Below are 72,089 nucleotides of genomic sequence, written 5' to 3' on the forward strand. Positions count from 1 at the left end.
TAAGGACCAAAGGATTGACAGCCGTCCCATAGAGATTGCAAAATAGTTGGGAAGAGATTTTTGACGTACCGATTCCATGGCATAGTGTTTATGAACTGATATGCAAAACGACGCCAGATTCAAAACTTATAATTTTTCAATGTAAATGATTATACAAAATTCTTGCTGCCAATATAATGTTATTTATATGGGGGATACAATCTTCCCAGCTCTGCAGATTTTGCTGCGAAGAGACAGAATCATTAGATCATTTGTTTTGGTACTGTCCATTTGTAGCTTGTTTTTGGTCACAGGTCCAGGAATGGCTGAAGGATTGCAATATTTACCTGGAGCTAACCCTGCAGATTGCACTACTGGGTGATCTGAAAAGTCATAGTCAATCGATCAACAATATAATAATACTTTTAGCAAAAATGTTTATTTTCAATTTACAATCTATAGAAACAATGAGAATAGAAGGGTTCAGAACTTTTGTGAAACATCACAGTACAGTTGAAAAATATATGGCAAATTGAAATCCAATATGGATGGTGTTAAGAGATAGATGGGAGGTGTTGAATGGAGTTGAAGGATGGGACTAATAACAACAACAAGATAACTAATGTAAAGCATACTGTGTCCATAATAAGTATATAGGTTATAGGTTGAGAGCTTTTGTGAAAGAGCACAGTTAGAAAGATATGGCATATAGAAGCAAACCGGATGGACATCATGAAAATGATCGGAGAGGTTGAGGGTAGAGGAAGTTCAGGAGTAAATACAAACAAAATAGATTTTTTGTAAAATTGACTGTGTTCATAAAATGTATATAGTATGTATAAGCTGGAAGTAGAGGCCTAAGCGTTGTTGTTCACTAGTTTACTCCAATTAGGGAAGGGGTGGTGGGGTTGGAAAGGAATAAAGGGAAATATATATATTTTTAAAAGGGATATGTATATATACACTACCGTTCAAAGTTTGGGGTCACTTAGAAATGTCCTTGTTTTCGAAAGAAAATAAAAAAAATTGTCCATTAAAATAACATTAAATTGATCAGAAATACAGTGTAGACATTGTTAATGTTGTAAATGGCTATTGTAGCTGGAAATGGCTGATTCTTTAATGGAATATCTACATACAGTGGGGGAAAAAAGCATTTAGTCAGCCACCAATTGTGCACGTTCTCCCACTTAAAAAGATGAGAGAGGCCTGTAATTTTCATCATAGGTACACGTCAACTATGACAGACAAAATGAGGGAAAAAAATCCAGAAAATCACATTGTAGGATTTTTTATGAATTTATTTGCAAATTATGGTGGAAAATAAGTATTTGGTCAATAACAAAAGTTTCCCAATACTTTGTTATATACCCTTTGTTGGCAATGACACAGGTCAAACGTTTTCTGTAAGTCTTCACAAGGTTTTCACACACTTGCTGGTATTTTGGCCCTTTCCTCCATGCAGATCTCCTAGAGCAGTGATGTTTTGGGGCTGTCGCTGGGCAACACAGACTTTCAACTCCCTCCAAAGATCTTCTATGGGGTTGAGATCTGGAGACTGGCTAGGCCACTCCAGGACCTTGAAATGCTTCTTACGAAGCCACTCCTTCGTTGCCCGGGCGGTGTGTTTGGGATCATTGTCATGCTGAAAAACCCAGCCACGTTTCATCTTCAATGCCCTTGCTGATGGAAGGAGGTTTTCACTCAAAATCTCACGATACATGGCCCCATTCATTCTTTCCTTTACACAGATCAGTCGTCCTGGTCCCTTTGCAGAAAAACAGCCCCAAAGCATGATGTTTCCACCCCCATGCTTCACAGTAGGTATGGTGTTATTTGGATGCAACTCAGCATTCTTTGTCCTCCAAACACGACGAGTTGAGTTTTTACCAAAAAGTTATATTTTGGTTTCATCTGACATTCTCCCAATCCTCTTCTGGATCATCCAAATGCACTCTAGCAAACTTCAGACGGGCCTGGACATGTACTGGCTTAAGCAGGGGGACACGTTTTGCACTGCAGGATTAGAGTCCCTGGCGGCATAGTGTGTTACTGATGGTAGGCTTTGTTACTTTGGTCCCAGCTCTCTGCAGGTCATTCACTAGGTCCCCCCGTGTGGTTCTGGGATTTTTGCTCACCGTTCTTGTGATCATTTTGACCCCACGGGGTGAGATCTTGCGTGGAGCCCCAGATCGAGGGAGATTATCAGTGGTCTTGTATGTCTTCCATTTCCTAATAATTGCTCCCACAGTTGATTTCTTCAAACCAAGCTGCTTACCTATTGCAGATTCAGTCTTCCCAGACTGGTGCAGGTCTACACTTTTGTTTCTGGTGTCCTTTGACAGCTCTTTGGTCTTGGCCATAGTGGAGTTTGGAGTGTGACTGTTTGAGGTTGTGGACAGGTGTCTTTTATACTGATAACAAGTTCAAACAGGTGCCATTAATACAGGTAACGAGTGGAGGACAGAGGAGCCTCTTAAAGAAGAAGTTACAGGTCTGTGAGAGCCAGAAATTTGTAGGTGACCAAATACTTATTTTCCACCATAATTTGCAAATAAATTCATTAAAAATCCTACAATGTGATTTTCTGGATTTTTTTCTCTCAATTTGTCTGTCATAGTTGACGTGTACCTATGATGAAAATTACAGGCCTCTCTCATCTTTTTAAGTGGGAGAACTTGCACAATTGGTGGCTGACAATACTTTTTTCCCCCACTGTAGGCCCATTATCAGCAACCATCAGTCCTGTGTTCCAATGGCACATTGTGTTTGCTAATCCAAGTTTATCATTTTAAAAGGCTAATTGATCATTAGAAAACCCTTTTGCAATTATGTTAGCACAGCTGAAAACTGTTATGCTGATTAAAGAAGCAATAAAACTGGCCTTCTTGAGACTAGTTGAGTATCTGGAGCATCAGCAATTGTGGGTTCGATTACAGGATCAAAATGGCCAGAAACAAATAACTTTCTTCTGAAACTCGTCAGTCTATTGTTGTTCTAAGAAATTAAGGGTATTCCATGCGAGAAACTGCCAAGAAACTTAAGATCTCGTACAACGCTGTGTACTACTCCCTTCACAGAACAGCGCAAACTGGCTCTAACCAGAATAGAAAGAGGAGTGGGAGGCCCCGGTGCACAACTGAGCAAGAGGACAAATACATGAGTGTGTCTAGTTTGAGAAACAGACGCCTCACAGGTCCTCAACTGGCAGCTTCATTAAATAGTATCCGCAAAACACCAGTCTCAACGTCAACAGTGAGGAGGCGACTCCGGGATGCTGACCTTCTAGGCAGAGTTGCAAAGAAAAAGCCATTTGTCAGACTGCCCATCTTAATCTTTTATTTTTATTGGCCAGTCTGAGATATGGCTTTTTCTTTGCAACTCTGCCTAGGTGGTCAGCATCCCGGAGTAGCCTCTTCACTGTGTGTGTGACAGGTGTTTATAGACAGGTGTGTGTGTGGTGTTCATAAGAACCCCAGAACTAAACACTGTGATGCTGAGCACTAGGCAGCTAACATATTTAATGGAAAGACAGTTTGTGCATCAATTGGTAGAAAACATTACAAACTTTAAATCATTCATTCACAACCGAGAAGTTATCATTGAAGATATCCTTTATTATAGCATAGGATTAAAACATACAGGAAAAAATAGGTTTGGTCCACAAGAGAAAAATACAATTTAGGTCTGAAGATTTCAATCAGTCGTCAGTATCATCCTTTACAGGCTTGGGGGCAATTCAGGACAATTACAACACGGATTGAAATTACAATTACATTTAGGAGAAAAAAAATCAATTGAAAATAAATGGCACTTTATTTCACTTGACTACTGAACTGATACCAAATTGAGCCCAACCATAAAGCTTCATACATCCTTTACATGTCATCACATCTAAACCGCAACACAACAGGCGTAAGCTTTCTATCATACTATCAAAAAAGATGACATTCTTAAATATGTCACATCTACTAGTGAACCCAGCTCTACGCTTCTCTTCCTTCGGTGCCGATGGCTTCTGCACACTAACAAATACTAAAGAGGAAAACCCAGAGGAATTCATCTTAACCCAACAATAGAACCTTGAATGTTGTTCCACACAGGATCAACAAGCAACTGCAACTTGCTGCTAGGTTATAGACAATGTTCTGGATTAAACCATTGAGATCACTCGAAGGGGAACGTCTTGGGAAAACGATAGGAGTATTAGACAGTGAGTCAAAATGATGGTCTGCCCTTTAAAACATACATTTTTCCTTCACATCAATCATCAGGTTGTTCTGCTCAATTTGACAAAACTATATAGACTTGAGGTAATTACTACTAACACTACTTCCTTAATATTTTTTTTACTTCTAACAAGACACGCCTTAATATAATTCATACTTTCGAAACATAAAAAAAAAGATCATTAACAAAAAAACAAAGCTCCACAAAAATAGTTTCAAATGAAATGGCCCCTTAAATAATGAACTAAACCAACAGACTGAATCTTCACAATATCGTGAAGCCTGCCTGACATCATGCTTCGAAGTGTTCAGGGGAGAATCTTTGAAGCACACAACATTCTAAAAGTAGAATATTCTACAACAAGAATTCTAGAATACTCTTGAACCATTTCAAATAATCTTGGTAAGAAACGGATAGCTAGCACGGCAATAAAAGACCACTGAATACTCACAACCCTATCAATACCAAACAAACACCGAATATCGATTCCAGACCAAAGCCAGAATGGTAGTGCGTGTAGGTTATCACCTGATCAGTTATGAGTTAGTTTGGACTCAGAGCGAGTTCGAGACAGTCAAAGCATTTAAAATTAACCCAACGCTTTTTCACAATGGCCAAATGTTACGACTTTAATTGAAGTTAAAATACCCAATATTAGTTGTTGTGGAGTAGCATCAATACTTAGTTGGGGGTCATTTCAACCTTAGGCCTGAATATAGATTCAAGATTGGCGATTTGTGAGAGAGTTCAGCACAAAAAGGGAATGCATTGAGGTAAGGCATAGAGATAGACCATTGAGAGAAAATAAGTCAAAAGATCTTTTAGCGGGACAAATATAAATCAAACATTGATACATAACCATAACGGCCTGCTAGGTGACTTTCAAAAAGATATCCTATAGTTACCACCAGCAGTAAAGGAGATCTATATCTAAGATGTTTATCTACGTTTTCCTAAAAAATCAAGGGCGTATTTATGAATGTCCCACACTTCTCTTCCTCCTCCCAGAGAGAATGGCCACTCTTGTTCCTCGGTTGGCCTGTTTTTCTTCGACATCATCATCATCTCTAAGTGTTTCTGATTCCCAGTGCTTGTTCCAGCTCCTGCCTTCTCTGCTGGACCTGAAATACATAAAAAAAATAAAAAATTAAGAGATTAAAATGCAGATAAATAACTATATTAATTTCATAAATGGAAATTCAATTTCATAGAGCACTTTAGAAGGGATTACAGCATTTGCTATAAGTGAAAGGAATACCAGGTTAACATCAGGCAAATACCAGTACTGTAAAATAAAGTACAACTGAAAATCATGTTCAGAGAATGTGTTTTCAAGTATTTAGTATGGCAGAAAAAAACACTTGGTGATTCAGCGATGACGACCCTCATGGAGAATGAATGGCAGAAGAGAGAGGGCTTTCCCTTGGCGTAGGTGTAGCGAAACACCCCCCACCGTACACCCCCCCACCTTACACACACACACCACGGTACACACACACACACACACCACCGTACACACACACACACACACACACACAACGGTACACACACACACAGAATGGTGGGAGGTGAGGAGGTTACCTTGGAGTAGAAGTAACGACACACTGCCTCCTGGGCCCAGGGTTGGAAATAGAACTCTGCTCTCCTCTCCTCTTCTGGGTTCGCAACCACATCAGTCATAGTCTGTAAAAAATAATCATATACATTAGAAACATACAACTTTTAGTAATACTTCCTTTAATAAAGCCTTTGGTTGTCATTGACAGTCCAGTCAGTCTGGGGTTTGGTCCTTGTCCAAGAATCAGCTGAACAAACACTACACATGGAACCTATGTCCATGGCAGCTAGCTAGTGCTAATGGCTAACCTACGTCCATGGCAGCTAGCTAGTGCTAATGGCTAACCTACGTCCATGGCAGCTAGCTAGTGCTAATGGCTAACGTACTTCCATGGCAGCTAGCTGGTGCTAATTGACTAACCTACGTCCATAGCAGCTAGCTAGTGCTAATGGCTAACCTTTGTCCATGTAACTAGCTAGTGCTAATGGCTAACCTACATCCATGGCAGCTAGCTAGTGTTAATGGCTAACACACTTCCATGGCAGCTAGCTAGTGCTAATGGCTAACCTACGTCCATGGCAGCTAGCTAGTGCTTATGGCTAACATACGTCCATGGCAGCTAGCTAGTGCTTATGGCTAACATACGTCCATGGCAGCTAGCTAATGCCTAACCAAGTCCATGACAACACAAGGAGAGGATCACGTTCAGCAAGACACACATCAAAATGTTTTGCAAAAGAAAACAACAAATCTGTATTTAAATGGACACAATTTCAAGTAGTATCTCCCTGTTTCACTTAATTTCAATGTATTTTCTTCTTAATGAACACGACCCAGATATTATGTAAAGGGTAATCAGTAACTGAACAGGACTACAGAGCTGTGGTTTCCCAGTGTGTTTGTTTACCTTAGGGTAAAGAAAATATAATATTGCTGCTCCCCACACATGGGGGCCTCTCATTTCTTATCTGAACTAGAATCAATCCTCAGCACCAGTTCTCTTAAATTTAGTTCATAGTTGACCTTGAGGTCCCTGCTCTGTGACTGCAGCCAGTGATTGGGGTACCTCCCTGTTTCCCGTTTTCTCCCTACTGAACTATGCCCCATAGTGGTGTTCCTGTTAGTTTACCCTGCGGCCCCTGAATTGTGACCACAGCCAATTAAAGTTAGTCCTAAATATTTCAAAAACTAAAAGCATTGCATTTGGGACAAATCATACACTAAACCTTAAACCTGAACTAAATCTTGTGATGAATAATGTAGAAATTGAGCAAGTTGAGGTGACTAAATAGCTTGGAGTAACCCTGGATTGTAAACTGTCATGGTCAAAACATGTTGATACAACAGTAGCTAGCATGGGGAGAGGTCTGTCCATAATAAAGTGCAGCTCTACCTTCTTAACAACACTATCAATAAGGCAGGTCCTACAGGCCCTAGTTTTGTAGCACCTGGCCTTCCGTTCAGTCGTGTGGTCAGGTGCCACAAAGAGGGACTTAGGAAAATTACAATTGGCCCAGAACAGGGCAGTACGACTGGCCCTTAAATGTACACGGAGAGCTAACATTAATAATATGCATGGCAATCTCTCATGGCTCAAAGTAGAGGACAGATTATCACTGCTTGTATTTGTGATAAGTATTGACATCTTTAAATGCAACGAGCTGTCTGTTTAAACTACTAGCACACAGCTCGGACACCCATGCATTACCCCACAAGACATGCCACCAGAGGTTTCTTCACAGTCCCCAAGTCCAGAACAGACTATAGGAGGCGCACAGTACTACATAGAGCCATGACTACATGGAACTCTATTCCACATCAGGTAACGGATGCAAGCAGTAAAATTAGATGTAAAAAAACAGATAAAAATGGAACAGTGAGGACTGTGAAGAGACACACACAGGACCACACAGACAATAACATACGCACTGTACACATGGATTTTCTATTGTAGATATGTAGTAGTAGAGTAGGGGCCTGAGGGAACACACTTCATGTGTTGTGAAATCTGTCCGTCATGTAATGTTTTTAATTGTATTTAACTGCCTTAATTTTGCTGGACCTCAGGAAGAGTAGCTGCTGCCTTGGCAGAAACTAATGGGGATCCATAATAAACCCCAGGAAGAGTAGCTGCTGCCTTGGCAGGAACTAATGGGGATCCATAATAAACCCCAGGAAGAGTAGCTGCTTCCTTGGCAGGAACTAATGGGGATCCATAATAAACCCCAGGAAGAGTAGCTGCTGCCTTGGCAGGAACTAATGGGGATCCATAATAAATACAAATACAGCCAGTCATTGATAAAGCCCTGAAGTACCTCCCTGTTTCATTCCCCGTTTCCTCCCTACTGAACTATGACCCACATGCAGCACTATGCCCCATAGTGGTGTTTTCCTGTGTGTTTACCTTGAGGTCCCGGCACTGTGACTGCAGCCAGTCGTTGATGAAGCCCTGGGGGTCTCTGGCGAAGCTCAACATGAACTCTCTCTGGGTCTTCAGCTGGTTGATCGTCTCTATGGTCTCATGGATCTACAGGGGAGGAAGAGAGATGGAGGGTCAATCCTAGCTCAACATCTAAATACACTGTATTGTCTAATGGATCTAATGGTCTGATGGATCTGAAGGGGAAGAAACAGCAAGATGGACGTCCAAACCAAGATGGATTATATAATAATAATAATATATAATATAATATGCCATTTAGCAGACGCTTTTATCCAAAGCGACTTACAGTCATGCGTGCATACATTTTTTTTTGTGTATGGGTGGTCCCGGGGATCGAACCCACAACCTTGGCGTTACAAGCGCCGTGCTCAACCAGCTGAGCTACAGAGAACCACAGGGTTAAGAGTTACTTTGTTTAGTTAGGTTTATTAGACCAGACAACAATGCAAATGGATCAATAGTTCAGTAAGATGTACCAGATTTAGCCAGCCGGCTAAACATCATCTGTAGTCCCTGTAGTAGAATATGTTCACTATAGCTCCTTCTTCAGTAGAGTAGATCATTCTGTCTCATCTCTGTAGTGTTTAATTGGCCTTTATCACAGCAGCTTGTCGAGGTCTCTCTGACCTTAGTCTGCACTCGTAACCTCAGCTACGACCTCTCTACAATTACAGGGATAAGACCTGCAGCCAATGCTACTGACAGGGTGTGTGTGTGTGTGTGTGTCAGAGTCCTTCCTGTGGGGTGTTGTTCTCTGTCTGTATTAACAGTCTGAACTTGAAGTAGGTGTACTGCTGCTGGAGAGGGATGAGGGCTGCCTATTTGTCCCTTTATTTCAGGTTCAGTGAGTTTCTCTGTACAGTCGGTTCCTGTCTGCTCCCAGTTCCTGCTGACTGTATTTAGGATCAATCAAAGGAATGCAATTTTTTTATTATTTTTTTATGTCGCCTCTATTTCTCACTCCTCCAGCGTTCTGACGATGGGCTGTACAATAGGAGAGACAAAAGGAGTGCGGAAAAACAGCTGTTTATTGCCTCAGCAACACAGCCTCAGAAAATCTCACCATAAGTGGGCGGCAGGTAGCTTAGCGGTTAAGAGCGTTGTGCCAGTAACCGAAAGGTCGCTGGTTCTAATCCCTGAGCCGACTAGGTGAAAAATCTGTCGATGTGCCCTTGAGCAAGGCACTTAACCCTAACTGCTCCTGTAAGTCGCTCTGGATAAGAGCGTCTGCTAAATGACTAAAATGTAAATGTATAAGAGGTTGTAGGCTAGATTCAGTCCCTTGATAATTAACGGACCACTGTAAACGTCAACTACAGCACGAGCACCATACATACCTTGTTGTCCAGGCCAGCTACGGACCACTGTAAACGTCAACTACAGCACGAGCACCATACATACCTTGTTGTCCAGGCCAGCTACGGACCACTGTAAACGTCAACTACAGCACGAGCACCATACATACCTTGTTGTCCAGGCCAGCTACGGACCACTGTAAACGTCAACTACAGCACGAGCACCATACATACCTTGTTGTCCAGGCCAGCTACGGACCACTGTAAACGTCAACTACAGCACGAGCACCATACATACCTTGTTGTCCAGGCCAGCTACGGACCACTGTAAACGTCAACTACAGCACGAGCACCATACATACCTTGTTGTCCAGGCCAGCTACGGACCACTGTAAACGTCAACTACAGCACGAGCACCATACATACCTTGTTGTCCAGGCCAGCTACGGACCACTGTAAACGTCAACTACAGCACGAGCACCATACATACCTTGTTGTCCAGGCCAGCTACGGACCACTGTAAACGTCAACTACAGCACGAGCACCATACATACCTTGTTGTCCAGGCCAGCTACGGACCACTGTAAACGTCAACTACAGCACGAGCACCATACATACCTTGTTGTCCAGGCCAGCTACGGACCACTGTAAACGTCAACTACAGCACGAGCACCATACATACCTTGTTGTCCAGGCCAGCTACGGACCACTGTAAACGTCAACTACAGCACGAGCACCATACATACCTTGTTGTCCAGGCCAGCTATGTCCTGCTGGCTGGTGGTGGACAGGAGGAAGGAGTTCATCTGGGTCTTCAGAGTGTCGTCCACCTCCACATCGATGTCATAGCAGGCCGTCTTCTTTTGGTCGTTGGGATCCACGCTGTAGAGACAGCGAGAAGTTAGATCATGCCGAATATCTTACACTATGGGTTCGTTCCAGATTGTATTTTCTTGCAGTCACGCCGCACACATCTCAGCAGAGTTTTAGATCATATTAACGTGGTTCCTGAGACATTTGAACACTTTTGTAGGCATTGTGAGATCTGATCATCTGAGCATTAAGTTATAAAAAAGGGCCAGGAGTTCTTCCTGACCACGGAAAAACTCCGGACCTTAGTGATGACATAATGAGGTGTTGACCCTAGTGGTGAGGACAGTGAGGTATTGACCCTAGTGGTGAGGACAGTGAGGTGTTGACCCTAGTGGTGAGGACAGTGAGGTGTTGACCCTAGTGGTGAGGACAGTGAGGTGTTGACCCTAGTGGTGAGGACAGTGAGGTATTGACCCTAGTGGTGAGGACAGTGAGGTGTTGACCCTAGTGGTGAGGACAGTGAGGTGTTGACCCTAGTGGTGAGGACAGTGAGGTGTTGACCCTAGTGGTGAGGACAGTGAGGTGTTGACCCTAGTGGTGAGGACAGTGAGGTGTTGTTGCTGGAGGTTAGTGTTAGCCCTATCTGATGACATGGTTAATAATGATGGTCAGAGGTTAGCCCTACCTGATGCCATGGTTAATAATGATGGTCAGAGGTTAGTCCTACCTGATGACATGGTTAATAATGATGGTCAGAGGTTAGCCCTACCTGATGCCATGGTTAATAATGATGGTCAGAGGTTAGTCCTACCTGATGACATGGTTAATAATGATGGTCAGAGGTTAGTCCTACCTGATGACATGGTTAATAATGATGGTCAGAGGTTAGTCCTACCTGATGCCATGGTTAATAATGATGGTCAGAGGTTAGCCCTACCTGATGCCATGGTTAATAATGATGGTCAGAGGTTAGCCCTACCTGATGCCATGGTTAATAATGATGGTCAGAGGTTAGTCCTACCTGATGACATGGTTAATAATGATGGTCAGAGGTTAGCCCTATCTGATGCCATGGTTAATAATGATGGTCAGAGGTTAGCCCTATCTGATGACATGGTTAATAATGATGGTCAGAGGTTAGCCCTATCTGATGCCATGGTTAATAATGATGGTCAGAGGTTAGCCCTACCTGATGCCATGGTTAATAATGATGGTCAGAGGTTAGTCCTACCTGATGACATGGTTAATAATGATGGTCAGAGGTTACCCCTACCTGATGACATGGTTAATAATGATGGTCAGAGGTTAGCCCTATCTGATGCCATGGTTAATAATGATGGTCAGAGGTTAGTCCTACCTGATGACATGGTTAATAATGATGGTCAGAGGTTAGTCCTATCTGATGACATGGTTAATAATGATGGTCAGAGGTTAGTCCTATCTGATGACATGGTTAATAATGATGGTCAGAGGTTAGCCCTACCTGATGACATGGTTAATAATGATGGTCAGAGGTTAGTCCTATCTGATGACATGGTTAATAATGATGGTCAGAGGTTAGACCTACCTGATGACATGGTTAATAATGATGGTCAGAGGTTAGCCCTATCTGATGCCATGGTTAATAATGATGGTCAGAGGTTAGCCCTACCTGATGACATGGTTAATAATGATGGTCAGAGGTTAGTCCTACCTGATGCCATGGTTAATAATGATGGTCAGAGGTTAGGGTTAGTCCTACCTGATGACATGGTTAATAATGATGGTCAGAGGTTAGTCCTACCTGATGACATGGTTAATAATGATGGTCAGAGGTTAGCCCTACCTGATGACATGGTTAATAATGATGGTCAGAGGTTAGCCCTACCTGATGACATGGTTAATAATGATGGTCAGAGGTTAGCCCTACCTGATGACATGGTTAATAATGATGGTCAGAGGTTACCTCTACCTGATGACATGGTTAATAATGATGGTCAGAGGTTAGTCCTACCTGATGACATGGTTAATAATGATGGTCAGAGGTTAGTCCTACCTGATGACATGGTTAATAATGATGGTCAGAGGTTAGTCCTACCTGATGACATGGTTAATAATGATGGTCAGAGGTTACCCCTACCTGATGACATGGTTAATAATGATGGTCAGAGGTTAGCCCTATCTGATGTCATGGTTAATAATGATGGTCAGAGGTTAGCCCTACCTGATGACATGGTTAATAATGATGGTCAGAGGTTAGCCCTACCTGATGACATGGTTAATAATGATGGTCAGAGGTTAGGGTTAGTCCTACCTGATGACATGGTTAATAATGATGGTCAGAGGTTACCTCTACCTGATGACATGGTTAATAATGATGGTCAGAGGTTACCTCTACCTGATGACATGGTTAATAATGATGGTCAGAGGTTAGTCCTACCTGATGCCATGGTTAATAATGATGGTCAGAGGTTAGCCCTACCTGATGACATGGTTAATAATGATGGTCAGAGGTTAGTCCTACCTGATGACATGGTTAATAATGATGGTCAGAGGTTACCCCTACCTGATGACATGGTTAATAATGATGGTCAGAGGTTAGCCCTATCTGATGCCATGGTTAATAATGATGGTCAGAGGTTAGTCCTACCTGATGACATGGTTAATAATGATGGTCAGAGGTTAGTCCTATCTGATGCCATGGTTAATAATGATGGCCAGAGGTTAGTCCTATCTGATGACATGGTTAATAATGATGGTCAGAGGTTACCCCTACCTGATGACATGGTTAATAATGATGGTCAGAGGTTAGCCCTATCTGATGCCATGGTTAATAATGATGGTCAGGGGTTAGTCCTATCTGATGACATGGTTAATAATGATGGTCAGAGGTTAGCCCTACCTGATGACATGGTTAATAATGATGGTCAGAGGTTAGCCCTATCTGATGCCATGGTTAATAATGATGGTCAGGGGTTAGTCCTATCTGATGACATGGTTAATAATGATGGTCAGAGGTTAGTCCTACCTGATGACATGGTTAATAATGATGGTCAGAGGTTAGTCCTATCTGATGACATGGTTAATAATGATGGTCAGAGGTTAGCCCTACCTGATGACATGGTTAATAATGATGGTCAGAGGTTAGCCCTACCTGATGCCATGGTTAATAATGATGGTCAGAGGTTAGTCCTACCTGATGACATGGTTAATAATGATGGTCAGAGGTTAGTCCTATCTGATGACATGGTTAATAATGATGGTCAGAGGTTAGCCCTACCTGATGACATGGTTAATAATGATGGTCAGAGGTTAGCCCTACCTGATGCCATGGTTAATAATGATGGTCAGAGGTTAGTCCTACCTGATGACATGGTTAATAATGATGGTCAGAGGTTAGTCCTATCTGATGACATGGTTAATAATGATGGTCAGAGGTTAGCCCTACCTGATGACATGGTTAATAATGATGGTCAGAGGTTAGCCCTACCTGATGACATGGTTAAAAATGATGGTCAGAGGTTAGCCCTACCTGATGACATGGTTAATAATGATGGGTTCTGGAGGCATCAGGAGAGCATGTAGACGCTGTGGGATCTCAGAGAACTTCATACGCTGGGTCTCAAAGATCTAGAACATAGATAAAAACAGAACTTTATTCATTTACTCAAGAACTGGACATGCAAGGATTCAATATTGTGCTTTGTATGTTTCAGCTATGGACAGTTAATAAGGATCATATGTCGGAGGTCTACAGTGTGTTTAGGCTAAGGACAACATAACAGGGCCATTTACCATAACCATAAAGATCATGAAATGGCAAATCCCATTACTTACATACTGTCCATCAGGTTATATAACAAAGCCTCAACATTACAGATACAAAAGTGGGGAAAAGACACTGGTTCTACTCTCCCTAAGAAAGGCTTATATCTTCCAACCAGCTGTGAACATAGAGACTTGCTACTCTCTGACCTTCTGCAGGTACTTGTCACAGTTGATGAACTCTGACCTGCCTCAGGTACATGTCACAGTTGATGAACTCTGACCTGCTGCAGGTACTTGTCACAGTTGATGAACTCTGACCTGCTGTAGGTACTTGTCACAGTTGATGAACTCTGACCTGCCTCAGGTACATGTCACAGTTGATGAACTCTGACCTGCTGTAGGTACTTGTCACAGTTGATGAACTCTGACCTGCTGTAGGTACTTGTCACAGTTGATGAACTCTCTCTCGTGGGGGTCCTGCAGCTTGTGGGTCTTAACGTACTGCCAGAGGGCCTGGATGATGACCGGCCTGGTCTGGGTGTGGATCCCCAACATACGGGCCAGGCGAGGGTCCAGCTTGAACTGAGGGGGCTGGGGAGGGGAGGGGAGGGAGAAGTGAAATTAGCTGTGACATTACACCATCAAACTGAAGACGCAAAAGACAAGCATGTATTTGGGAGAGATGTTGAGAAAGGTGCAGCAGTCACAAACGCCTGGTTCATACGCCTGGTCGTCATCAATAAAACCTCACATTAAGGTGAAGAGCATAGAACTACAAATGTCCAATTATTCCATGCAAAACAACTGCTCACATTTAGCTCAGAGTTATAACAGCAAGTAACTGCATACTTTCCACGATCAGTAAACATCAATTGATCGTGTAATTTACAGACACAATACGTGAGGATCTCTCTCAATATTGGCCACCATTAATTGGATATTTGAGTGATATGAAATAAAAAAGTGTACTCTACCCGACAAGTGGTTTAGGTAAATGTTCCATCCTTTGTGGGCTCTGCCTGTCAAGCAGCAGAAGGGCACATATGCCCATGTTGGCTAGCCTACTGTTGGCAAGTAATGCACTTTTCTCCAACCAACATACCTAGCTTACAACATTATCCCCTTTTTCAACGTTGTTTTTAAGAGCGTTCAACCGCAATTGCTTCTGGCAGACATGATAGGCTACATTGATTGATGGACCACGTCAAATTGGCTAGCTAGCTAATAACAGATCACGTCAATATGGCTAGTTAACAAGCTACCTTTCAGGAGATAAACTAGATACCATCTATAGTGGTGATGACTAGGGATGTTGCGGTGACCGTATTACCGCCACACCGGCGGTCACGAGTCACTGAAGGCAGTCAAATTCCACGTGACCGTTTAGTCACGGTAATTAGGCTTCTCCAAGCTCTGATGCTGCTGATGGTCATTAGTAGCCTACCAAACTTGCTAACTGCCTGGTACTCAGCACTCTATTGTCCCTCTAATCACTCTGACATCAATGCAAATGCAATCGAAAATCTAATCAAACACTTCATGAGAGCCCATGAGCTCATGTTAAGCAACATTTCAATAGGCTACGCAATTGCGCGAGAAAACAGAGTGATGTAAAAAGAGGAGGATCAGCTTTCTATAGGCTAGGCCTACTATATTTATTTCTCAACTTTCCTAATATTAAGCACATTGCTTATATTTACAACAGGAGTATAGCCTACCTGGCTGGCATGAAAATAAACCACGGGAAAAGCGTCCTCCATTCGCTATTTAAGTGCATCGACATGTATTTTTTCCCACTACCCCTGTTTCGATACAGGTGCATGATAATCGTCCATTCTAAATCAAAACAAATTTAACATACACTAAATAATATATGTAAAGACAAGATGAAATCAAGAACAGTCTGATAGGTGACAATATTAGCCTATCACTTGTGAATGATATATTATCACTTGTGAATGATGCCCATCTTAACAATGCCTTTTTTTTTTGGCAACTTTTTCTAATCATAGTCGCACACCTCATGCAGCACAGCCCATAGGCCTATATGTTTTAATAAGGTTTGTATCACAACTAAAGTGGCCAAATAACTTCTTAAAATTAAGCACATTAATCCACTTTTTATTTAATTTTTTATTTAATTTTATTTTTTATTTAACCTTTATTTAACCAGGTAAGCCAGTTGAGAACAAGTTCTCATTTACAACTGCGACCTGGCCAAGATAAAGCAAAGCAGTGCGATAAAAACAACAACAACACAGAGTTACATATGGGGTAAAAAAACAGTCAAAAAAAATACAACAGAAAATATATATACAGTGTGTGCAAATGTAGCAAGTTATGGAGGTAAGGCAATAAATAGGCTATAGTGCAAAATAATTACAATTAGTATTAACACTGGAATGCTAGATGTGCAAGAGATTATGTGCAAATAGAGATACTGGGGTGCAAAAGAGCAAAATAAATAACAATATAGGGATGAGGTAGTTGGGTGGGCTAATTACAGATGGGCTGTGTACAGGTGCAGTGATCGGTAAGGTGCTCTGACAACTGATGCTTAAAGTCAGTGAGGGAGATAAGAGTCTCCAGCTTCAGAGATTTTTGCAATTCGTTCCAGTCATTGGCAGCAGAGAACTGGAAGGAATGGCAGCCAAAGGAGGTGTTGGCTTTGGGAATGACCAGTGAGATATACCTGCTGGAGCGCAGACTACGGGTGGGTGCTGCTATGGTGACCAATGAGCTAAGATAAGGCGGGGATTTGCCTAGCAGTGATTTATAGATGGCCTGGAGCCAGTGGGTTTGACGACGAACATGTAGTGAGGACCAGCCAACAAGAGCGTACAGGTCACAGTGGTGGGTAGTGTATGGGGCTTTGGAGACAAAACGGATGGCACTGTGATAGACTACATCCAATTTGCTGAGTAGAGTGTTGGAGGCTATTTTGTAAATGACATCGCCGAAGTCAAGGATCGGTAGGATAGTCAGTTTTACGAGGGCATGTTTGGCAGCATGAGTGAAGGAGGCTTTGTTGCGAAATAGGAAGCCGATTCTAGATTTAACTTTGGATTGGAGATTCTTAATGTGAGTCTGGAAGGAGAGTTTACAGTCTAACCAGACACCTAGGTATTTGTAGTTGTCCACATACTCTAGGTCAGACCCGTCGAGAGTGGTGATTCTAGTCGGGTGGGCGGGTACCAGCAGCGTTCGATTGAAGAGCATGCATTTAGTTTTACTAGTGTTTAAGAGCAGTTGGAGGCTACGGAAGGAGTGTTGTATGGCATTGAAGCTCATTTGGAGGTTTGTTAACACAGTGTCCAATGAAGGGCCAGATGTATACAAAATGGTGTCGTCTGCGTAGAGGTGGATCTGAGAGTCACCAGCAGCAAGAGCGACATCATTGATATACACAGAGAAAAGAGTCGGCCCAAGAATTGAACCCTGTGGCACCCCCATAGAGACTGCCATAGGTCCAGACAACAGGCCCTCCGATTTGACACATTGAACTCTATCTGAGAAGTAGTTGGTGAACCAGGCGAGGCAGTCATTTGAGAAACCAAGGCTATTTAGTCTGCCAATAAGAATGCGGTGGTTGACAGAGTCGAAAGCCTTGTCCAGGTCGATGAAGACGGCTGCACAGTACTGTCTATTATTGATCGCGGTTTACAAGGGGTGTATTGCCTAACTGGCATACATAAGCAGCGTGTGAGTTTCAAGTTTGGGGAAGATAATGTTCACCATAAAAATTTACCTTTACACTAAAAGCATTACATGCATAATTGCATTTGCGGTCACTTTTGATAATGGTGTTTTCCCACTAATGGAACATTTCCGCTTATAGCCTACTACCATGTGTGCATTGCTGCACTTATAATGTGAAGAAACAGCCTAATAGTTGATCAAAATGTTAAGCTAAACGTTCTGATCTGTTGCGTCAGCCACATTGCGCAAATTTTTTGGGGGGGATGCTAGTGGTTGCATTAAATTTGGGATCTATCGCATCCCACAACTGTCCCAGACTATGTTTGGAATATTTATTTCTCGCACAGAATACAATGAGAGATAGTAGATTGACATAGGCTAGTGCTTTTGCTGTTCGTCAGGCCGACTCATCTTGTTGGCTGACGAAAAGTAAATGTGGACAGTTCTTCCAATATCTTCAATATGCACCTCGGAATATGATAAGGACACGTGCAGTTGCGTCCCCCGATGTGTCTGTCTTCACTTGTAGCTTGTGAGAAAGACACGAACACGTGATGGGGAGCCATGTGAGTGAGAGGTGATTCGGAGCGCACAGCACTCAGGGAGAAGGGTACAACGGCCACTGGCCGCTCTGACTACGCTCTTTAATACGCCATTTAGCAGACGCTTTTATCCAAAGCGACTTACAGTCATGCGTGCATACATTTTTGTGTATGGGTGGTCCCGGGGATCGAACCCACTACCTTGGCGTTACAAGCGCCGTGCTCTACCAGCTGAGCTACAGAGGACGTGCTGATATTACAACCAAATAGTTAAAACATTACCTTTAGTGACAGCTAGAGGGAGTGTGTGAGGTTGTAGCAGGTTGTGAATCGAGGTGTGTTTACCTGGTAGTCCAGCATGAGCAGGACAGTGCAACGTACGCCCACATCACCTGGTCTCTTCACCTGGAACCCATCCGTCTCCTGAGTGGTCGCAGTCCTGTGCCACTAAACAATATTAAAAAAAAACTTTACTAGTCCTTTTAGTTTCTTTAGAACAGAATATCATTAGAGAGATTACAATAGAGAAAGCGGTTAAGAAAAGTGGCGGTGGAAATGAGCTAATATTGATCGCCTTATTCATGAAAACAAATCTAATCATACATTTTTATATCTGAACATTAAACCGTATCTTCTTACCTCGACCAAGTGATTGTCAGGCCCATATAGGTCCTTGTCCAACTCGATGACCAGAGACTTGAAGAAAGAAGAGAACTTTCTCTTCTGCTTGGTGGCTTCATACTTGGACACAGCAGTCTGAGAAAGAAAACAATTATCAGATACATTTTACCAAGTTATAAACACACACACCCAAGACACTAACCTTCAACACACACCCTCAACACACACAAACGGCTACTAATTAGTCTTACATCTTCAAGCAGGCGCCCTTCGACACGCAGTTCCCATGATGCAACAGTGCCCTCTCCGTCTTCTGCGTCGGGCTTGGCAGGGTTGAAGGTGTTAGATATGAAGATACGAAGCTTTCGCTTTTGCTGAAACACAAAAAGCCCAGTCATGTTGAATTTCACTACCAAAATCTGTATTATCTTCAGAGCAAAACATGGGACGTGATGACCATGGAAAACTCCAGGTCCCATTTTATAGGCTACAACTCAGGCCCTGAGCTTTCCTGGTCAGGCCACCTTGTTGGTCAGGCCACCTTGTTGGTAAGGAAAAAATCCTGGGCCTGAATTGTAGCCTATAAAATCATCCCTGTCCATATAATGTTATTCATTAGGATCTAAAAGGCAACAATGATCCCAGATCAGCACTGTTGCTTTGAAATGCTTTATGAATACATGCCTTGGCCCTAGTGAGGACATTACTCCATCTTTTTACCTTGATGGGTCTCTTGAGTGCCTCCTGGATGTCCAGGCGTTTCCTCATGATGGTCTGATCCAGCTTCCTCTCAAACGCCAGCAGGTCCATGTAGGCCTGAGACTCTGGCACCAGCTCCCGGATCCTCTGAGGTAGAATCTTATCCGCCATCTTCTTCTTCTTGGTACTGCAATAGAACAAAACAATACAGTGGGAGTTTATAAGGAACGAAAAGGCCTGTATTTTTATTTATTTTTTACAAAGATACGGTCAACTGAATGAGGACAAATAATTATAGTAAACTAATAATCATTTATAATGTCCCTCATCTCCTGGTAGCAATGTAAAAGATCACTGTTGAAGTAAATCCATTCAAGCCTAAAATAACAAATACTGACAGTTAGTCAGATCTTACTGTTGGTTGCGCTGTTGCTGGACCTGCTGGATCTGCTGGGGGGCAGGCCTCTTACGGGAGGGATCCATGACGCCAGGCATCCCTGGTCGGGACACGGGGCTGGAGCCGTAGCCTGGAGGCCCCATGGGCGGACCCTGTGGTGTCATACGGCTGGAGGGTGGCATCCCACCTGGTCTCTGGAGGGGGAGAGGAGAGACAGGGAGGGGTTAGAGTCTGGAGGAGAGGAGACAGGGAGGGGTTAGAGTCTGGAGGAGAGACAGGGAGGGGTTAGAGTCTGGAGGAGAGGAGAGACAGGGAGGGGTTAGAGTCTGGAGGAGAGGAGAGACAGGGAGGGGTTAGAGTCTGGAGGAGAGGAGAGACAGGGAGGGGTTAGAGTCTGGAGGAGAGGAGAGACAGGGAGGGGTTAGAGTCTGGAGGAGAGGAGAGACAGGGAGGGGTTAGAGTCTGGAGGAGAGAAGAGACAGGGAGGGGTTAGAGTCTGGAGGAGAGGAGAGACAGGGAGGGGTTAGAGTCTGGAGGAGAGGAGAGACAGGGAGGGGTTAGAGTCTGGAGGAGAGGAGAGACAGGGAGGGGTTAGAGTCTGGAGGAGAGGGAGGGGTTAGAGTCTGGAGGAGAGGAGAGACAGGGAGGGGTTAGAGTCTGGAGGAGAGGAGAGACAGGGAGGGGTTAGAGTCTGGAGGAGAGAAGAGACAGGGAGGGGTTAGAGTCTGGAGGAGAGGAGAGGGGGAGGGGTTAGAGTCTGGAGGAGAGGGAGGGGTTAGAGTCTGGAGGAGAGGAGAGCAGTTAGAGTCTGGAGGAGAGGAGAGAGGGAGGGGTTAGAGTCTGGAGGAGAGGAGAGACAGGGAGGGGTTAGAGTCTGGAGGAGAAGAGTGACAGGGAGGGGTTAGAGTCTGGAGGAGAAGAGTGACAGGGAGGGGTTAGAGTCTGGAGGAGAGGAGAGACAGGGAGGGGTTAGAGTCTGGAGGAGAGGAGAGACAGGGAGGGGTTAGAGTCTGGAGGAGAGACAGGGAGGGGTTAGAGTCTGGAGGAGAGACAGGGAGGGGTTAGAGTCTGGAGGAGAAGAGTGACAGGGAGGGGTTAGAGTCTGGAGGAGAGAAGAGAGGGAGGGGTTAGAGTCTGGAGGAGAGGAGAGAGGGAGGGGTAGAGTCTGGAGGAGAGGAGAGACAGGGAGGGGTTAGAGTCTGGAGGAGAAGAGTGACAGGGAGGGGTTAGAGTCTGGAGGAGAGGAGAGACAGGGAGGGGTTAGAGTCTGGAGGAGAAGAGTGACAGGGAGGGGTTAGAGTCTGGAGGAGAAGAGTGACAGGGAGGGGTTAGAGTCTGGAGGAGAGGAGAGACAGGGAGGGGTTAGAGTCTGGAGGAGAGGAGAGACAGGGAGGGGTTAGAGTCTGGAGGAGAAGAGTGACAGGGAGGGGTTAGAGTCTGGAGGAGAGGAGAGACAGGGAGGGGTTAGAGTCTGGAGGAGAGGAGAGACAGGGAGGGGTTAGAGTCTGGAGGAGAGACAGGGAGGGGTTAGAGTCTGGAGGAGAAGAGTGACAGGGAGGGGTTAGAGTCTGGAGGAGAGGAGAGACAGGGAGGGGTTAGAGTCTGGAGGAGAAGAGTGACAGGGAGGGGTTAGAGTCTGGAGGAGAGAAGAGACAAGGAGGGGTTAGAGTCTGGAGGAGAGGAGAGAGGGAGGGGTTAGAGTCTGGAGGAGAGGAGAGACAGGGAGGGGTTAGAGTCTGGAGGAGAAGAGTGACAGGGAGGGGTTAGAGTCTGGAGGAGAGAAGAGACAGGGAGGGGTTAGAGTCTGGAGGAGAGGAGAGACAGGGAGGGGTTAGAGTCTGGAGGAGAAGAGTGACAGGGAGCGGTTAGAGTCTGGAGGAGAGGGAGGGGTTAGAGTCTGGAGGAGAGGAGAGGGGTTAGAGTCTGGAGGAGAGGAGAGAGGGAGGGGTTAGAGTCTGGAGGAGAGGAGACAGGGAGGGGTTAGAGTCTGGAGGAGAGGAGACAGGGAGGGGTTAGAGTCTGGAGGAGAGGAGAGACAGGGAGGGGTTAGAGTCTGGAGGAGAGGAGAGACAGGGAGGGGTTAGAGTCTGGAGGAGAAGAGTGACAGGGAGGGGTTAGAGTCTGGAGGAGAGGAGAGACAGGGAGCGGTTAGAGTCTGGAGGAGAGGAGAGACAGGGAGGGGTTAGAGTCTGGAGGAGAGGGAGGGGTTAGAGTCTGGAGGAGAGAAGAGACAGGGAGGGGTTAGAGTCTGGAGGAGAGGAGAGAGGGAGGGGTTAGAGTCTGGAGGAGAGGGAGGGGTTAGAGTCTGGAGGAGAGGGAAAGATGGATGGTGTTTGATGATAGGAGAAAAGAGGAGAGGGAAGAGGAGGATAAAAGAGATGATAAAATGAAGAAGAGGAGAAAAGAGGGAAGTAAAGAGGTTGTGGTTGAAGGTAAACTCGATTAAGTATTCAATAATTTCACTGTGTATTTGAGATGGAATCAAGGCATTAGAATGTACCAGATGCCACCAAAATAAAGCTTATTCGGCGAAGGGCGCCTGGCTGGAAACATTGGTGAGCATACAGGAAACATTGGTGAGCATACAGGAAACATTGGTGAGCATACAGGAAACATTGGTGAGCATACAGGAAACATTGGTGAGCATACAGGAAACATTGGTGAGCATACAGGAAACATTGGTGAGCAAACAGGAAACATTGGTGAGCATACAGGAAACATTGGTGAGCATACAGGAAACATTGGTGAGCATACAGGAAACATTGGTGAACATACAGGAAACATTGGTGAACATACAGGAAACATTGGTGAGCAAACAGGAAACATTGGTGAGCATACAGGAAACATTGGTGAGCAAACAGGAAACATTGGTGAGCAAACAGGAAACATTGGTGAGCATACAGGAAACATTGGTGAGCAAACAGGAAACATTGGTGAGCAAACAGGAAACATTGGTGAGCATACAGGAAACATTGGTGAGCATACAGGAAACATTGGTGAGCAGCAACAAGTGAAAATAAATCCATGTGTTGAAATACGGGCAGACATGCTCTGATATTTGATGTAGATCGGAACTAAATTGAACAATCATTCAAGGACAATATAACAAACATCAGCACTAGCCAACACAATACAGATTGAATTAAAACAACCTTATATTGAATCAAGGCCACCTTATTTTGCATTCACAATAAAAAATATATTAGCCATCTTAAAATTGTAAATAAGAAACTAAATGTATATTTTCACTACCCAATAAAACATATTTCAGGTATAAGGATATAGGCGAAATACCCTGGAAATTTTACAGCAAAAAATCCCAATAAAAACGCTAACAACAAAAATCCTCCACAACACACAACCATATCACTCACCAATCCATGTGCTAGGAACTCAAACAGGCGACTTCGTGTTTCTGAAAGCATGAGTGCTTATAGAGGCTGTAGCTACTGGGTAGCTAGCGGGCAGAGGAGAGGAGAGACCCCCTCAGAACATACCGGCAAGCCTCCAGCCATAGGCACACCCCTCTTTCCCTCTCCTCTCCGCAGCCTTGGATGGAGGGCTGTCTGATGTGTTCTGCTCACGTCAACGCTGATGCACTCTCTCTCCCTCTCTCTCTCCTTTCCCTCTCCTCTCCACAGACTTGGAGGGAGGGCTGTGAGCCTTGCTCATCAACGCTGATGCACTCTCTCTCCCTCTCTCTCTCCTTTCCCTCTCCTCTCCACAGACTTGGAGGGAGGGCTGTGAGCCTTGCTCATCAACACTGATGCCCTCTCTCTCTCCTTTCCCTCTCCTCTCCACAGACTTGGAGGGAGGGCTGTGAGCCTTGCTCATCAACACTGATGTCCTCTCTCTCTCCCTCTCTCTCCTTTCCCTCTCCTCTCCACAGACTTGGAGGGAGGGCTGTGAGCCTTGCTCATCAACACTGATGTCCTCTCTCTCTCCCTCTCTCTCCTTTCCCTCTCCTCTCCACAGACTTGGAGGGAGGGCTGTGAGCCTTGCTCATCAACACTGATGTCCTCTCTCTCTCCTTTCCCTCTCCTCTCCACAGACTTGGAGGGAGGGCTGTGAGCCTTGCTCATCAACACTGATGCCCTCTCTCTCTCCTTTCCCTCTCCTCTCCACAGACTTGGAGGGAGGGCTGTGAGCCTTGCTCATCAACACTGATGTCCTCTCTCTCTCCCTCTCTCTCCTTTCCCTCTCCTCTCCACAGACTTGGAGGGAGGGCTGTGAGCCTTGCTCATCAACACTGATGTCCTCTCTCTCTCCCTCTCTCTCCTTTCCCTCTCCTCTCCACAGACTTGGAGGGAGGGCTGTGAGCCTTGCTCATCAACACTGATGTCCTCTCTCTCTCCCTCTCTCTCCTTTCCCTCTCCTCTCCACAGACTTGGAGGGAGGGCTGTGAGCCTTGCTCATCAACACTGATGCCCTCTCTCTCTCCCTCTCTCTCCTTTCCCTCTCCTCTCCACAGACTTGGAGGGAGGGCTGTGAGCCTTGCTCATCAACACTGATGCCCTCTCTCTCTCCCCCTCTCTCTCCTTTCCCTCTCCTCTCCACAGACTTGGAGGGAGGGCTGTGAGCCTTGCTCATCAACACTGATGCCCTCTCTCTCTCCCTCTCTCTCCTTTCCCTCTCCTCTCCACAGACTTGGAGGGAGGGCTGTGAGCCTTGCTCATCAACACTGATGCACTCTCTCTCCCTCTCTCTCCTTTCCCTCTCCTCTCCACAGACTTGGAGGGAGGGCTGTGAGCCTTGCTCATCAACGCTGATGCACTCTCTCTCCCTCTCTCTCTCCTTTCCCTCTCCTCTCCACAGACTTGGAGGGAGGGCTGTGAGCCTTGCTCATCAACACTGATGCCCTCTGCCCTCTCCTTTCCCTCTCCTCTCCACAGACTTGGAGGGAGGGCTGTGAGCCTTGCTCATCAACACTGATGTCCTCTGCCCTCTCCTTTCCCTCTCCTCTCCACAGACTTGGAGGGAGGGCTGTGAGCCTTGCTCATCAACACTGATGTCCTCTGCCCTCTCCTTTCCCTCTCCTCTCCACAGACTTGGAGGGAGGGCTGTGAGCCTTGCTCATCAACACTGATGTCCTCTGCCCTCTCCTAGAGCTGGGCAATATGGACAAAAACCCATATCGCGATAAGTTGACCAATTTTTTGCAATAACGATAAATCAATCAATAAATTATTTTTGGGGGTGCTAGCTGGGTGATATGGATAAAAAGTAATAGTGATAAATGTAACCATTTTGCGCGACAACAAATACAACGATAAGAAATTGTTTTAATGGACAGTTACTTTCCATTAGCGGCAGTGCTCTAGACAATTTTCTTTCAGTGCCAAGTAAGACAACTGAGATGGTATAGCCTATTATTAAAAAAGTACGCTAGTTCATTCAACACACTCAGGAAATGCATGATTGATATTTTGATGTGCAACCTGTCAAAATATGATCCAGAATTAGGCTAACATTTATTTTTTGATCTTCAGAGAATTTGCCGACATCTTTGTTGGCAAATCTAGGCTATATTATTCACCACCTGAGGAAGTGGGAACTCAAAACACTTCGCTAGATTGATAACTGTAAAGATATTGCTGCTAGATAGATTAATCAATTAGCCTACACATGGCTATCAGTAAATGTAGGCTAATGTCCTACAAAAACTTTCCACCGCTAGGCATAGGCTACTTGATGTAGGCCTACTCACTGCAAATGGAGCGCTGCGCAGGCACATCAAAACCATACTAACTACAGCCTACACCAGTTGTAAAGTGGTTCTATGAACACCATATTAAGAGGTGAGTAATTGATTAAAACACTTTTTTGCAATGAAGGTCTACAGTACCCTCAACAGCACTCTGTAGGGTAGCACCATGGTGTAGCCAGAGGACAGCTAGCTTCCGTCCTCCTCTGGGTACATTGACTTCAATACAAAACCTAGGAGGCTCATCGTTCTCACCCCCTTCCATAGACTTACACAGTAATTATGACAACTTCCGGAGGACGTCCTCCAACCTAGCTGAGCTCTTGCAGAATGAACTGACATGTTGTCCACCCAATCAAAGGATCAGAGAATTAATCTAGTACTGAAAGCATAAGCTACAGCTAGCTAGCACTGCAGTGCATAAAACGTGGTGAGTAGTTGACTCAAAGAGCGAGAGACAATAGTTGTACAGTTTTGAACAAATACATTGCTTCCAAAAAAAAATTCCCACTTACTTAGCTAGCAAATGCAGCTAACTAGTTTAGCCTACTCAAACAACCTGCTCAAACAGAGGGATGCTATGTTATCTAGCTGGCTATGTATATCAAACACAACACCGGAACACTTCCAAGCCGGGACCGAGAGAATGAAAAACAGCTTCTATCTCAAGGCCATCAGACTGTTAAATAGCCATCACTAGCACATTAGAGGCTGCTGCCGCCTATTGAAATCACTGGCCACTTTAAGAAATGGAACACTAGTCACTTTAATAATGTTTACATATCTTGCACTACTCATCTCATATGTATATACTGCATTCTATTCTACTGTATCTTAGTCCATGCCGCTCTGTCATTGCTTGTCCATACAGTTGAAGTCGGAAGTTTACATACATCTTAGCCAAATACATTTATACTCAGTTTTTCACAATTCCTGACATTTAATCATAGTAAAAATTCCCTGTCTTAGGTCAGTTAGGATCACCACTTTATTTTAAGAATGTGAAATGTCAGAATAATAGTAGAGAGAATGATTTAGCAACGGTTGAGTGCTTTTGCAGCGCGAGTACTACAGTCGATGTGTTGATAGAACTTCGGCAGCCTTGTCCTCAAATTTGCTTTGTTAAAATCCCCAGCTACAATAAATGCAGCCTCAGGATATGTGGTTTCCAGTTTGCATAAAATCCAGTGAAGTTCGTGGAGGGGGGATATACACGGCCGTGACCATAGCCGAAGAAAATTCTCTTGGGAGATAATACGGTCGGCATTTGATTGTGAGGTATTCTAGGTCGGGTGAACAGAAGGACTTGAGTTCCTGTATGTGACCACAATTACACCATGAGTCGTTAATCATGAAACATACACCACCGCCCTTCTGCTTCTCGGAGAGACATTTATTCCTGTCTCCGCGATGAACTGAGAACCCAACTGGCTGGACCGACTCAGACAGTATATCCTGGAAAGAAACCCTCGATCTGAGCTTGTCAACTTTGTTATCCAGAGACTGAACATTAGCGAGTAATATACTCTGAAGCGGTGGGTGGTGTGCGCGCCTCCTACGTCGGAACAGCAGGCTGCTCTGAGTACCTCCCCTCCGCCGGCATTGTTTTAGGTCGGCTTCTGGAATCAGTTCAATTGCCCTGGGGGAAGCGAACAAAGGATCCGCTTCGGGGAAGTCGTATTCCTGGTCAGAATGCTGGTAGTGCTGGAGAGTTACCGCCGCTCTGATATCCAATAGTTCTTCCCAGCTGTATGTGTCACAGTGGGGAGAGGAAGTGAGTCAGCAGCCGATAGCCAAACAGGGACAGGCTGATCCTTTCATAGAAGGTATCAACATAATGTATAGGATATTACTGTTGAACAAATAATGGTTTTAGAACAATCTACAGGAACGTTGTGTAGCATAATCACCAAAAATAAACGCCGTAACGCTAAATGCAATGTCGGTAGTTTTCGGTTTATCGTCCCAGCTCTACCCTCTCCTGTTCTCTACTGTACTGCAAGCTGCTGCCTCTCACTCTCTCTACGTCTGTATGTCTGTCAGTCTACAGACCACAACACCTGGGTCATGTTCATTAGGGCACACTGTGGCCAAATGTTTCAAAATGTTATTTAATGGAAAACAAAAATGAGCGTGCATTTACAGTGGGGAAAAAAAGTATTTAGTCAGCCACCAATTGTGCAAGTTCTCCCACTTAAAAAGATGAGAGAGGCCTGTAATTTTCACCATAGGTACACATCAACTATGACAGACAAAATGAGAAAAAACAATCCAGAAAATCACATTGTAGGATTTTTAATGAATTTATTTGCAAATTATGGTGGAAAATAAGTATTTGTTCAATAACAAAAGTTTCTCAATACTTTGTTATATACCCTTTGTTGGCAATGACACAGGTCAAACGTTTTCTGTAAGTCTTCACAAGGTTTTCACACACTGTTGCTGGTATTTTGGCCCATTCCTCCATGCAGATCTCCTTTAGAGCAGTGATGTATTGGGGCTGTCGCTGGGCAACACGGACTTTCAACTCCCTCCAAAGATTTTCTATGGGGTTGAGATCTGGAGACTGGCTAGGCCACTCCAGGACCTTGAAATGCTTCTTACGAAGCCACTCCTTCGTTGCCCGGGCGGTGTGTTTGGGATCATTGTCATGCTGAAAGACCCAGCCACGTTTCATCTTCAATGCCCTTGCTGATGGAAGGAGGTTTTCACTCAAAATCTCACGATACATGGCCCCATTCATTCTTTCCTTTACACGGATCAGTCGTCCTGTTCTCTTTGCAGAAAAACAGCCCCAAAGCATGATGTTTCCACCCCCATGCTTCACAGTAGGTATGGTGTTCTTTGGATGCAACTCAGCATTCTTTGTCCTCCAAACACGACGAGTTGAGTTTTTACCAAAAAGTTATATTTTGGTTTCATCTGACCATATGACATTCTCCCAATCCTCTTCTGGATCATCCAAATGCACTCTAGCAAACTTCAGACGGGCCTGGACATGTACTGGCTTAAGCAGGGGGACACGTCTGTCACTGCAGGATTAGAGTCCCTGGCGGCGTAGTGTGTTACTGATGGTAGGCTTTGTTACTTTGGTCCCAGCTCTCTGCAGGTCATTCACTAGGTCCCCCCGTGTGGTTCTGGGATTTTTGCTCACTGTTCTTGTGATCATTTTGACCCCACGGGGTGAGATCTTGCGTGGAGCCCCAGATCGAGGGAGATTATCAGTGGTCTTGTATGTCTTCCATTTCCTAATAATTGCTCCCACAGTTGATTTCTTCAAACCAAGCTGCTTACCTATTGCAGATTCAGTCTTCCCAGCCTGGTGCAGGTCTACAATTTTGTTTCTGGTGTCCTTTGACAGCTCTTTGGTCTTGGCCATAGTGGAGTTTGGAATGTGACTGTTTGAAGTTGTGGACAGGTGTCTTTTATACTGATAACAAGTTCAAACAGGTGCCATTAATACAGGTAACGAGTGGAGGACAGAGGAGCCTCTTAAAGAAGAAGTTACAGGTCTGTGAGAACCAGAAATCTTGCTTGTTTGTAGGTGACCAAATACTTATTTTCCACCATAATTTGCAAATAAATTCATAAAAAATCCTACAATGTGATTTTCTGGAAAAAAAATTCTCAATTTGTCTGTCATAGTTGACGTGTACCTATGATGAAAATTACAGGCCTCTCTCATATTTTTAAGTGGGAGAACTTGCACAATTGGTGGCTGACTAAATACTTTTTTTCCCCACTGTACACAGGCAGTCCACTTCTGATAATTTTTCCTCTAATGGGTCATTTGACCAATCAGATCTGCTCTTTTGCCAATAACTGGGCAAAAGATCAGAATTGGGCTGCCTGTGTAAATGTAGCCTTATCGGATAAGATCAGTTCATTTCTACCTGTTTCAGTATGTTTGATATCTAATGAACATGACCCTGCACCCTACCTTCAGCCTCTGCTGAAAAGCTACCATCTGGTGCCCTTTATTTATCCCTACGTTTTCACAGTGGAGAACGTATTCTCACATTGGTCACCATAGTGATTTCAGTGAGTCATGTAGATAGACAAAAGTTCTAAAGCAGAGGTTTGTGAATCTGTCAACTAATAAATGGGGTTGCTGGATGAGAGCTCACCACTGAAGCGTGCCTCAAAAGCTATATGAAAATATGTTTTCTTTATTGCCTGTCCATCTGCAAACCTTTTGCCCGGTCTTTGAGGTAGCAGAAGGACATTGCAGATAACATGCCAACAAAAATCAAGATGGATGTATCTTTTCAGTAATAAATGGACATTACTGTGTGTGAGTGGAATGAAGAATTCAACAACAACCATTCAATTCTCAATTAATCGTTTTGCACTCTATTCATCACATCTCTGTGCAACCTTGGATTTCTACACAACAACTGGGGAGTGGTTCTGAGGCGTACAGAATGGCAGAGTGACTAGGAAGGATGCCACTGCTGCTGTCGGTAAGGTATGCTTGTGTGATCCATGGCCCCAAAAAAGCTAGGGCCGGCTCTGACTGCATATGTGGGTACAGCTGTGGGTACATAAACCCCCAAGCCACTGCGACCCCACGTGTTCAGATTTTGTGGTCCCCACCCACCCCCATCAAAGTTGCCCATCGCTGGGTTAGCTTACAAAAAACGCTGCCATAGACGTTTCAACTAACCTGCTCTTAATACTAACTGCTTCAGAATGGCACTGCAATGGATGGCAGCCATTTTGTGTGTTTGTTTGCGCTGATCTTAACTGTTTTGGACATAATGTTTCCGCGACTGTTTCTTACGACCAAATAGAGTTTCATCAGAACAGCGATCACTAACCTCGATTTGGATGAAGATTCCTACTTCAACGAGTCGGAGGCTCGGGACATACTGCTCACCACGGACCAGGACATAATCCCTGAGACTCGGAAGCGAGAGAGGCCGACGTGCGGGCAACCCTGACAAAACTACGTCGGCGAGTAAATAAACCCCGTCTACCCTCCGTTCTATTGGCGAATGTACAATCACTGGAGAACAAACTGGACGAGCTCTGTTCGAGACTATCCTATCAACAGGACCTGAAGAACTGTAATATCCTGTGTTTGTCGGAGTCGTGGCTGAACGAGGACATGGATAATATACATCTAGCTGGTATTTCTATGCATCGCCGCAGCAGCTCAAGGGGGGAGGTGTGTGTTAACAACTGGTACGCAATCTCTAATATTAAAGGAAGTCTCGAGGTTCTGCTCGGCTGAGTTAGAATACCTCATGATAAGCTGTAGACGATACTATTCAACAACAGTTGATCTATATTTTTCGTAGCAGTATATTTAACATCACAAATCGATGCTGGCACTAAGACCGAACTCAATGAGCTGTATGGGGCCATAAGCAAACAAGAAAATGCTCACCCAAAGCATTTCTCCAGAAAACTGAAACCAGTCACCTAATTTCTACCAGCATGTCACCTGTGCAACTAGAGGTGAAAAAAATCTAGATCATCTTTACTCCACACAGAGATGCATACAAAGCTCTCCCTCACGCTCCATTTCGAAAATCTGATCACAGTCGTGAAGAGGGCAAAACACGGCCCTTCCCCCCTCAGGACGCTGAACAGATTTGGCATGGGTCCTCAGATCCTTAAAGTTCTACAGCCCGACTCGCTGCATCACCGCCTGGTATGGCATCTGACCGCAAGGCGCTACAGAGGGTAGTGCGTACGGCCCAGTACATCACTGGGGCCGAGCTCCCTTCCATCCAGGACCTCTATACCAGGCGGTGTCAGAGAAAGGCCCTACAAATTGTCAGACTCCAGCCACCCAAGTCAAACTGTTCTCTCTGCTACCGCACGGTAAGCGGTACCGCTGCACCAAGTCTGGAACCAACAGGACCCTGAACAGCTTCTACCCCCCAAGCCATAAGACTGCTAAATAGTTAGTTAACCAATAGCTACCTGGACTGTCTGCATTTACCCTTTTTGCAATAACTTTGACTCATCACATACGCTGCTGCTACTGTTTATCATCTGTCATTGTATTCCTAGTTATATCTACCTCGTACCCCTGCACACAGACTCGGTACTGGTACCCCGTGTATATAGTCAAGTTAACGTTACTCACTGCGTATCTACTACAGGTTTTACTTTTCTATTATTTCTCAATTTCCTTTCTCTCTACATTGTTGGGAAGGGGCTGTAAGTAAGCATGTTACTTTGTTTTGGTCGCACTGTTACTCTATACCTATTGTTTACGAAGCATGTGGCGAATAAAATTTGATTTGTGTTCGTTCTCGATTCAGGGAAAAGGGTATCTTATAAATGTCCGTGTCCAGTTGCAGGTGGTTCTACAAAAACCAGAGAAAACTCAGAAAGATATTAATCCAAATGTTGTACCGCTCGAGTGTCACACAGTGCGACCAAAACAAAGACCTACACACAGGCAAGAGGTATTTCTCACTTGATACAAAATATGCATTTAATATATTTCTGCTTTTATAGAACCACATGCAACTGGACACCGACATTTATAAGATACCCTTTACTCCGGATCGAGAATTAAGCGAGTATCGTCAAGAACAGGTTAATTTAAACATCTATGACAGTGTTTTGTATAAACCAACATTACCATGTAAAGCCCAGTAATAGAAACATAGTTATCACATATACTACATGACCAAAAGTATGTGGACACCTGCTCGTCAAACATCTCATTCCAAAATCATGGGCATTAATATGGAGTTGGTCCCGTTTGCTGCTATAACAGCCTCCACTCTTCGGGGAAGGCTTTCCACTAATTGTTGGAACATAGCTGCGGGGACTTGCTTCCATTCAGCCACAAGAGCATTAGTGATGTAGGGCACCGATGTTGGGCGATTAGGCCTAGCTCACAGTCGGTGTTCCAATTCATCCCAAAGGTGTTCGATGGGGTTGAGGTCAGGGCTCTGTGCAGGCTAGTCAAGTTCTGCCACACCGATCTCGACAAACCATTTATGTATGGACCTTGCTTTTTGCACGGGGTCATTCTCCTGGCATCCACCAAACCCAGATTCGTCCATCAGACTGCCAGATGTTTAAGCGTGATTCATCACTCCAGAGAACGCGTTTCCACTGCTCCAGAGTCCAATGACGGAGAGCTTGACACCACTCCGACCGACGCTTGGCATTGCACATGGTGATCTTAGGCTTGTGTGCGGCTGCTCGGCCATGGAAACCCATTTCACGAAGCTCCCAATGAACAGTTATTGTGCTGACGTTGCTTTCAGAAGCATTTTGGAACTCGGTACTGAGTGTTGCAACTGAGGACAGACGATTTTTATGCACTTCAGCACTCGGCGATCCCATTCTGTGAGCTTGTGTGGCCTACCACTTCGCGGCTGAGCCGTTGTTGCTCCTAGACATTTCCACTTCACAATAACAGCACTTACAGTTGACCGGGGCAGCTCTAGCAGGGCAGAAACTTGACGAACTGACCAGTTGGAAAGGTAGCATCCTATGACAGTGCCACGTTGAAAGTCACCGAGCTCTTCAGTAAGGCCATTCTACTGCCAATGTTTGTCTATGGAGATTGCATGGCTGTGTGCTCGATTTTATACACCTGTCAGCAACGGGTGTGGCTGAAATAGCCAAATCCACATAATTTTGGTGACTTAGTGCATCTGGTGTACAATCTGTAGCAACTAGGCAGGGCAAACCCATTTAGGTGATTTCTGGTATATCATCAAAATAAATCAATCACAGCACGTTTTTGGACTAATTCAGCAGTTTTTAAAAAATTTGAAATTAATGTTGAAAGTTCCATTTATATTCCTAAAACTGCAGTTGGAAATGATGTAACCAATATGCAGAATAATATAACCAATAACATATAACCAATATTCAGAAACAGTTTACGATACTGAGAACTTAAAAATGACTATGTACACATACATGTGCAACAATAGTATATATTTTTTTTAAACGAGCACCTTAAACTGCACACACTTGCCAAAACCCTGTTTTGGCAAGTGGCAATAAATCACTCATATCAATTAGGGGGGAAAATCAGGTTGTATGCACTGTTGAAACTACCACTGCTCAAAAACCACACGGAAACTGGGAATAATGTGTACGTCATTAGTTAGAGGACAACTTGTAGAAGACACCCAGCTACATTTTAAAGTGTTGAATTTTGATTCAAGTGGGTCGCCAACGAGGTAAGTGTAACGTCATTTTTGTTGTTTCATCACTTCCATCGATATCATGTTGAAACAATAGAACAGGGGACAAACATTTGGGGTGAATGCGCTGTTTAAACCAAAACTATTTAAAATGCGCCGATACTGTGTGTAAGACTGAGCGAGGTCTTGCATCTCGCTCATCTCAACATCTGCGGTGCTGCTCGTGGCAAGGTCATTTCGCTGAGCCTGCCTTTAAAATGTATAACTGCTTTTTAAGTGCTGCGACGGACAGGCGCGTATAACAAAACCAACCTGTTTACTAACCAGCACTATGTACATAGTCATTGAACATAATGTTTAGGCTACATACTGTTAAACTCACTTCATATGTATATACTGTATTCTAGTCGAGGCTCATCCTATATAACTGCTGTACAGACCTTTTCTATTCATATACTGTCCATACTGTCTATACAAACCAATATATACACATATTTATATTCCGGACTCTGACATTGCTCGTTCTGATATTTCTTAATTTCTTTCTTTTAACTTTTTGGAATGTGTGTGTGTGTATCGTTTTGTAATATAACTATACAGTGAGGGAAAAAAGTATTTGATCCCCTGCTGATTTCGTACGTTTGCCCATTGACAAAGAAATGATCAGTCTATAATTTTAATGGTAGGTTTATTTGAATAGTGAGAGAGAGAATAACAACAACAAAATCCAGAAAAACGCATGTCAAAAATGTTATAAGTTGATTTGCATTTTAATGAGGGAAATAAGTATTTGACCCCCTCTCAATCAGAAAGATTTCTGGCTCCCAGGTGTCTTTTATACAGGTAACGAGCTGAGATTAGGAGCACACTCTTAAAGGGAGTACTCCTAATCTCAGCTTGTTACCTGTATAAAAGACACCTGTCCACAGAAGCAAACAATCAATCAGATTCCAAACTCTCCACCATGGCCAAGACCAAAGAGCTCTCCAAGGATGTCAGGGACAAGATTGTAGACCTACACAAGGCTGGAATGGGCTACAAGACCATCGCCAAGCAGCTTGGTGAGAAGGTGACAACAGTTAGTGCGATTATTCGCAAATGGAAGAAACAAAATAACCGTCAATCTCCCTCGGCCTGGGGCTCCATGCAAGATCTCACCTCGTGGAGTTGCAATGATCATGAGAACGGTGAGGAATCAGCCCAGAACTACACAGGAGGATCTTGTCAATGATCTCAAGGCAGCTGGGACCATAGTCACCAAGAAAACAATTGGTTACACACTACGCCGTGAAGGACTGAAATCCTGCAGCGCCCGCATGGTCCCCCTGCTCAAGAAAGCACATATACAGGCCCATCTGAAGTTTGCCAATGAACATCTGAATGATTCAGAGGAGAACTGGGTGAAAGTGTTGTGGTCAGATGAAACCAAAATCGAGCTCTTTGGCATCAACTCAACTCGCCGTGTTTGGAGGAGGAGGAATGCTGCCTATGACCCCAAGAACACCATCCCCACCGTCAAACATGGAGGTGGAAACATTATGCTTTGGGGGGGGGGGGTTTCTGCTAAGGGGACAGGACAACTTCACCGCATCAAAGGGACGAGGCCATGTACCGTCAAATCTTGGGTGAGAACCACCTTCCCTCAGCCAGGGCATTGAAAATGGGTCGTGGATGGGTATTCCAGCATGACAATCTTCCAAAACACACGGCCAAGGCAACAAAGGAGTGGCTCAAGAAGAAGCACATTAAGGTCCTGGAGTGGCCTAGCCAGTCTCCAGACCTTAATCCCATAGAAAATCTGTGGAGGGAGCTGAAGGTTCGAGTTGCCAAACGTCAGCCTCGAAACCTTAATGACTTGGAGAAGATCTGCAAAGAGGAGTGGGAAAAAATCCCTCCTGAGATGTGTGCAAACCCGGTGGCCAACTACAAGAAACGTCTGACCTCTGTGTTTGCCAACAAGGGTTTTGCCACCAAGTACTAAGTCATGTTTTGCCGAGGGGGTCAAATACTTATTTCCCTCATTAAAATGCAAATCAATTCATAAATTTTTTGATTTTGATCAGTCTATAATTTTTTGGTTGTTATTCTGTCTCTCACTGTTCAAATAAACCTACCATTAAAATTATAGACTGATCATGTCTTTGTCAGTGGGCAAACGTACAAAATCAGCAGGGGATCAAATACTTTTTCCCCCCTCACTGTATGTATATATTGGTGTGAACATACTTTTATTTAATTTATTTAAAGCAATTAAATATTAACATCACCAATCTGAAGCAAAAGGGATGTAAAAGGATGTGAAATTCCACTACATATGTGGTGAAAATGTGAGCTTGTTTAACGTAGTAACATGTTTTTGTCTATAGGGAAACTAGCATAATATAACAATGTAATATGTCAATGTAATTCAATATTTAAAAAAAAAACATATGATAGTAAATATAGCACACACATTTTAACAACAATTACATATTTCTTCCTACTTTAACCATGGAGAGTTGACGTCCTTAGGACCACAGGTTGAGAACCACCGTTATAAAATCTTAGCAACAAATGTAAGCTCTCTTTGCCGACCAGTGCATCATGGGATTAACAACTTGGGTTGAATCATATTAGCTAGATTTGGCTGATTCAAAACAGAGGTTTGCCTAAAAAGTGTCAATGAATTATTAAAAACTAGCTACCTAGCTAGATTACATTAGTTTATATCAATGGTTGCCAAAGTGTGGGGGGCCCAGGGGTTACCAAACTGGGGGTCTTGGGGGGGCCCAGGGGTTACCAAACTGGGGGTCCCCACCCCAAAAAAGGACTCAGTCCAGCTTTCAACTTACTCCTGAAAGTTGTAATAGTAGAATGCACAAGGTGCAATTTCTAAATTGGGTAGTGCATCATCAGTTTTCCTCTTGTCATGTTAGTCATTGCATACCTTAGAGAGCTATTTATAATTGTCAGAAACGTCCAGATCAACTAGCCCATGTCAGCTAACGCTTTTTTAGCTAGGTTTTTTAGCCCTTAGATTGTTGTAATGTTTGAGTCACTCAAATATAACATGAATACACATTAGACATGGCAGAATGTATAGAATTGCAAGACAATAAGCCTTACACCTGCAAAATGTTATCTTTGCTAACAAGAGGGTAGGGCTGGGAGATATATCGAATTAATTCGATTAATTCCAATGTATGTTTTTGTGCGATATTCCAAATGCCTGTATCGCAAGAATCAAGGTTTTGTTATTTTTCGTATTTATGAGTGTTTATGTCTGTGTGTTCTCATGTTGTATTCTTGGTCTAGTTTCCATTGCTCGGCACCTTCTCATTTACACCAGAGATCTGTATATAATGACGAGATCCACGTCTCCTCCCTAACAATGGGAGTCACTGTCCCAAAGGCATGAAAGCAGGCGTCAAGCTTAGGTGGAAAATAAGCCCACAGAAACGCATTGGCCTATTTTGGACAAATTTTTGAGAGGTTCACTCTCGACTTAGTCTTTTTCTCTATGGTTTACACACACACACCAAGCCCCTCCTCCTGCCACTCACAACAACAATGATGACAGATCACATCTTCCTCTTTGACAAGCGGTTTCAACTTGCTATTTGCATTTGAGGTTTGGTCCAACAGAAAAGGGTCATATGGACACCAAAACACATTTGAGACATTATTTTACTGTAATAGAGGATAATTTTACCCTTTTTATGTCTCAACTACTCAAATTATGCGCAGAGCAGACACTACTAAAATGAGAGAATCAATTAACATTGATTCTGGAAAATTAGTGCTCGGTTTGTTGCGCGCGGCATTGGGGTACCAGGTACCGCTAGCAGCATTTTAGACAAAGACTGTTATACTAGCTGTCTAGTCTGTGTTTTATAAAAAGGTGCAATAAGCATAAAACAATTATATAAGGAATTGGCAACTTGTTCTCATTCTGAGAAATAAAGTAGGCCACTTGATTTCAACATCTGAACAAAGTAGACAGGCTAACATGCTTTTCAAACAGTTGAAGACAGACAGAAGGGTGTGTTCATAACAATTCAACTGTTCAACTTTGAAATATAAATATAAATAAATATAAAGATCACTAATCACTAGCACGTAGGCTTGAGAGATTGTTGATGAGACCTGTGTTAATTTTCTACAGCCTAATGCCTGCTACAAGAAGTTAGTCATTTTTAGTGAATGTGCATTATGCATGTTTCTGGTTACATTTGTAACAAAAAATGGCATTTTCATAGACTTGAATGCCAGATCAGTGATTACTGCAAATAAAGCAGGTTAAACTATTTTGATAATTTAATTATTAGTGGGTTTTGGTTGTGGAAGGCTTATTTTTAGCCTATGTATAACTTCACAAGCCCTGAATTCATTCGATTATTGCTGACTGTTTGAAATGTAGTGTATTTTACCTTTAATTGTACAACAACGCTTATTTAGAGAAAACATGTTCCCCAATGCTGGAAGGAGGGCCTGAGTGAAAAAGTTTGGGAACCCCTGGTTTAGATGACTACATTAACAGTAGAGACAAATATTTTAACTAAACCAAGATAAGCTGTGGTCTGTAGTTTCCAATGGGAACAAATTAGTCATAGTGGGCAGAACAAGCAAGGAGGTGGGCAGGGCCAAGCACGAGCTAGCGAGATCCTATTGGCACGTCCTAGCATTCATCTGCATATTTCCGTTAGGGAACGCCTCCTCTGTGAAGTGTGTGCAATAACTAAATTAGCCTTTGCACTCCTTTTGCAAAGGGTAAAGTCTGGGGCACTGGGGTCAGAACGCAATCATGGTTACATTAAGACCCCATGGGGAGCAGCGCGAGATATGGGTTAAAAAACAACTCAATGCTTAACTGGCTAAAGTTGGCTAGCTTGCTAGTTACTTCCAGACAATTGAGAGGACACCTCACTGACCATTTTACTTGCCCTATAAGAGCTGGTTAGGCTGTTTTCATGTTATCTAGAGGGATAGTCAACATTGCTGGCAACAATTTTATTACGTTTTTGGCAGACTTGAACTGACAGTCATATTCAACAGGTGTTGCACGTTCAAATTCAAATAAAACATCTAATTTTATTTGTCACATGCGTTGAATACAACAGGTGTAGACCTTACCGTGAAATGCACACTTACAAGCCCTTAACCAACAATGCAGTTAGGAAAAATAAGAGTTAAGAAAATATTTACTAAATAAACTAACATTTAAAAAAAAATAACAATACAATAACAATATATAAGGTACCGGTAGTGAGTCAATGTGCTGGGGTACAGGTTAGTCGAGGTAATATGTACATGTAGGTAGGATTATTCATCAGTTATTCTGCGCTCTGGCACACTCAGACAAGAGTACTCTGAAATCAGAGTAGATAGCCAGAGTGAATTTACTAACACACTCCTAATGTAACCATGATTGCGTTCTGACTCAAGTGCAACTCAGTGTGAACGGCAGTAATGATAGGGTCGGTATCTTCTGGCAACCGCGGATTTAATACTAGCCAGCTAACATTACTTTGCTAAATGCTATCTTGGTAGCTAACTAACACACGCCAAACAACTAGCAAATGGGCTAGTTAGTTAGACAGTTAGCTAGTTAGTTTAGCTAGAGTATTAGTTATAACCGCCACTTGGGGACAGACTTATATCATAACTAGCGCGGTAGGTGGTGGTGGTAATCTACAAAGTGTAGCTAGCTACAATAAATCAAGGACGACAATCAGTAATCAGTAACGTTACGGGCCCACATCGTTAACTACATACCGTTAGTACAGTATAGGCTAGCTACCGCTTTGAAAAAGGCTTTGTTCTAGCTAGCTAACGTTAGCCGTTGAATCGTGGCTCACCGGGTATCCAGGCCCAGGCATCGGAGAGCGGTAAAGGTGGTTCTGTGCTCCCGATGAGGGTCCCATCCTTCCTCCAGGAGTTCCAGGTCCCATGCCTGGTCCTCCACCTTGCACCTGGGATCCGGGTCCCATTCCCCCGCCACCACCTCCCGTTGGAGCCGATTGAAAATTACCTCTGGCCGCCATCTCCCCTGGTTGTCTCCGCCGCCGGATAGTGGAACGGAACTATCGCGACACGCGAGAGGAGAGTAGCTGATGTAGCGGAGCGATTCTTTTTACAACAGTGACCTCTGCTGTTTAATTTCGATATAAGCAGCCCTTGATGTAGTAAACATTTTACAATCTACAGCAGCCAATGAAAGCAGTCTCAAAATAAAAACAACCAAATGCATTTAAAACCTTTCTGTATGGGGGCATACGGTTTCTCTGCCAAGGGGTCTCAGGAGTCTGGAGCTTTACAATTAGCACAGGTTATAAACCAGGTTAAAATGTTTTTATTACTGTATTTCTAGTATGTCTACCAGAGTTGTGGACTCGAGTCACATGACTTGGACTCGAGTCTGACTTGAGTCACACATTTGATGACTTGAAACTCAACTTGATTTGGAGCCTCAAGACTCGACTTTGATTTGAGACTGATGACTGGAAATTATCTGGCCAGGTTTTGTAATGTTTTGTCACTCATTTGATGGCACAGTCTACGTGGATTATGTTACACGCAGCCAGAGACAGTGGAACGCACACTCGGCACTCTGATTGGACCAGCAAACGGTCAATCAACACAGGTCGGGTGAGCTATCGAACAGATTGATGATTTGCGCAAACGTCAAATTATAGGGAGAGAGAGGATTGCCATAATAAATAAATATGCAGCTCCCAAAAATGTTGGTGATCAAGAATATTGACTGTTTACTTTGCAAGCTCATAAGCAATGGGGCAACAATTACTAGCATAGGCCTACTGGTCTTTTGGTATGTAAAAACTGCTTGACATTGATCATTTACTTATGACGCTTGCATTTTGAATTTGTTGTTAAAAATTAATTATTACCGTGGCGAAGACGCCAGTGGAGAGTGCCTTTTTTCTCTCTTGTTGAAATGCTTGCGGTTGCTTTCACACGTTTAAATGCATAGGGCCTGTGTGGTAAATCTGTATCCTATCTAATACTACAATAATTGCTAGCGTTTCATCATTCCATCCCCGTACCGTTAATTGCAACACGTAGACATTTCTGTTTCAAGTTTTATAGGCCTACGATACAGTTTCATTTTATAGCCAACTATTTCTTACCCTGCTCTGAGTGGGAGCGATGTTTATAGTGCACAAGAACGTTGGCAAGACTCATGGGGTAGAAGTTCTGTTTATTTAATTAAATGTATGGTTTCCCTTGTTAATATTTCCAGGGTTATGTCGGAGTTCCGTTTGTCTGTGTTCTATGTCTCTGTCATTTTTGTTGTGCGTAATAGGAGCGCGCGCGCCTCAGTGGGCATAGAAATAACCTGCGCTCCACGCTTTGGAGTCAGAAGAACGTTGAATAAGAGAAAATAATTGTTCCATGTATGCATGGCGTTTAAATATCATTAATAATCATTACGTCTGATTAAGACTAATGTACCAATGTAACAATGGATGTGGACATTTCCTTTTACATTGTAGAACCAGTTTATTGGTTGTAATTGCCAATTGGGTAATTGTATGGTCCTGGGGGCCAAGTGCTCCTGTTAGACAGATTCGATTTGGTTTCTCAAGGGGAGGGTGTACAGTCTTGCCCTCTACCCGTGTCCGTTCAGATAGGACAGGTTACGCCTGATACCGAGCTATTTTGGGGGGGCTGTTGTCCATTTACAGTGCCATCGGAATGTATTCAGACCCCTTGACTTTTCCCGCATTTTGTTACGTTACAGCCTTATTCTAAAATGGATTAAATAAAAACAATTCCTCAGCAATTTACACACAATACCCCATAATGAAAAAGCGAAAACAGGTTTTTAGAAAATTTTGCAAATTTATTAAAAATAAAAAACAGAAATATCTTATTTACATTAGGATTCAAACCCTTTGCTGTGAGACTCGATATTGAGCTCAGGTGCATCCTATTTCCATTTATCCTCCTTGAGAGGTTTCTACAACTTGATTGGAGTCCACCTGTGGTAAATTCAATTGATTGGACATGATTTGGAAAGGCACACACCTGTCTATATAAGGTCCCGCAGTTTACAGTGCATGTCAGAGCAAAAACCAAGCCATGAGGTCGAAGGAATTCTCCGTAGAGCTCCGAGACAGGATTGTGTCGAGGCACAGATCTGGGGAAGGGTAACAAAACATTTCTGCAGCATTGAAGGTCCCCAAGAACACAGTGGAACCAACAAGACTCATCCTAAAGCTGTCTGCCCGGCCAAACTGAGCAATCAGGGGAGAAGGGCCATGGTCAGGGAGGTGACCAAGAACCTGTTGGTCACTCTGACAGAGCTCTAGAGTTCCTCTTTGGAGATGGGAGAACCTTCCAGAAGGACAACCATCTCTGCAGCACTCCACCAATCAGGCCTTTATGGTAGCGTGGCCAGACGGAAGCCACTCCTCAGTAAAAGGCACATTTTGCCAAAAGGCACCTAAAGACTCTCAGACCATGAGAAACAAGATTCTCTGGTCTGATAAAACCAAGATTGAGCTCTTTGGCCTGAATGCTAAGTGTCACGTCTGAAAGAAACCTGGCACCATCCCTATGGTGAAACATGGTGGTGGCAGAATCATGCTGTGGGGATGTTTTTCAGCAGCAGGGACTGGGAGACTAGTCAGGATCGAGGCAAAGTACAGAGATCCTTGATCAAAACCTGCTCCAGAGCTCTCAGGACCTCAGACTGGGGCAAAGGTTCACATTCCAACAAGACAACGACCCTAAGCACACAGCCAAGACAACGCAGGAGTGGCTTCGGGACAAGTCTCTGAATGTCCTTGAGTGGCCAAGCCAGAGCCCAGACTTGAACCCGATCGAACATCTCTGGAGAGACCTGAAAATAGCTGTGCAGCGATGCTCCCCATCCAACCTGACAGAGCTTGAGAGGATCTGCAGTGAAGAATGGGAGAAACTCCCCAAATACATGTGCCAAGCTTGTAGCGTCATACCCAAGAAAACTCAAGGCTGCCAAAGGTGCTTCAACAAAGTACTGAGTAAAGGGTATGAATACTTATGTAAATGTAATATTTCCGTTTTTATTTTTAATAAATTAGCAACAATTTCTAAAAACCTGTTTTTGCTTTGTCATTATGGGGTATTGTGTGTAGATTGATGAGGGGGGAAAAACAATGTAATCAACTTTAGAATAAGGCTGTAACCTAACAAAATGTGGAACAAGTCAAGGGGTCTGAATACTTTCCGAAAGCACTGTGTATTTGGTGTATCTGCTTGTTTATTTTGTATAATATTTCGCTTTCACCATTAGATCACCAAGAGTTGTAAATAAATCTACACTCTGAGCACGTTAACCTGCCTTGCCGTCAGCTGATTTCATGCCCTTAACAGCTACAAGGTTCATATTTTACAATTACATAGGCTAATAAAAATATGTTGTAGACAAAATAATGAAAAGAGCTGTCTGGTATCCTCAGTAAATAGACAAAGATTTGTAGTTTAACAAGTCGTTGCATGTATAGATTTTTTAAAAACTTGTCTTGAGGCTTGACTTGAAAACATGTGACTCAACTCGAATTAACTTGCTCTTAGAATGCACGACTTGGACTTCACTCGCGTCTTGACCCGTTCTACTTGGGACTCGACTTGAGACTCGGGCCTTGTGACTTGAGACTTGCTTGTGACTCGAATAATAGTGACTTGGTCCCATCTTTGATGTCTACTGAGAGGTTAAACAATAGCCTATGTTTAAACTGTAAATTCCTCCACCCCAAAAAAAGAAAACACTCATTGAAATATTTTAAACGTTTTGTTTTATCCTCTGCTGCTAAAAATCAAGACATAACTTAAATAATATTTCAGTGAGTGTGGGCTTTTCCTTTCATCCAGGAAATATGAACCCACTGAACAAAAATATAAACACAACATGTAAAGTGTTGGTCCAATGTTTCATGAGCTGAAATAAAAGATCCCAGAAATGTTCCATACGCACAAAAAGCTTATTTCTTTCAAATGTTGTGCACATGTGTTTACATCCCTGTTAGTGACCATTTCTCATTTGCCAAGATAATCCATCCAGCTGACATGTGTGGCATATCAAGAAGCTGATTAAACAGCATGATCATTACACAGGTGCACCTTGTGCTGGGGACAAAAGGCCATTCTAAAATGTGCAGTGTTGTACACAACACAATGCCACAGATGTCTCATGTTTTGAGGGAGCGTGCAATTTGCATGCTGACTGCAGGAATGTCCACCAGAGCTATTGCCAGGTAATTTAATGTTAATTTATCTACCATAAGCCACCTACAACGTTGTTTTAGAGAATTTGGCAGTAGATCCAACAGGCCTCACAACCGCAGACCACGTGTAACCACGCCAGCCCAGGACCTCCACATCCGGCTTCTTCACCTGCAGGATCGTCTGAGACCAGCCACCCAGACAGCTGATGAAACTGTGGGTTTGCAAAACCAAAGAATGTCTGCATAAACAGTCAGAAACCGTCTCAGGGAAGCTTATCTGCATGCTCGTTGTCCTCACCAGGGTCAGGACCTGACTGCAGTTTGGTGTCGTAACGGACTTCAGTGGGCAAATGCTCACCTTCGATGGCCACTGGTATGCTGGAGAAGTGTGCTCTTCATGGATGAATCCCGGTTTCAACTGTACCAGGCAGATGGAAGACAGTGTGTATGGCGTCGTGTGGGAGAGCGGTTTGCTGATGTCAACGTTGTGAACAGAGTGCCCCATGGTGGCGGCGGGGTTATGGTATGGGCAGGCATAAGCTACGGACAACGAACACAATTGCGGTTTATCGATGAAAATGTTGAATGCAGAGATACCGTGACGAGATCCTGAGGCCCATTGTCGTGCCATTCATCCGCCGCCATCACCTCATGTTTCAGCATGATAATGCACAGCCCCATGTCTCAAGAATCTGTACACAATTCCTGGAAGCTGAAAATGTCCCAGCCAGCATAATCACCAGACGTCACCCACTGAGCAAGTTTGGGATGCTCTGGATCGATGTGTAGGACAGTGTGTTCCAGTTCCCGCCAATATCCAGCAACTTCATACAGCCATTGAAGAGGAGTGGGACAACATTCCACAGGCCACAATCAACAGCCTGATCAACTCTATACTAAGGAGATGTGTCATGCTGCATGAGGAAAATGGTGGTCACACCAGATACTGACTGGTTTTCTGATCCATGCCCCTACGTTTTTTTTAAAGGTATCTGTGACCAACAGATGGATATCTGTATTCCCAGTCATGTGAAATCCATAGATTAGGGCCTAATGAATTTATTTCAATTGACTGATTTCCTTATATGAACTATAACTCTGTAAAATCTTTGAAATTGTTGCATGTTGCATTTATATTTTTGTTCAGTGTAGATAATAGTAAACAGTAGTTTTTTTTTTTAAAGAGCTGAATATGTCAAATTCAGATTGTGATCGAACAAATGTTCCCAAAGTGTAGAAGCAGTTGATGCCTCTTCTCCTTGCATTCCCTCAGTGTTGAGAGAACAGCAGAACAGTTTTGAGGAGGCTTGTTGATATGAACACCTAAACGCCGCGGCTGGAGGCAGGCTGGAGGGTCTACAGCAGGCTGTTGGTCAGGCTGACAAGTCCTAAGCTTCACCCTGAGATGAGAAAAACCTCTATCTATAAATCCAACCGACAGAGATCTTTATTGTCCATGTCTGACAGGCCTGCTGATGCTGATGTGTGGCTGCACACACACACACACAACATTCGTCTTAACGCTAGCCTAGCACTCCGCTCACTGAGAACAGCTAAAACACAGACAGACGACTGTTGGTTTTTGCTGTTACTGGTGTTCATTTTTATTTTCCTGCGTGGACAAATAGCACCAAAGTAAGATGGTTCCTTCTTGGTATCTTTCAACACCAGAGAGTCAACAACTAGCAGTAGCTATGAGTCAGGTACTTGAGACTACAGTAGTTCTGTTTCAAAAACACTAAACACTTAAAAGTTTCTACTTTTGGGTAATGGGCATAGAGATATCCATAAAATGCAGGTATAATACACTACATGACCAAAAGTATGTGGACACCTGCTAATCGAACATCTCATTCCAAAATCATGGGCATTAATGTGGAGTTGGTACTGATTGGTTCTGATCCACGCCCCTACCTTAAAAAAAAAAAAAGATATCTGTGACCAACAGATGCATATCTTTATTCCCAGTCATGTGAAATCCATAGATTATACTGATTTCCTTATATGAACTGTAACTCAGTAAAATCGTTTAAATTGTTGCATGTTGTGTGTATATTTTATTACTACAAACATTTGAGCTGAGCACACCAATTTATTTTTCTATAAACTGCAAACATACACACACAAATTTAACAGACAAGTAATTTACATTTTAGTAGACGCTCTTATCCAGAGCAACTTATAGTAGTGAGTGCATACATTTTCATACTGGTCCACCGTGGGACTCGAACCCACAACCCTGACATTACAACTGAGCCACAGGGGAGCCTCTTCAGCTCCACAGGTGTGTCGTCATGTATTCAGTTACAGACATATCTCATAAGGTAATTCTGAATTATTGACTTGTTCTTTGAATGGAACGACAAGCTGATCAGCCTGCATGGCTGCCTGCCATCAGTTTTATTAGAACATCATTAATGGAAGACGTTACATCAAAATAATCTTCCTTATGTTGTCATGTTGATTCACTCACATTAATTGTGATGAAATCAGAGAGAGAGTGAGAGAGAGAGATAAAGAGAGAGAGAAAGGTAGAGAGAAAAAGTTAGATAGAAAGAGGGTGGGAGAGGGAGAGAGAGTATTGGGGAGGAGAGAATTGTTTATCAACGAACGGTCAGTTCAGCTTGCTCAGTCAGCTCGCTGGGTCACCGGTCTGGACATGACTGACCACTGAACATCTGGCAGACAGTGTCTGAAATCTTGGTTGGGAAAACATTGTGTACTGTATATACTTTTATTAATCCAATAAAATGGCAGAGAGAGAGTAAGACAGCGATGGAGAGAGAGCGCGAGAGGATTGGGGAGTTAGTGTTGTTTATTAACAAACAGTTAGGTTAGCCAGGCTGGAACATGACTCAATGCTGAAACAGCTTGCACACTGTTCATTTCTTCTCAATTTGACCTTCCACAAAAACAACAGGATTTATTGGTTGGCTTACCACACGGGAAGTATCATTGATAAATTCACTGTACGTACGCAGAGAGAGAGCGAGAGAGGGAGAGAGAGAGAGGGGGAGAGATGGAGAGAGAGAGAGAGGGGGAGAGAGGGAGAGAGAGAGAGGGAGAGAGAAAGAGGGAGAGAGAGAGAGAGAGGGAGAGAGAGAGAGAGAGCTAGTTAGACTTGAGCAGGCAGGTAAGTAGACAGAACATTGTTGTCATCCTCTTGGCCAGTGAAGCGCTTGGTTCTGTTTGGCTGATTAAACGGTCTGCTAGCTTCCTTCCTGCAGGTGGAGCAGGGCAGGGCCAGTGTGTGTGTGTGTGTGTGTGTGTGTGTATTACAGTGCAGGGCTAGGGTCCAGACCACTGAGGTACAATCAGAACTAGAGACTGTGTCTAAGATGTCCGACCGTTGTTTTCAACGTAATCTACTCACGTTTGCAAACGCCGATTCATGAACTGTCTATATCTGGGTTGCATCTGGTTTACACTGCCCAACTTCACACATGCACTAGCACTCAGTGCACACATGGAGTAACGCGAGCAGCAACGACGTCATCATGTCATCCAAAAACATGACAGACATTGGATGAATATAAAATATTAATATCTTTGGCTGTAAGTGATGTAAAAGAAATCGGCCTCAGCGACAATTATTTGAATAATTCAATGGATGTTTTGTGCACAACGGTGATGACTAAAGTGTCTTATTAGGAATTTTCAAATCTGACTTCTCTATGTGCCCGTCTATGGAAATTGTGTTTCTGGGCCGTCGTCAAATAAACTGCAGTACCAAAGTAAAACTGTAGGAGCAGTCGAAACCGTGCTTCTATACCGGAACCCTGGCCTGGCCCCTTGGTCCAGACAGGGCCTAAGTCTATAACTCACTATAGTGTAATGGCCGGGAATTAATCAACACAACACACCCTTTTACAGACTCGCTTTGATGATGTCATTAATGATGTCATGAAGTTCCTGGCTATTAGCAGGCTTGCAGTCCTAAAGATCTATACCATTTTATCTTCTTCTGGACCTTTTTGCACTGTAACAAATGTGTGTCGCCAAATTGGGGCTGGGATTTTGTGTGTGTGTGTCTGTGTCTGTGTCTGTGTCTGTGTCTGTGTGTGTGTGTGTGTGTGTGTGTGTGTGTGTCTGTCTGTGTGTGTGTGTGAGAGAGAGAGAGAGAGAGAGAGAGAGAGAGAGAGCTGCAGAGAGAGAGAGAGAGAGAGAGAGAGCATGTATGTCTGTGTCTGTGTGTGTGTGTGTGCGAGAGAGAGAGAGAGAGAGCTGCAGAGTGAGAGAGAGAGAGAGAGAGAGAGAGAGAGAGAGAGAGAGAGAGAGAGAGAGAGAGAGAGAGAGCATGTATGTGTGTGTCTAATGCTGTTTGTGAGCTAGTGATAATGGCCATCTGCCTCTAGACTCTGTACTGGTTGTGTTTGACAGAGTGGTTTCATTGACGTCACGGTCCTTTTTTCATGTGGTAACATTAGAAAATAAAACATTAAACATTTCTCAGCTTTTCAGACACAATCTGTACCAATGAGCCATGTAGTTACTGAGTGTTTTAAGGAACACATCTTACAGGATACTGCACAGTCAGTAATATCGTATCATTGAAGCCTCAACAGCCTAATTTGTTGGCTCGTCCTTAAAATGTTTACAACATGCAAGGGACAATCTTCACTGTGTAAAAACATTGTTGATGAAGCCTCCTTACTGAATGTGTGTGTGTGTGTGTGTGTGTGTGTTAGTGTGCATGTGTGTGTGTGTGTGTGTGTTAGTGTGCACGTGGGTGGGTGGGTGGGTGTTAGTGTGCACGTGGGTGGGTGGGTGGGTGTTAGTGTGCACGTGGGTGGGTGGGTGGGTGTATGTGTATTAAACCTGTCTTGACAGCTTCAACTACATACATTGAATGCAACAGATGCTACTACATTTTTAAACCAATGAAGCGAAAGAAGAACCCAAAATCTGAAATAATAAAAAATAGTCATTACAGTTGAGACATGGTTTGCATCCCAAATGACACCGTCTTCCCTATATAGTGCAGAACCCTGGTCAAAAGTAGTGCACTATTTAGTAAATAGTGTGCCATTCGGGATGCAACCATGTCTCAACTGTAATTACTAACCCTCTTAACTACAGCTCTTAACGAACAGGAGGCAAAGTAGAGGAGCACTAGAGCACTACTGACGCCTTGTCTAAGACAAAACGGCTGGCCTACTAATTGTGGAGTAGAGGAGCACTAGAGCACTACTGACGCCTTGTCTAAGACAAACGGCTGGCCTACTAATTGTGGAGTAGAGGAGCACTAGAGCACTACTGACGCCTTGTCTAAGACAAAACGGCTGGCCTACTAATTGTGGAGTAGAGGAGCACTAGAGCACTACTGACGCCTTGTCTAAGACAAACGGCTGGCCTACTAATTGCACTGTGAGATCTGACATACATTTACATTTTAGTCATTTAGCAGACGCTCTTATCCAGAGCGACTTACAGTTAGTTAGTGCATACATTATTTTTTATTTTATTTTTTCATACTGGCCCCCCGTGGGAATCGAACCCACAACCCTGGCGTTGCAAACGCCATGCTCTACCAGCTGAGCTACATCCCTGCCGGCCATTCCCTCCCCTACCCTGGACGACGCTGGGCCAATTGTGCGCCGCCCCATGGGTCTCCTGGTCGTGGCCGGCTACGACAGAGACATGATATTCATACTTAAGTGCTGCTGCCTGGAAAACTCTGACTCAGTGTTCTGACGGGCTAGTTGTCTGTTAGCAGGAAGCGATTATGAGAAGTTGGAATGCTTTCTCTGTCTTAGACAACTAGCTCACTTGTGAGGCAGAAAAGTGATAGTACGTAGTCTGGTATGTGTTACGAAACCAGTGGGTAAGAGCGTTGTGCCAGTAACCGAAAGGTCGCTGGTTCTAATCCCCGAGCCGACTAGATGAAAAATCTGTCGATGTGCCCTTAAGCAAGGCACTTAACCCTAATTGCTCCTGTAAGTCGCTCTGGATAAGAGCGTCTGCTAAAATGACTCAAATGTAATGTTGTTGCACTCGCTACGTCTAGGTGTCTTGGGCCTAGTTAACTGGTCTGTCACCTGATTTGATGTGTGCATTAATATGAGAAGTAAGCATATGCAACCAGGTGTTGACTGTAGGTACTCAGGAGACAGCCACCCTACATTAGGTCTAGGGCCAGCTCTTGCCTGACCTCTTGGTCCGCCAGTCCAAGCAGATTAGTATTCGTTCAATGCCGAGTCCCAAAATAAATTAAAAAGCATGCCCAAACTAAAGACTCAAAATCAAACGAAAGGCCTCGTTGACCAGCAAACAAACCAGCAGCCTCATGACCAGCAAACAAACCAGCAGCCTCTTAACCACCAAACAAACTATTATATTCTACCTATGTAGTTATATATTATATTATATTCTACTATATGGTTATCTATACTATTCTATCGTACCTATGTAGTCATCTATTCTATTCTATTCTACCTATATAGTTGACTGGCTTTCATCAAGCTGCCCACTCAAGAAAAAGCTTCAAACTGTAACCAGTGCCTGCAACCTGGTTCAGGTTATCAGTCAACCTACCAGGGTATTTACAAACAGCACAGGAATGAAATCATCAACAATTATTGATCACATCTTTGCTAATGCTGCAGAAATCTGCTTTAAAGCAGTATCCAAATCCATCGGATGTAGTGATCACAATACAGTAGCCATATCTAGGGAAACCAAAGTTCCAAAGGCTGGGCCTAATATAATGTATAAGAGGTCATACAATAAGTTTTGTAGTGATTCCTATGTTGAAGATGTAAATCATATTTGCTGGTCTGTGGTGTGTAATGAGGAGCAACCAGACACTGCACTGGATACATTTATGGAATTGCTTATTCCAGCTACTAATAAGCATGCACCAATTAAGAAAATGACTGTAAAAACTGTTAAATCCCTGTGGATTGATGAGGAATTGAAAGATGGTTTGGTTGAAAGGGATGAGGCAAAAGGAATGGAAATTAAGTCTGGCTGCACAACCGATTGGCAAACGTACTGCAAATTGCGAAATCATTTGACTAAACTGAATAAAAATAAGAAACTATACTATGAAACAAAGATAAATGATATAAAGAATTAAAGTAACTTTGGAGCACCTTAAATGAAATTTTGGGCAAAAATGCTAACTCTGCTCCATCATTCATTGAATCAGATGGCTCGTTCATCACAAAACCCACTGATATTGCCAACTACTTTAATGATTTTCTTATCGGCAAAATTAGCAAACTTAGGCATGACATGACATTAACAAACAATGACACTACACATCCAAGTATAACTGACCAAATTATGAAAGACAAGGATTGTACATTTGAAATGTAATGTTAGTGTGGAAGAGGTGGGAAAGTTATTGTTATCAATCAATAATGACAAACCTCCTGGCATTGACAACTTACAGTAGATGGAAAGCTACTGAGGATGGTAGCTGACTCTATAGCCACTTCTATTAGTCATATCTTTAATCTGAGCCTAGAGGAAAGTCTTTGTCCTCAGGCCTGGAGGGAAGCCAAAGTCATGCCGCTACCCAAGAGTGGTAAAGCGTCCTTTACTGGTTCTAACAGCAGACCTATCAGCTTGCTGCCAGCTCTTAGCAAACTGTTAGAAAAAATGGTGTTTGACCACTGTCACACCCTGGCTCTGGGACTCATTATGTTGAGCCAGGGTGTGTTCATTCTATGTGTTCTGTTTCTATGTTGGTAGTTCTGTTAGGTTGTCTGTTTCTATGTTTGCCTGTGTGACTCCCAATCAGAGGCAATGAGTGTCAGCTGTCGGCTGGTTGTCTCTGATTGGGAGCCATATTTAACGTTCTGTGTTTCACTTTGGGGTTGTGGGTTTTTGTTCCTTGTCGGTCTTTGTCACCGTGGACTTCACGAGTCGTGTTTTGTTTTGTATTTAGATACTTTAATTAAATAAAGTCATGTTATTTTCACACGCTGCGCCTTGGTCTACTCCTTCCCACGATCGTGACAGAAAAACCCACCAGACTACGACCAAGCAGCGTGTCCAGGAACAGGCAGCCTGGATGTGGGAGCAGCGTCGGACGGTCGTGAGGCAACCCCAGAAATTTTTTAGGGGGGGGCACACGGCATGGACGACGGGGCTGACGGAGGAGAAAAGGGGACGGATCCAGAAGGCCACCAGGCCAGGGGTACACCGCCCTGTACGTCCTGTGCGGATGCCTCACACAGAGTGTGTGAGGGTAGGCATTCAGCCAGGACGGGTGGTGGCCGCTATTCACTCCAGGGCTCCTATCCGTCTCCACAGCCCGGTTCGGCCTGTCCCTGCTCCACGCACCAAGCCTACGGTGTGCGTCGCCAGCCCAGTCCGGCCTGTCCCTGCTCCACGCACCAAGCCTACGGTGTGCGTCGACAGCCCAGCCCGGCCTGTCCCTGCTCCACGCACCAAGCCTACGGTGTGCGTCGACAGCCCAGCCCGGCCTGTCCCTGCTCCACGCACTAAACCTACGGTGCGCGTCGCCAGCCCGGTCCGGCCTGTTCCTGCCACCCGCACCAAGTCTACGGTGCGCGTCGCCAGCCCGACCCGGCCTGTTCCTGCCACCCGCACCAAGCCTACGGTGTGCGTCGACAGCCCAGCCCGGCCTGTCCCTGCGCCACGCACTAAACCTACGGTGCGCGTCGCCAGCCCGGTCCGGCCTGTTCCTGCCACCCGCACCAAGTCTACGGTGCGCGTCGCCAGCCCGACCCGGCCTGTTCCTGCCACCCGCACCAAGCCTACGGTGTGCGTCGACAGCCCAGCCCGGCCTGTCCCTGCTCCACGCACTAAACCTACGGTGCGCGTCGCCAGCCCGGTCCGGCCTGTTCCTGCCACCCGCACCAAGTCTACGGTGCGCGTCGCCAGCCCGACCCGGCCTGTTCCTGCCACCCGCACCAAGCCTACGGTGTGCGTCGACAGCCCAGCCCGGCCTGTCCCTGCTCCACGCACTAAACCTACGGTGCGCGTCGCCAGCCCGGTCCGGCCTGTTCCTGCCACCCGCACCAAGTCTACGGTGCGCGTCGCCAGCCCGACCCGGCCTGTTCCTGCCACCCGCACCAAGTCTACGGTGCGCGTCGCCAGCCCGACCCGGCCTGTTCCTGCCACTCGCACCAAACCTACGGTGCGCGTCGCCAGCCCGGTCCGGCCTGTTCCTGCCACTCGCACTAAGCCAGGGGTGCGAGTCGACAGACTGGACCAGGGGCACTATGGGGGGTGTATTGGAGGGTGGTGGTCAAGGCCGGAGCCAGAACCGCCGCCGAGGAGGTATGCCCGCCCAGCCCTCCCCTGTTTTGTTTAGTTGAGGCGCGGTCGCAGTCCGCGCCTTTAGGGGGGGGTACTGTCACACCCTGGCTCTGGGACTCATTATGTTGAGCCAGGGTGTGTTCATTCTATGTGTTCTGTTTCTATGTTGGTAGTTCTGTTAGGTTGTCTGTTTCTATGTTTGCCTGTGTGACTCCCAATCAGAGGCAATGAGTGTCAGCTGTCGGCTGGTTGTCTCTGATTGGGAGCCATATTTAACGTTCTGTGTTTCACTTTGGGGTTGTGGGTTTTTGTTCCTTGTCGGTCTTTGTCACCGTGGACTTCACGAGTCGTGTTTTGTTTTGTATTTAGATACTTTAATTAAATAAAGTCATGTTATTTTCACACGCTGTGCCTTGGTCCGCTTCCTGTAACGACGATCGTGACAACCAAATACAATGCTATTTCTCTAAACAAATTAACAACAGACTTTCAGCATGCTTATAGAGAAGGGCACTCAACATGTGCTGCACTGACACAAATGACTGATGATTGGTTGAAAGAAATTGATAATAAGAAGATTGGGGGAGCTGTACTGTTAGATTTCAGTGTAGCCTTTGATATTATTGACCATAACCTGTTGTTGAGAAGTTATGTGTTATGGCTTTTCAACCTCTGCCATATCGTGGATTCAGAGCTATCAATCTAGTAGAACTCAGAGGGTTTTCTTTTAATGGAAGCTTCTCTAATGTCAAACATGTAAAGTGTGGTGTACCGCAGGGCAGCTTTCTAGGCCCTCTACTCTTTTCAATTTTTACCAATGACCTTCCACTGGCATTGAACAAAGCCTGTGTGTCCATGTATGCTGATGATTCAATCCTATACGCATCAGCAACCACAGCTAATGAAGTCACTTAATAAACTAATAAACCCTTAACAAAGAGTTGCAGTCAGTTTTGGAATGGGCCGGTAATAAACTGGTCCTGAACATCTCTAAAACAAAGAGCATTGTATTTGGTACAAATCATTCCCTAAGTTCTAGATCTCAGCTGAATCTGATAATGAATGCTGTAGCTGTTGAACAAGTTGAGGAGACTAAATTACTTGGTGTTACCTTAGATTGTAAACTTTATAAGAAACATGAATGTGTTGGAAATTCCAAATTGTTTGCATAGTCAGCTTACACACAGCACTCACACATACACTTACCCCACCAGACATGCCATCAGGGTCTTTTCACAGTTCCCAGAACAAATTCAAGGAAACGTACAGTACTATACAGAGCCATGATTGCATGGAACTCCCTTCCATCTTATATAGCATAAGTGAACAGCAAACCTGGTTTAAAAAAACAAATATAGCAACACCTCACGGCACAACGCCTCTCCCCCATGTGACCTACTTGTTGTGTGTATGTACTGTCATGTCTGTGTAACTGCTAGATGCACACACATGCACATTACATGTTAATATTTTTTTTATGAATGTAAATTGTAAAGTATTTTGTCTGTAATGTATTTTTCGTTATGTGTCGGACCCCAGTAAGACTAGCTGTCGCCATCAGCGTTGGCTAATGGGGATCCAAATAAAATAAAACATGTATTTACCTATTCTATTCTACCTATATAGTTATCTATTAATTCTTTATTATATTCCAACTATGTAGTTTTCTATTCTATTCTACTATATAGTTATATATTCTATTCTATGTAGTTATCTATTATATTATATTCTTGTGTGGCAGGTATCCTAGCGGCTGGAGTGTTGGGCCAGTAACCGACAAGATGAGCCGACAAGGTGAAAAATCTGTCGATGTGCCCTTGAAATCAAATCAAATTTAATTTGCCACATGCGCCGAATACAATAGGTGTAACCCTAATTTGCTCCAGGGGCGCCGTACTACTATGGCTGACCCTGTAAAACAACACATTTCACTGCACCTTTCCGTGACTGAGTCAATGTGCAGGGTACGAGGTAGTAATGAGACTATATACAAGGAGTACCGATACTGAGTCAATGTGCAGGGGTACCAGGTAGTAATGAGGCTATATACAAGGAGTACCAGTACTGAGTCAATGTGCAGGGGTACCAGGTAGTAATGAGGCTATATACAAGGAGTACCAGTACTGAGTCAATATGCGTGTGTGTGTGTGTGTGTGTGTGTGTGTGTGTGTGTGTGTGTGTGTGTGTGTGTGTGTGTGTGTGTGTGTGTGTGTGTGTTAGAGTGCTGAGCAATTAGTGCTTTTTGAGGTCGGTTCGGTTTCAGTTTGGTTATTACAAAATAATCACGGTTTCTAATATTTTTTTTAAACATTCAATGCACTACTGTATGTATTCTGTTGGTAGAATGCTGAAACATAATAGTAACACAATAGAACAATTCATAAAAGTCCCATGATGCTTAGTGACTTCCCATTACTGCTTATCACTTATTAACCATCATTTATTCACATTACTTTACTTTTATAATATATTTCAGTTGTTGTATATTACATTATTATTTTTTTTGATGACTTTATTATTTCATTCCAAGTCATCATCTCATCTCTATAGAGCTGCTGCCTATGCTGTCTGATAAATCACTATTTTAGTAGTTTTAGTAGAGGTTGTTGTCCTGGCACCACACTGTCTCTTCTGTTCATGCTCATTCTTCTGCCCCACACTCATTTAACGTAGGCTGCGTTTACACAGGCAGCCCAATTCTGATATTTTATTCGCTCAATGGTCTTTTGACCAATCAGATCAGCGCTGAAAAATATATGATGTGAAAAGATCTGATGTGATTGGTCAAAAGACCAATTATTGGAAAATAATATCACTAAAAAACGGAACGAAATGGAATTCGTGGTCCTCTGTAGCTCAGCTGGTAGAGCACGGCGCTTGTAACGCCAAGGTAGTGCGTTCGATCTCCGGGACCACCCATACACAAAAAAAAAATGTATGCACGCATGACTGTAAGTCGCTTTGGATAAAAGCGTCTGCTAAATGGCATATTATATTATATATTATAAATATACTGAACAAAAATATGATCGCAACATGAAACAATTTCAATGATTTTACTGAGTTACAGTTCATATAAGGAAATCAATCAATTGAAATGAATTCATTAGGCCCTAATCTATGGATTTCACATGACTGGGCAGGGGAGCAGCCATGGGTAGGGCTGGGAGGGCATAGGCCCACACACTGGGGAGCCAGGCCCAGCCAATCAGAGCTTTTCCCCACAAATGGGCTTTATTACAGACAGAAGTACTCCTCAGTTTAATCGTGGTCCTCTGTAGCTCAGCTGGTAGAGCACGGTGCTTGTAACGCCAAGGTAGTGGGTTCGATCCCTGGGACCACCCATACACAAAAGAAATGTATGCACGCATGACTGTAAGTCGCTTTGGATAAAAGCGTCTGCTAAATGGCTTATTATTATTATTATTATTAATCAGCTGTCCGGGTGGCTGGTCTCAGACGATCCCCCAGGTGAAGAAGCCGGATGTGGAGGTCCTGGGCTGGCGTGGTTACACGTGATCTACGGTTGTGAGGCCAGTTGGACATACTACCATATTCTCTAAAATGACGTTGGTTGCGGCTTATAGTAGAGAAATGGACATTCAATTCTCTGGCACCAGCTCTGTTGGACATTCCTGCAATCAGCATGCCAATTGCACGCTCCCTCAAACCTTGAGACATCTGTGGCATTGTGTTGTGTGACAAAACTACACATTTTAGAGTGGACTTTTATTGTCCCCAGCACAAAGTGCACCTGTGTAATGATCATGTTGTTTAATCAGCTTCTTGATATCCCACACCTGTCAGGTGGATGAATTATCTTGGCAAAGGAGAAATGCTCACTAACAGGGATGTAAACACATTTTGAGAAATAAGCTTTTTGTGCATATGGACAATTTCTTTTATTTCAGCTGATCAAACAAGGAACCAACGCTTTACATGTTGCGTTTATATTTTTGTTCAGTATAATTGAACCGATGATGGTCAATTAGTTCTTTAAAAAACGAAGAAATAACCAACATTTCGGTTAATCGCTTAGCACTAGTGCGTGTGTTGGAGTGTCAGTGTAGTATGTGTGAGAGTGTGGGTAGAGTCCAGTGAGTGTGCATAGAGTCAGTGCGAAAAAGGGTCAATGCAATATTCTGGGTAGCCATTTGATTAACTGTTCAGCAAGTCTTATGACTTGGGGGTAGAAGCTGATCAGGTGCCTTTTGGTCCCAGAACGGTCTATAGTTGCGTGGCTGGGGTCTTTTGACCATTTTCCGGGCATTCCTCTGACACCGCCTGGTATAGAGGTCCTGGATGGACTGGGCCGTCCGCACCACACTCGGTGGCGCCTTGCAATATGAGGGGCCATGCCAAATCTTTTCAACCTCCTGAGTGGTTATCGTGCATTCTTCACGTGATGTGCTGATGTGATGTGGACACAAAGGAACTTGAAGCTCTCGATCTGCTCCACTACAATCCCCTGGATGTGGATGGTGGCATGCTCGCCCTTCCATTTCCTGTAGTCCACGATCAGCTCCTTTGTCTTGCTGACGTTGAGGAAGAGGTTGTTGTCCCGGCACCACACTGCCAGGTCTCTGACCTCCCCCTGTAGGCTGTCTCATCGTCATTGGTGACCAGGCCTACCACCATTGTGTCGTCACCAAACTTGATGATGGTGTTGGAGCCGTGCGTGGCTACACAGTCATGGGTTAACAGGGAATACAGGAGGGGCCTAAGCACCCTAAGGGGCCCCCGTGTTGAGGGTCAGCGTGGCGGATGTGTTTTTACTAGGGCTGTTGCAGTGACCGTATTACCGCCATACCGGCAGTCATGAATCAATACCACAGTAAAATTCAAGGTGACCGTTGAGTCACGGTATTCTCCTGTTATGCACTCTGGACATGTATTGGTAGAAGCCAACTGGCTAATGACCATCAGGTCGCTAAAGGCCCGGTACTCAGGGCTCTATTATCCCTCTAAACACTCTGACATCAATGAAAATGCAATCAAAAATCATATCAAACACTTATCATCAAAACAGTATCTTGCTTTTAAAACTCACCTCACTGTGATTGATCAATTTGAAGAAAGAAGTTCAACAACAGGTTGAAACTGAGTGGAAAACATGGTCATTGTGGATGTTGTTTCAAAGCCTAACACAACGAAATGGACAGAGCTTTCTAAGGTGATGATTAACTGAAAACACCCATATGCATATTAGAGCTGATACATATAAAGTATGAGCCCAGGGCCGAAAAAAACTTTTTTTAAATAATGATTGTGCCATTGTACAAAACATGGCCTATAATGCATGGCAGAAAAACATTTAAAAAACCGATTTAAGATGTATTTGGTACATAGTTGGTCTAGCCTACATTTTTAAATTAAACAAATTCTAGTAATCGCCTTTGAGTGTGGACTGTATTATTATGCGTACTGGATGGACTGCACCTTATGCTACGCTCCAGCCTTTCTATCCATGAGTCTGGGAGAGAACATATAGGCCTAATTGATGCTGTTGGTTCATTGATTTGAGGCTAGGAACAGAGCGCAAGCTTTTATTTTTTTCTACTTTCTCAAATCATCAATAGCCTATAGTCTCATCATGCAGCCCATATATGTTTTGATTTCTAAGTCATTCTAAGCTTTGTATCATTCACAACTAAAGTTGCCAAATAACTCTAAATCTAGCTTATAAGAACTGTTTCAAATGATCACTTTTATACCCACTTCATATGCGCACTCGCTCCATAATGGGAAAACCATCAGTTCTATTTTATTCAGCTAAAAAAAACTGACTGGCCACTATTTAAAAGAGGATCTCAGCTTTCTCATGCTGCTATATTTATTGCTAAATTCTAAAAAAAAATCTAGCACATTAATCCGCTTTACAAACGGTGTAGCCTACCTGGCATATTAAAAACGTAACCGCATGTAACCTCCATTCACTATTCCAGTACAGGCTATGGATGACGTCTTTTTTCTGTGGGCCATTCTAAATGAATACAAATTCCACACATATTAGTACTGTAGGCTATATGTAAAGACCAGATTAAATTGAGAATAGACTGATGGGTGAGAATATTATCAAGTGATTGTCAAATTGTGAGAGACAGTGTGCAGCCTGCGCGAGAAACAGAACAGAGCGCATGCCTTTAACGGGACTCATTAGAGTCGCATCATGCAGCCTCAGAATGGATTAGAAATCAAAAAGCATATAGCCTAACGTTTGTATCACAAGTTAAGTTGCATATAGGAGGACCTGTTTTTTTGTTAACCACTCAACACAGAATAGCCGCATGTGCGCACTCCCTCGAAAATCGTTTGGGAAAAATATCCTTTCTATTTTATTCAGCTATGTTCAATTGTATTGTTCTTACTATAAAAGAATGCCACAGGAATTATAAGCAAATATTGGATATATTAGACTTTTTTAAATGTAGATGTTCCAAAGGTCAGCATCAGTGGCTTGTGGGCTATCCGTGGAAGCCAGAGATGCTAAATTTATGTTAACTAACGGTCAATTACCATGAAACCAGCAGTTATTTGCATGACCAATCACCAGCTGACAAAATGCCATGACCACCACAGCCCTAGTTGTTACCTACCCTGACCACCTAGGGGCGGCCCGGCAGAAAGTCCAGGGTCCAGTTGCAGAGGGAGGTGTTCAGTCCCTGGGTCCCGAGCTTGGTGATGAGCTATGGTGTTGAACGCTGAGCTGTAGCCAATGAACAGCATTCTCACACAGGTATTGTCCAGGTGGGAGAGAGCAGAGCCGAGTGCAATAGATACTGCGTCATCTGTGGATCTGTTGGGGCGGTATGCAAATTGGAGTGGGTCCAGGGTGTCTGGGATGATGGTGTTGATGTGTGCCATGACCAGCTTTTCAAAGCATTTATGGTTACAGATGTGCTATGGTGTCGGGTTGGAGCTCGTAAGATGTCGACCGTCGGCGCTACCTTACAGGGATGACTCATATGGACGTAAAAACTATATGAACAGTGATTTCAATGTTACAGTACAATGGACACATGTATCCACACTACCATGAGTTATTATGATGATGACTCCGTTGTAGGACTGTCTTTATTCAAGTTAACTCTAGGGTAAGCAACACGGGCTGCATTTCATACCAAGAAGATGTTCCCTACCCTGCGCCCTCGTTCACTTCCCTCCCTTCACAGATCTGAATGGACTGGATATGTGAAAGCGACGTGTCAGGAAACTAGGTGGAGCTATTGCTTAGTTCCACCGACCCAGTTGTCTTAGATCCAGTCAAGGACGTGAGCGAGGGCAGAAGGGAAGCGAACGTCTTCTTGGAATGAAACGCAGGCTAAGAGACTAAGACACAGCCTCATCAGAATGCAACACAGTCCACCCACTGAGTTTTCGTTGTTGGCAGCATCTCCTCGGTTGCGTCCGAAAATGACACCTTATCCCCTACTTTTGAACAGGGCCCATATTTTTGACCAGAACCCTATGGGCCCTGTTCAAAAGTAGTGCACTTAATAGGGAATAGGGTGCCATTTGGGATATACTCCTCCTCTCCTCACAGTCCTCCGTCACTGACCCCCCCCCCCCCCCCCCCCCCCCCCCCCCTCCAATCAGACACACCCGCCCCCTCCAATCAGACACACCCGCCAGCAGGAAACTCATAACATCATCATCTATCCTTCATTACTCTATACATTTTCTTGGCTAATATAATAGGAGGCAAACAAATTAATGTTGTGAAGTAAAACATTATCACAGGGATTCTGAGAAGGAACATTTCCCTAAGTAATTATATTGGAGCCCTAGCTTGGTTGAAGGAAGCCCTGTGTGTGTGTGTGTGTGTGTGTGTGTGTGTGTGTGTGTTACAGGAACCTGATGAATGATGGGGGGTGAGGTATATATCTCAGTATCAGTATTGTTATACCTAGGTGGTTCCTGCAATCAGGAGGGCCCATCCATCCAGAGTGATAGCCAAGATAATAATCAGTCACACTCTGTGAATTATAGCGGTGAGCAGGCTATAGCAGGCTATTAATCATACAGCTACAGTACCATGATACCTTGATTGTGTCCCAAATGGTACCCTATTCCCTATGAAGTGCACTGCTTTTGACCAGGGCCATTAGGGATTTGGTCAAAAGTAGTACACTGTATAGGGAATAGGGTGCCATTTGGGACAAAAATACCTTGGTACCTGAAAGTAGCTCTATAGAAAAAGACCTGTAACAGGGAGGCCGGGCTGTGAGGGACGTCCATATCGTTTCTAATTTCAAACCAAGTTTAATTGCGTCTATTGAGCCTTGAAAGTTTCATTATATCTGAGAAAGTCCTTGTGTTGTCCTATACAGTGAGGGAAAAAAGTATTTGATCCCCTGCTGATTTTGTACGTTTGCCCTCTGACAAAGAAATGATCAGTCTATCATTTTAATGGTAGGTTTATTTGAACAGTGAGAGACAGAATAACAACAAAAAATCCAGAAAAACGCATGTCAAAAATGTTATGAATTTATTTGCATTTTAATGAGGGAAATAAGTATTTGACCCCTCTGAAAAACATGACTTAGTACTTGGTGGCAAAACCCTTGTTGGCAATCACAGAGGTCAGATGTTTCTTGTAGTTGGCCACCAGGTTTGCACACATCTCAGGAGGGATTTTGTCCCACTCCTCTTTGCAGATCTTCTCCAAGTCATTAAGGTTTCGAGCCTGACGTTTGGCAACTCAAACCTTCAGCTCCCTCCACAGATTTTCTATGGGTTTACAGTCTGGAGACTGGCTAGGCCACTCCAGGACCTTAATGTGCTTCTTCTTGAGCCACTCCTTTGTTGCCTTGGCCGTGTGTTTTGGGTCATTGTCATGCTGGAATACCCATCCACGACCCATTTTCAATGCCCTGGCTGAGGTAAGGAGGTTCTCACCCAAGATTTGACGGTACATGGCGCCGTCCATCGTCACTTTGATGCAGTGAAGTTGTCCTGTCCCCTTAGCAGAAAAACACCCCCAAAGCATAATGTTTCCACCTCCATGTTTGACGGTGGGGATGGTGTTCTTGGGGTCATAGGCAGCATTCCTCCTCCTCCAAACATGGCGAGTTGAGTTGATGCCAAAGAGCTCCATTTTGGTCTCATCTGACCACAACACTTTCACCCAGTTCTCCTCTGAATCATTCAGATGTTCATTGGCAAACTTCAGACGGGCCTGTATATGTGCTTTCTTGAGCAGGGGGACCTTGCGGGCGCTGCAGGATCAGTCCTTCACGGCGTAGTGTGTTACCAATTGTTTTCTTGGTGACTATGGTCCCAGCTGCCTTGAGATCATTGACAAGATCCTCCCGTGTAGTTATGGGCTGATTCCTTACCGTTCTCATGATCATTGCAACTCCACGAGGTGAGATCTTGCATAATCGCCCAACTGTTGTCATGGTCTTGTAGCCCATTCCAGCCTTGTGTAGGTCTACAATCTTGTCCTTTGACATCCTTGGAGAGCTCTTTGGTCTTGGCCATGGTGGAGAGTTTGGAATCTGATTGATTGATTGTTTCTGTGGACAGGTGTCTTTTATACAGGTAACAAACTGAGATTAGGAGCACTCCCTTTAAGAGTGTGCTCCTAATCTCAGCTCGATACCTGTATAAAAGACACCTGGGAGCCAGAAATCTTTCTGATTGAGATGGGGTCAAATACTTATTTCCCTCATTAAAATGCAAATCAATTTATAATATTTTTGACATGCGTTTTTCTGGATTTTTTGGTTGTTATTCTGTCTCTCACTGTTCAAATAAACCTACCATTAAAATTATAGACTGATCATTTCTTTGTCAGTGGGCAAACGTACAAAATCAGCAGGGGATCAAATACTTTTTTCCCTCACTGTAAGCCTCTGTACCTTGAGACCCAACTCCTATCTGATGGAAAAGGATGAACCAACCAACCAATGGCGATGCATCACTGAACTGAAAATTCAAACTGAAGCTGACAGTTGGTTGGAACTGGGAACAGAACAGATGGATGTACTGTAAAAGCATAGTGAATTCCAGGGCTGGCCCACTGACAATCTAGATAAAACTCCTGTTCAGGATATTTCCTATCCATCCTGTTGTCATCCTGCAGTTGAGAGTATAATTACATTTCTACTGCAGTTCAGTTCTGCAGCCCCAAAATACCAATGTTGTGGTGTCAACTATACTGAAAGCCCCCCCCTCCAAAAAATACCAATGTTGTGGTGTCAACTATACTTAACCCCCCCCCAATACTAACGTTGTGGTGTCAACTATACTGAACCCCCCCCCCCCAATTTTTTTTTTTTACTAACGTTGTGCTGTCAACTATACTGATATACCCTCCTCAAATTCCAATGTTGTGGTGTGCAACTACACTGAAATACCCCCCCAAATACCAATGTTGTGGTGTGTAACTGTTGCAATGGTGTGCAACTACCGACATTGAGTGCAACTACTGACATTCAGTGCAACTACTGACATTGAGTGCAACTACTGACATTCAGTGCAACTACTGACATTCAGTGCAACTACTGACATTCAGTGCAACTACTGAAATGGTGTACAACTACTGAAATGGTCCCGTGTAGCTCTGTTGGTAGAGCATGGCGTTTGCAACGCCAGGTTTGTGGGTTCGATTCCCACGGGGGGCCAGTATGAAAAAAAATGTATGCACTCACTAACTGTTAGTCGCTCTGGATAATAGCATCTGCTAAATGACTAAAATGTAAATGGTGTACAACTATTGAAATACCCACCCTTCTCTTCAAATGAAGCAAGGTTGAAAAAGATAAGGTAAACTTTGAACAGTCTTATTAACTCTATCAGTCCTGAGACCCCAGCTAAAATCGTCTTTTCATTTATGTATCTGACTTTCATTTATCTGCATGTCCAGCCCTTATATTTAGCCTCATAATGAAGTGTTCTACCATGTTCTTTTCAGGACTGCTGTTGTTACATCCACCGGATAGGCGCAGTGAAATGTGTTGTTTTACAGGGTCAGCCATAGTAGTACGGCACCCCTGGAGCCAATTAGGGTTAAGTGCCTTGCTCAAAGGCACATCGACAGATTTTACACCTTGTCGGCTCGGGTATTCAAACCTTTCGGTTAGTGGCCCAACGCTCTAACCACTAAGCTACCTGCCGCCCAAGTGGAACATTTAAACAGTTGCATTCATGAGTTTTATTGACAAATGTCAATAAACAAAATAAGATCCGTCAAAGCAAAAACCGAATAAAACAAACGTATATGAATGCTGTAAGTACAGAAATTGTTTGCTCAGTGGGAAATGAATGTCTAACTAGAGTGGCGCAGTGGTCTAAGGCATTGCATCGCAGTGCTAGCTGTGCCACTAGAGATCCTGGTTCGAGTCCAGGCTCTGTCGCGACCGGGAGACCCATGGGCGGCGCACAATTGGTCCAGCGTCGTCCAAGGTAGGGGAGGGTTTGGCCGGCAGCGATGTGGGTTCGTTTCCCACGGGGGGCCAATAAAAAAAATTAACATGTATGGACTCACTAACTGTAAGTCGCTCTGGATAAGAGCGTCTGCTAAATGACTAAAAATGTAAAACAAAAATGTAGTCAGTGACAACTGTGTGGAGTTTGTGACAGAAACTATATGAGCTTATTACAGTATTATAGACACTATGTCCTGGGATTTCCTATGATCTTTATGTAGAAGAACCCCTTCTAACGACTCGTGTGTCGCTTGTTGACATCATAGAGCAAAATATGTTCGCGAGAGTCTCAGCTTTTCATAGAAGGCTTTTAATAGTTTGTAGCTCAAACCATTCAGACAGACTTCATTGTAAAAAAGATCCAGCCCCTTTGGGTTCAGCCCCAAACACCGCTCTAGCTCAGCCCCTGTTAATCACACAGACTGACGGTTGGTATCAATGGATGCAGATGAAATCCAAATCCAATGGTACAGAAGTCTGTAGCTCAAACAAACACAATATTTAAAAGGGGTTTAATAGTCTTAAATCACGCCGACGCGACAGTGGGACTCATTGGGTTAACAGATGACTCACCCTCTCTCTCTCTCTAACGCAGATTTAATGGAATTGGAGGGCTGAGATAATTGCAGATATGGTGGAGAATGTGATGAATATAACTAATGAGGTAAAATACTTCAACTACATGAATTGTCATAGTTAATCAGTTACGGGGCAACTAAAAGCGGAAATCAATTCAAGTATTGGATCGGATTGAATTGAATGTCCTTAGGCAAGGTTTAGTATGTAGTAGGTTTAGTATACCCACACACATGCACAGACGCAAGCAAGGATACACACACGCACACACACACGCAAAACGCACACACATACACGTGCACTCACAAACACACACACACACACACACGAGAAATGAGACCTCCATAGAATAATACATGTTCAAAATGATATTCAAATTTTATTATAATATGCTTTGTTAGATAAATAGAACAGCCCGTAACCTGGATAGATGGAGACTGGACTATCAGGCAATATGTATGTTTTATGTAGTACGGTTACAAAATTCCGGTAACTTTCCCAAAATTCCCAGGTCTTCCAGAAATCCCGGTCGGAGGATTTCCAGCCGGAAGATTCCCTCCTGATTCCTGGGATTTCTGAAAAACCTGGCAATGTTGGGAAAGTTACTGCAATTTTGCAACCCTATTCTGTAGTAAAGAAAACAAAACCGAAAAGGCTATACAGTAATAACAAAAACATTGATAATATGAGAATATCCATAAAATGTAATCTACTTTTACATCATCACCTCTACATATCGGTGTAATTGTGCTTTGATAATGACATATTTTTGCGACTAGAACACAGATACAGAACATTTCAAAACCCTCACAGAATTACAAGGAAAAACCGAAATTAACTGATTTCTGGAAAACTCCCCACGCTAAATGAATAGGCTGGAATAACACGTGTCGCTAGGGGATGATTTGGGATTATGGGATAGAGCACACATTCACAACATGGATGAATGAAAAAAAGGCGTGTTGTTGGAATGTGGTTCAGCTAGCTGGTGGATTCAACCAGGCTGGTCACACAAACCAACACATTTCATTACACACACACACACACACACACACACACGCACGCACACACACGCACGCACACGCACACGCACACACACATGCACACACACGCACACACACGATAATAGGAGGGGAGCGTCATCTTCCTTTACCTGTATCATCGAGGCAAACTTGGCAGCAATAATACAAAATAAAAAAAATGAACAAAATAAAAAAACGTAATACATGCAGGACGACATACAAGCATGCATTTACAAGATGAGACCTGAAAAGTTCACCATACGTTGTTACTAAATGGTAGAACTCTCTACCATCCTCTCCCTAAATGCTTCCACTACTCATCTTGATTGTTGTTGATGTAACCCATTGTGGAGATGGCTACATTCTCAAGACAGACAGAGAGACTTCCACTGGAACTGCACCCCTATGAAGCCCCTACGAAGCCCCTGTGAAGCACCTATGAAGCCCCTACGAAGCCCCTATGAAGCATCACAGCAGTTATGGTGCTACATCTATAGTGAAGTTCAGTGAAGAACTACATTCCTCTACTGACCAGGGTTGGGGTCAATTCCATTCCAATTCAGTCAATTCAGGAATGGAATTGTCTAAATTGAAATGGAATTGATCCCAACCATACTACTATCCTAATAGGCCAGCCATCAGCGACTGACAGTAAAGGCATGGGGCTCTGTTGATGTTGTCTGTACAGTGTTGTGTCTGTACAGTAGTTAGATGCATTTCCCATATCTCTCTGTTTTAGAGTGAGAAGTCCATATTTGCAATGTGTTCTTGAAGAGTAGAGTCTTTGTTTCCTGGTTCTATTCCAAACATAGAGATAGAACATTCAGGATTTACTTCTAGGATTGCAAATTCCAAAAAAAAATCCGGAACTTTTACAGATATATATATGTTTGGAATAATCTTCTTCTTCTCCACTTGATGTGATTGTTGATATTTTCCCCCTCCTCTCAGAGAGTAAGAAAAGTTTCCATATTGAGAATCCGTTCACGTCAGATATTCTTGTTGTATGGTTGACTTTGGTTGCATTCTGCCAGCCAGGTTATTCCTCCTTCTTCCTCCTGTCCTGATTGGCTCAGGTACTTCCTGCTTTCTCCTGAATGGCTCAGCACGTGAAGTCTTCGAAGTTGCCCTGCGCTGGATGGTGAGGTAACATGTTGGCAGGATACGTACCCGGCGTGCGCAGGTTCTCACAGGGCGCCTGAGGGAGGAGAGAAGAGGAAGGAGAGACATGAATAACACTTCCGGTAGTAGTGAGGAGTGACCATACTGTAGTGGAATGAAACCAAAGAGAAAATACTGCCAAAAATCACCCTTTCATTTTATAGTGCACTACTTAGTCTAAAGTAGTGCACTATATAGAGAATAAGGTGCCATTTGAAAGGAAACTGTTTTGGGGTCAGAAAGAAAGGCAGAAGTACTGGTGCCGTGTGGAGGGAAAGAAAGATAATGGATTAAACGGAGGAACGCAGGGTAAAGGAGGTTGAAATAACTCCATGCAGCGAACCAACCATTTCTCTCTCTCTCCCTCCCTCCCTCCCCAGTCCTCAAGCTACAATTAGACTGAACTGAACTGGCTCCACTTACACTCTTAGAAAAAAATGTGCTATTTAGATCTAAAATGGTTATTTGTCTGTCCTCATTGGAGAACCCTTTGTAGACCCATTTTTGGTTACAGGTATAACCATTTTTGGTTCCAGGTAGAACCCTTCTGGTTACAGTTAGAACCCTTTTGGGTTCCATGTAGGACCTTTTCCGCAGAGGGTTCTAAATGGAACCTGAAATGGTTCTACGTGAAACCAAAAAGGGTTCTCCCTGCAACCAAAAAAGGTTATCCTATGGGGACAGCCAAAGAACCCTTTTGGAACCCTTTTTTCTAAGAGTGTGCACTTGAAAATCAGGAGCTGTCACCCCCCCCAGCTCTCATTGTAAACCCACTAGGCTGGCCCTGTAGACCATCTGTGATTAAAGTGAAACCATTTCCACCCTCTCTCTATTTCTCTCTCACACAATCTCTCCCTTTCTTTGGCTCTCTGTCTTTCTCTCTCTCTATTCCTTTCTTTGGCTCTCTGTCTTTCTCTCTCTCCCCCCCCCCCCATCTATCCTGTATCGGTCCAACAATTCTTCCAGACACTGCAAATACTTAGCCAGAGATAGAGCTAGCCTACTGACATGGCGTTTGACGTCGTCCAGACTCAGAACTGTTCCCCGGTCGTTGCTGTTGCTGCGTTTGTGTTTCTTATTTGAGCACCGACACAGCTTGTACTTGATCACCTGCAAACAAGCAAACATAGTAGCTGGTCTTTGAAGCAGTGCCTCAGAGGAACAGACTTTTGGAATGCAGCCAACTGACTGTTCACTGTTAATCTGTTTTCCTTTTTTAAAAACGGACTATTGGTGAACGGTTTTCGTTGTTTAATACTGGATTCTTATTGAGACTAATGAATATTGTAATGAGAAAGTTCTATAATTCAAAGACGATTGATGGTACACATTTATAAATTATTTCCAATGGCAGTAATGCGTACAATAATGAAATAAGCTACTGATCCCAGTTTTTTCCCATCAAGAAGTCATTAAAACTAACAAAAAATGATTACATTTTAAATTAAAATGTTTTATATAGATAGAATTAATCATGAGTACATGAACATACTGTAAACAGAAAGAGCGAATGCTGAAACACACCCTTGTAGAACAGGCAGCTATTCTACCCAGGGAGGTTGTTGCTCTGATAAAAACTGACAGGAACAGAAGCATCCTAACTGAATCCCAAATACAATATGTCTAAAATGTTAATGTAGTCAACAGTGCTACAACAGTGCTGCGCCTGAGAGAGATGAGCTGCTTTCAGACACCTGGAAATGAATGATCTGCAAGCTCGTTTTAAGGTGGGTGGCTAGTTTTAACGGGATACATGTAGTTCACTTTTTTTTTTTAAGTGTAGCTTAAAAAACGTCCCTAGGGTGTTGTTTCCTCCAGACAGTTGTTAAACCAGTTAGCTGGTTACTAAGCAACATCCACAATAAATTGGTTAGCATTTTTGGAGAATGCAGCAATGCTAGTGGAAATGGATTGTTTCTGTGTGGCTGGCTAGTTCTACGGCCTGTGGCTGTCCATCACTCAACTAAACATATTGCCCTGAGAGAATCATGTAAATGAAGGATATTTACATACATTTACATATATACTACCATTACCTGGAGGCAAACATTCTCTAGGAAACCTAGATGCAAGCAAAAAGCCAAGACATAAACAAATACTTAAGTATGCCTTCGGTGAACTGTTTCAGGACACACCGGATTAGATTTTGAAGAAAGATCTGACAGGAAACCTAGAAACATTTTACATTTACAAAATGAAGGCTTACCTCATATAGGTAGTCAAAGAGTTCTAGGATGGTGAGGATACTGGCACCTATGAAGAGACCCATCTGACCACCAATATCACCTGAAAACACATGAAGAGACCCATCTGACCACCAATATCACCTGAAAACACATGAAGAGACCCATCTGACCACCAATATCACCCGAAAACACGTAGCACATGAAGAGACCCATATGACAACCAATATTCCCCGAAAACAAGAAGCACATGAAGAGACCCATCTGACCACCAATATCACCCGAAAACACGAAGCACATGAAGAGACCCATCTGACCACCAATATCACCCGAAAACACGAAGCACATGAAGAGACCCATCTGACAACCAATATCACCCGAAAACACGAAGCACATGAAGAGACCCATCTGACCACCAATATCACCCGAAAACACGAAGCACATGAAGAGACCCATCTGACCACCAATATCACCCGAATACACGAGCACATGAAGAGACCCATCTGACCACCAATATCACCCGAAAACACGAAGCACATGAAGAGACCCATCTGTCCACCAATATCACCCGAAAACACGAATCACATGAAGAGACCCATCTGACCACCAATATCACCCGAAGACACGAAGCACATGAAGATACCCATCTGACCAACAATACCACCCGAAAACACGAAGCACATGAAGAGACCCATCTGACCACCAATATCACCCGAAAACACCAAGCACATGAAGAGACACATCTGACCACCAATATCACCTGAAAACACATGAAGAGACCCATCTGACCACCAATATCACCTGAAAACACATGAAGAGACCCATCTGACCACCAATATCACCCGAAAACACAAAGCACATGAAGAGACCCATCTGACCACCAATATCACCTGAAAACACATGAGAGAACCATCTGACCACCAATATCACCTGAAAACACATGAAGAGACCCATCTAACCACCAATATCACCCGAAAACACCAAGCACATGAAGAGACCCATCTGACCACCAATATCACCTGAAAACACATGAAGAGACCCATCTGACCACCAATATCACCTGAAAACACATGAAGAGACCCATCTGACCACCAATATCACCCGAAAACACGAAGCACATGAAGAGACCCATCTGACAACCAATATCACCCAAAAACACGAAGCACATGAAGAGACCCATCTGACCACCAATACCACCCGAAAACACGAAGCACATGAAGAGACCCATCTGACCACCAATATCACCCGAAAACACGAAGCACATGAAAAGACCCATCTGACCACCAATATCACCCGAATACACGAGCACATGAAGAGACCCATCTGACCACCAATATCACCCGAAAACACGAAGCACATGAAGAGACCCATCTGTCCACCAATATCACCCGAAAACACGAATCACATGAAGAGACCCATCTTACCACCAATATCACCCGAAAACACGAAGCACATGAAGATACCCATCTGACCAACAATACCACCCAAAAACACGAAGCACATGAAGAGACCCATCTGACCACCAATATCACCCGAAAACACCAAGCACATGAAGAGACCCATCTGACCACCAATATCACCTGAAAACACATGAGAGACCCATCTGACCACCAATATCACCTGAAAACACATGAAGAGACCCATCTGACCACCAATATCACCTGAAAACACATGAAGAGACCCATCTGACCACCAATATCACCCGAAAACACCAAGCACATGAAGAGACCCATCTGACCACCAATATCACCTGAAAACACATGAAGAGACCCATCTGACCACCAATATCACCTGAAAACACATGAAGAGACCCATCTGACCACCAATATCACCTGAAAACACATGAAGAGACCCATCTGACCACCAATATCACCCGAAAACACGTAGCACATGAAGAGACCCATCTGACAACCAATATTCCCCGAAAACAAGAAGCACATGAAGAGACCCATCTGACCACCAATATCACCCGAAAACACGAAGCACATGAAGAGACCCATCTGACCACCAATATCACCCGAAAACACGAAGCACATGAAGAGACCCATCTGACAACCAATATCACCCGAAAACACGAAGCACATGAAGAGACCCATCTGACCACCAATATCACCCGAAAACACGAAGCACATGAAGAGACCCATCTGACCACCAATATCACCCGAATACACGAGCACATGAAGAGACCCATCTGACCACCAATATCACCCGAAAACACGAAGCACATGAAGAGACCCATCTGTCCACCAATATCACCCGAAAACACGAATCACATGAAGAGACCCATCTGACCACCAATATCACCCGAAGACACGAAGCACATGAAGATACCCATCTGACCAACAATACCACCCGAAAACACGAAGCACATGAAGAGACCCATCTGACCACCAATATCACCCGAAAACACC

The 72,089-nt window shown here is 43.8% G+C and overlaps 2 protein-coding genes across 2 annotated transcripts in view; both read right to left on the minus strand.

The window, feature by feature from the left end:
• Window positions 1–3,575: 3,575 nt before the first annotated feature.
• On the minus strand, window positions 3,576–39,906 carry LOC311125186 (SWI/SNF-related matrix-associated actin-dependent regulator of chromatin subfamily D member 1). The gene is made up of 12 exons (XM_084199240.1): window positions 39,700–39,906; window positions 20,042–20,217; window positions 19,648–19,813; window positions 19,179–19,301; window positions 18,946–19,062; window positions 18,652–18,753; window positions 14,495–14,656; window positions 13,830–13,927; window positions 10,252–10,387; window positions 8,172–8,294; window positions 5,791–5,892; window positions 3,576–5,330 (listed from the first exon to the last, which is right to left on the minus strand). Exons 1-12 carry the CDS (start codon window positions 39,883–39,885, stop codon window positions 5,277–5,279), a joined length of 1,545 nt encoding a protein of 514 aa, XP_084055366.1. The 5' UTR covers window positions 39,886–39,906; the 3' UTR covers window positions 3,576–5,276.
• A 25,761-nt stretch (window positions 39,907–65,667) lies between these two features.
• Window positions 65,668–72,089, minus strand: part of LOC311125187 (acid-sensing ion channel 1B-like) — a 15,614-nt gene continuing 9,192 nt past the window's right edge. The window contains exons 3-5 of the mRNA XM_084199241.1: window positions 69,702–69,781; window positions 68,504–68,605; window positions 65,668–67,532 (exon numbers count right to left, since the gene is read on the minus strand). Coding sequence (XP_084055367.1) covers window positions 67,437–67,532; window positions 68,504–68,605; window positions 69,702–69,764 — 261 coding nt within the window. The 5' untranslated portion in view covers window positions 69,765–69,781 and the 3' untranslated portion in view covers window positions 65,668–67,436. The remainder of the gene's footprint in view (window positions 67,533–68,503; window positions 68,606–69,701; window positions 69,782–72,089) is intronic.

The sequence above is a fragment of the Coregonus lavaretus genome (genome assembly GCF_964263955.1).
Source record: "Coregonus lavaretus genome assembly, contig: HAP1_SCAFFOLD_396, whole genome shotgun sequence".
Lineage (NCBI taxonomy): Eukaryota > Metazoa > Chordata > Actinopteri > Salmoniformes > Salmonidae > Coregonus > Coregonus lavaretus.

Coding starts and splice junctions, on each gene's coding strand:
- LOC311125186 (XM_084199240.1), bottom strand. CDS start 39,885: ATGGCGGCCAGAGGTAATTTTCAATCGGCTCCAACGGGAGGTGGTGGC. Junction 19,063..19,178: donor AAGGGCGCCTGCTTGAAGAT/GTAAGACTAATT, acceptor TTTCTTTCTCAG/ACTGCTGTGTCCAAGTATGA. Junction 14,657..18,651: donor TGCTCATGCTGGACTACCAG/GTAAACACACCT, acceptor TCCCCTCCCCAG/CCCCCTCAGTTCAAGCTGGA.